The sequence below is a fragment of the Bacillus rossius genome, chromosome 10, assembly GCF_032445375.1.
Source record: "Bacillus rossius redtenbacheri isolate Brsri chromosome 10, Brsri_v3, whole genome shotgun sequence".
NCBI lineage: Eukaryota > Metazoa > Arthropoda > Insecta > Phasmatodea > Bacillidae > Bacillus > Bacillus rossius.
The window spans coordinates 15,187,035-15,259,123 of record NC_086337.1 but is presented as its reverse complement, the minus strand read 5'-3'; the positions used below and the strand labels follow the sequence as shown (position 1 = coordinate 15,259,123).

At 36.5% G+C, this 72,089-nt stretch overlaps 1 protein-coding gene across 3 annotated transcripts; it reads right to left on the bottom strand.

The window, feature by feature from the left end:
- Positions 1 to 23,707: 23,707 nt before the first annotated feature.
- On the bottom strand, positions 23,708 to 32,819 carry LOC134535795 (uncharacterized). Of its 3 annotated transcripts, XM_063375075.1 has the most exons (5): positions 32,463 to 32,816; positions 32,173 to 32,328; positions 30,031 to 30,850; positions 29,410 to 29,632; positions 23,708 to 28,265 (listed from the first exon to the last, which is right to left on the bottom strand). In XM_063375075.1, exons 1-5 carry the CDS (start codon positions 32,591 to 32,593, stop codon positions 26,701 to 26,703), a joined length of 2,895 nt encoding a protein of 964 aa, XP_063231145.1. In that variant the 5' UTR covers positions 32,594 to 32,816; the 3' UTR covers positions 23,708 to 26,700. The 3 variants fall into 3 exon arrangements, with proteins under 3 accessions (XP_063231145.1, XP_063231146.1, XP_063231147.1); XM_063375076.1 differs by having other exon boundaries at positions 23,708 to 29,632; positions 32,463 to 32,819; XM_063375077.1 differs by having other exon boundaries at positions 23,708 to 30,850; positions 32,463 to 32,818.
- Positions 32,820 to 72,089: the final 39,270 nt, after the last annotated feature.

Below are 72,089 nucleotides of genomic sequence, written 5' to 3'. Positions count from 1 at the left end.
TGTTGGATTCATAGACTGATGGAGACAATAAATATCCTAACTTAACATTGATGATCGCATCCTACCGAGTTTAACCTCCTTTTCGTTTAATACGCTTCCGTTTTGTATAATTTCCGTCAAAATGTGCTTCATTTCCATTAAATGCTTGAACTGCGTGAACGTTGAGTAGTCATTGCATGTACATTGCGTACATTGCGTGTATCGCGCGTCAATTGCGTGAACATTGCGTGTTCGTTCCGTTCACTGTGTGTACTGTGTGTTCATTCCGTTTCCTGTGTGTACTGTGTGTTCATTACGTGTATTGCACGTACATTGCGTGTCAATTGCGCGAACATTACGTGTTGGAGCAAATGGAGCTTTGGAGCGAATGGAGCACATGAAGCTGATGGGCAATTTGAGTTTTGGAGCCAAATGTAATGGATCTGATGGCACGAATTTAAGCTCTTGGAGCTTTGCGTATATTGGTGAGATCGAATTCCTGAGGCGAGAATGTATCACACCACATCGAGTTTTTTCGATCATATGGTCTTCTATTTTTAATGATGTTTTGACTCGTGTATTATAGTAAATTGTTCTTGATTTGACTAGCATATTATTCCATCAGGAGCATGTATATAAGCAAGTCCTAGACAGCAGGTTGCTTAGTTTGTTACTGTCGTCGATGGTGTAATGATCACCTAGTTTGTTTCATCTGGTGCATAAGTCGCGTAATTACCGGTTCTTGTGAATTCGATGGTATCTTTACCGTCTTTAACGGCGAACTCGATGGAGGTTGTACCATCGACTACGGCAACCCTGACGTCAGCGTCGATGATGAAGGAGCAGATCCCGTTTGCAACGACAACGTCAACATTAGAGGAGACTTCAAATGTCGCGGTACCAACAGCAGAAGATAGCTTAATGACTTCAGTGCTGGCTGCACAGGAAACCTCGACGAACGCTGGTCCGCCCTCGATGGAGACTTCAATGTATGGTTATTCGTCAACAACTAAGGAACATCTATGTCGATACTGCGACAAGATTTTCTCAAACATCAGCAATGCTCGACGACACGAGAAGAGAGTATGTGCTAACTGCTAAGAATCCTCGCAAAATGTTTAGATATAATCAATATCGCAAGCAATTTGCTACGCATGATAAGTTGAAAAGACACTTGAAGACATGCAAAGGTCCTGCTGCGCGCAGAAAGTAAAGGTTTCTATATAACAACGATGCATCGATATGCATAAGAGTATGCCTGGAAATTGTACAACTGCTTCAACAACATCATCTGGTTCGGGTCTGATAGGTTCGTCTTCATCACCGCGGTATCCTTGCAGCTACTGCGATATGACGTTCGCGTTTTCTCATGATGCACGAAGACATGAGTGGAGTAAATGCATGAAGAATCCTTCCCGTATGAAGTTACGCTGCGATGAGTGTCATGTTTGGTTTACATGTATTGATAGTTTGCGATGACATGCGAAAAATTGTAAAGGTTAAGTCCGTGCGCCTACTGTTGAACTACCTGCAGAAATTTCTACTCCTCGCTTTACATAGGAGACTCGTGAGCGAACAGACAAAAAAACAAATGAGCAATAACTGATTGCTATGATGTCTGGACATGAAAATAAACCTAAGACTGTGATCGGAGCATTACAGGTGAATGATAATGGCTTCTACTTGGTGCAGTCTACATTTCGTGGAATATTGAAAGACTTCTATTATCTTAAAACCTTTCGTGAGTCGAAGGACATTTATACTTTTCTTGACGATGTCAGGCAGAACATAATCAATCAACTTACTGATGATGTAGCAACATTAAAATATAACTTGTGGTTGGACTGTATATATGGAAAGCCATATCCGTTCGATGACAAAGTGAAGAAGTGTGCATTCAAGACATCGGCTGCTGTAATTTACAGTTCTGACGACATGAAGCAAACTGTTAAACATGGTGTCCAGAAACTCTGTCAAGAAGAGGAAGACTATGTCTGTAAAGGTTCTGGTTGGTCTCTGTCTAGTATAAACCGATTGGAGCTTAGAATTAGCCGTTTCATGCCGATGCAGGACTAAATGTTTAAAGGATTGATAACTTTCTCAAGTGTTCCTGTCGTAGAATATAAATTATGTAGTAAATATTACATTGGTAAAAGAACTTGTGGTGTTTTATTTCTAGAACCTGTCACTTTTGTCGTATTTATAATTAAAGTAATGTTTTTGCTTCGTCCAGAGATCGAACCACGTATCGAGTCGTTATGAAAATTAAAGAGTTATTTTTTTATGCGTTTTGGGATTTTCCCCAAATTTCTTTATAATTATGACAAATTTTCAATATGGTGGTCGTAATGGCTTATAGGATGATGGTTGAGGTAACTATTCTTCTTTTAGGACTTTGATCAAGATTTATTTAAATTGATATTTTTTAAATAAAATTAATTTTTTTGCATCGCCTAGGGATCGAACCAAGGACAGGAACTGATCGGATCAATCATTACTTTAATGAGTGAATTTTTTGATGGATTTGGGATTAATTCCCGAATTTCTAGCAAAATAATTACATATTTCCAATATGGTGCCTAAATGTAAAGATGGCGGGTGCCACAGTATTATAAATTATTACTCCACTCTAGCGGGTAATAATTATACTAACATGGCGTCAGCGCACTCTAGGAGCCGAAAACAAGATGGTGGTCTCCAGCAGACATAAACAAGATGGTGGACATGATGTAATACTAGCTGGCGATATATATACCTTGCTATTGGTGGTGGGAGGTCAGTCTGAGGGCGTCTTTCGTGGAGGAAGGATCTATCGACTTTTTATTTTATTTTTTGCTCTTACCGAGTTCGAACAAAGGACTTCAAGACAAATGTATGTTTTTAAATATTATTTTATTAAAATTTTATTAATAAATTTTTATTATAATTAATAATATTTTTTTCCAAATTTCTAGCATTAAAATTAGTTTTTTTCAAGATGGCGGCTGTAACGAATATTTGCAACGAACTAAAATCCAATATGGTGGGCTTAATGGAAAGTGTAACGATGACATCATACTCAACCAAGATGGTGGGCATAACGAAACATGCAACATTTATAGAATACATGATGGCTACCATAACGATATTTGCAATGGTGATTTTTAAGTAATATTTTATTAAAATTTAATTAATTGATTATTTGTAGAAATTTTTGAAATTTTTCATTAAAATCAGATAGGTAATAAATATTTTCAAGAAGGCAGCTACAATGGAAGTTGCAACAGTGGCGTTATAATTCAAAATGGTGTGTGTGACGTAAGACATTTTTATTAATTTTTATTGAGAATTTTTTAATATATTAATAAATTACTGGTTTACTCTCGCCGGGAATCGAACCGTGGACCGAACTCGATTAAGTAACTAATTACTTACAGAAAGCTTTCTTTTAAAAAAAATTTTTTTTTTAACCTTTTTCGGAATTTTTTGGTCAAAAATTAAAGAATTTGAATTTTATGGTCGAGGTCAAGGTCAATGCTCCCCGCCAGCGGCTTAGGGGCCGCTTGGTCATGGGGAATTTAAGCCGTCTCGGGGACTATGTGTTCTTTCTAAGGCAAAAGTATTTAGAATTCTTTCGAATTCCGAATTTTTGAATTTTTCCCTCGAAAATGGGAAATTTTGAGTTATTTTTAGTAATTTCTGAGGAATTTTGAGGAATTTTCGAGTCCAAGATAGCCGCCGTGACGTCACAAATCCAAGATGGCGGTCGGCACCAGGCACCACAGCCAGAAGCCTGCGCTCGGACCGGCCAATACATACTACTCATGGTCCTGCTGATCTGTTTCTCACTTACAGACTGAACACTATTTTTGATCAGCAGAATTGCATGTTACATGTTTCATGCGAATACGAAACCCCTGATTTTAGTATTTACACACACGTTTGATACTTAATTAATGATCTCTGTAGATCGACACTATTTGTCTGCAATCGATTCTCACATACTCAGTGGTTCTGTTTGAACAATTCCTTTATTGTGAATATGTCTTTAAAATTGCTTCCATAGTGGGAGGCAATTCAAAAAATTTAATTACACCACTGGATAGCCGGATAGCCAAAGGATCAAAGAATTCGTTACGCTAAGTGAAGACTGTGACGCATCGCGTGCGGTGGAGGGGGAAGCACCGCCATTTTGAGGTCATTTTGCTGCATTTCGTGATTCATTTAGTATAACTTTTAACTCGAAGAAGCTACGACGTTCTTTTGAGTTTCAATCGTCAGCTCTCGTCAAAATCTATCGATTGCATATATAAAACATTAGTGTAAAATATTTACAGTGAATATAAATATATGGTGTTAAAATAAAAAAATAGCGTATTTTATATGTTGTATAGAAAATATTACACGTATTCACGTACAATAAACGGCCGTGTCCATGACACAGCCACAATGCATTTTTTTTTGACTACCACTGAGCTAAGCTAGCAGAAGCGAACCCTATTTTTAAAAACATCTATAAAGACATAATAAGTGCTGTGGTATACATATAAGGCTTTTGAACTACACACTGAAATAACTTTTGTTGCTATACATGTGTCTTACGTTTCTCCTGAATTTTACCTAAACAACAATTATTAAGTCTTAAAAGTTCCTTATTGTTTATTTTGTTGTTTTAAATATTTTATTATAAGTTTATCACTTTTTGAATCATATTTAACAAACCAATTTAAGAGCGAAACAGTAAAATTATATACTTTTACAGTAATAGCGTTGATATTTTGCAACAACACAAAATGTGCATTTAATAGTATTTTCATTTTAAAAACGGAATACAAAACTGTTTACCTACATTTAAGTTTCAGTTTAATTATAATAAATATATTGTTTATCCTATATGCATGCTAGTTATAATAGTAGTACTTTGCTGCCAGTGGCGGATCTAGGATTTTGGTTTGGGAGGGGCTTGACCCAGCTAAAACTAGGTTTTATCAAGGCAAACACTAAAACAATAGTGGACCCAGATGCTTTTGGAGGGGGCTTGAGCCCCTTAGCCCCCCCTCTGGATCCGCTACTGTTTGCTGCCTACCATAGAACACACCAAATCTATTCGTCTGTGATGTATTGTTTATAATCTGAATAAGCATAGCTATCTCAACAATAATAAGTCGGGTAGAAATAATTACTGAACAATAAAATAAATATTATGTATATGCAGTAGTGTATAAGAGGAATACTAGCCCGGGTTCATGGTTTTGGTGCTGAGGTGACGTGGTGCCAGCCACCATATTAGATTGTAACGTCACAGTGGCCATCTTGGATGACCTTTAACCCGAACGCCATCTTGGATTACGCCATATTGGCTTCAACTTTTGATTTCTATGAATATCCACCACTTTGTTTTCTATAACTTCCGTCATTTCGGCTTCCTCCATTTTGAGTTCTAACTTCACGTTCCCCATATTACAATTTCATAATTATTACCCAAAAATAAAACAAAATAAAATAAATAAAAAAATTACATAAATAAAATTTAAATTTAAAAACACACTTTATACTTGGAGCTTGGTGACCTGGATTCAATGATGACAAGGTCATTCGATTAAAAAGAGAAACTGGTCCCTCCTCATTGATATCCTTTTTATAATGCCCCCCCCCCCCCCCCAACTTTTTTCAAGGCAGATATTGCGCCAGCTAGTATGACGTCATGGCGACCGCCATCATAGATCAGACAATTTATTTTCATCTACTAGAGTGTGCTGCTGGAATATAATACTTGATGTCATAATTTACATTCATAAAAATAAATAATGACAACTTAATAAACTATGCATTACAATTTTGACAGTCCCTATTTACTTTTTAAATGTGGAGATAGTTCAGGGTTCGTAGAGACACAAAAAATGATTAGCCTACATATATTTGACGCCCTTTTGAATACAATAATTTCGTGATGAAATTATTACTTTTAAATATTAAATGTTGAATAAGCTCAATAAGATTTGTTTGATGGAAGTACTTACAAACTAATAGGCCCCTACCTGTTTTTAAGCAAAAACAACTATACATACACAAACTTAATGTTATAGCATGGATTAAAAATTATTCAGGTTAATTTATTTATTTGGTGCAACTTTTAGTTTGAAAAATAACTAAAAAATAGCGTTGCGTTCGTAACACTTACGAGAACCATCAAAATGTAAATATCTTTGTCGCCATGTTTGTTCCATCCCAATTTTCCCGGCAAATAAGTTACAGGTTTTTTTTAAAGTTGCGATTATATCTTGTTATAACTAATCAAGTTTACAGAATGTATCTCAGATACTTTGGCACACCAAAACGCTTCGCTTCGATGTTCGTGAAACATGCACGGGTACATGTTGTCAGACGTGGGTCCGCCATATTGCCGCCTTCGGCTCGTGGCTTTAGCAGTCTATTCATGAATGCGCACTTATTGCATTTAATTTATGTTGCATTCTAAGATATCACCCTCTACGCACCAAAAGTAGTATAATCTAAAAACGCAGGCGATTATGATTCCGGTCTATGGGGAAACGTTGAGGCATTTACATGCATCACGTTCGTAACTCCTGTTGTTCGAATAGCACTAAGAAATAAATATTACCAACTGGGTAAACAGAATCATGGCAAAGTTTTAAAAAGAGGAAAATAATTTTGTCGCATTTCCCTAAAATTAATACTTTTCGTATATTTATAACGGTCGGTGAATAAATCTACGTTATATTTTGGGTCCGGGTTATATATTATAAGTTTGTTTGCAACACGATAACGTAAGGATTTGATATGTTTACACATCACTAGCGAGTACTGAATGACTCGCTCACACACACACACACACACACATATATATATATATATATATATATATAAATTTTTTTTAATTCAATGGAAGGAGCAGCAGAAGAAGCAGTGGTTTCTTTCTTGGTTAACTGCTTAGCGCGACGCAAACCTGGGGTAAAATTCTTTAAATAAAAAATATCGTAGTTCTGACTCAGGACTGAAACCTCGCTCAGATGCAAGTATACTTTACTAGGTCTGCGTGATATAAGAGTAGCTAGAAAATTCCTAAATGCGATGTTTGGTGTTTGGTAATTAAAGTGCCCAGTTGAAAGATTTAAGGCCAATAAGTGTTTCTCCGCTCCGCATTTTTAAGTAATGTATTGCCATCAGAAATTGTATTTTATGGACATCGTGTTTAATCGTGAATTTTAACGGCCCTTTTCATCATAAATATCTCAGTTCGCTTTCTAAACGCGCGTAGCTTGAGCGAGGCCGTTTCATATTTATGCTGCGCTCACATTTATTCTCGTCTGCCTCTTGAACTTTTCCCTAATGACGAAGCACTTGGGTTATAAGACTGCGTTCCAGCTCACGGCTCATTAGTTTGCACTATTTCTCCCGGAAAATGAATTCGTAAACGAAGACCTACGAGTTAATTAGCAAATAGTTTTAGGGAAATAGTGTATATAATCACTGTGTATCATTAGAACGCATGTTAATATTACCAATGTGGTATCAAGAAGAAATTATACGGACGATAGAAAAATAGAAACACGATGTTCGCAAATTGCAAGCCATAAATGTTATCTGCATTAAAAAAAGAAACTTTCGTTAAGGAACATATGTTTGTAAACGCAACCCTGCAAAGCTACAAACGCGAGCCGCTGCAAGTAAATTTGAATCATTCTCGCATCAGGCCACAAATCCACCAGCCCAGGGGACACGTGATCGCAGCGCCAATATCGAAAACTATGTTATTTAATAAAATATATCAGGTAACAAAATGTTTAACTTTAGTAATAATAATCCACCTACTTTCAAAATTTTTATTTGACATAAGCAGCCTTTTTTTAATTTTTTGTCGCTATGTTTAACTCTTCAGGGTATTCATACTGACAATTTTTAATTAGAAATAGTTATACCAAACATCTTACTTGCGAAGATTTACCTCAAATGCACTCAGCCAGGTAAACCAAACATGTTCGTAGCAAATCCTAAACAGGTTGGCACTCAACCGGGTAATTATTTAACCATCAAAGTCGCGTGTAAGGAACGTCGCGCAGGCATGGTGTGGCCTGAGCGACATAAGCCACAGCATCCGGTGGCTCTAGCGATCCAAGTAGAGACACTAGATTCTTCATAAATGTACTCCCTTAAAGCTTCAAATAATTGGAGGAAAATATATACCAAGCCATTTCTCAAGTTGGGCTATTCATAAGTAAGCAAATCAATTTGTATTTCTTGATGTATTTCTTATCTCATTGTTTTTGAAACGTGGGGGTGAATGATTATGCGAAAAGCTAAGTGCGCAGAATAATTGATTACAATAAACGTGTTGGGAGAAAAAAAATACAAAACAGAGATCAGGGACTGTTAGAAAACAGTTGTTCTTATGAACTTAAAACTTGAGTGCTTCCAAATAGCAATCATCAGATGGTGACTTATGACTCGCTGCCTACATCTTTACACTGCGAACACATGATGTATCAAGTAAATATAAAGCTGTTAAAACGTCCCGTGGAAAAAATTAACATGATGCCAGCCTTAATACAACGGTTGCACCAAAATCTATACATTGGGCTCACAAAATCTGCAAGAAAATAGAAACAGTAATCGAGCCTTGTCAAAATAAGAAAGTCTATTTCTGTGACATATTCACCAAGGTTAAAATATCTCATTAAAGCAAGCTCATTTTTAACCATTAAAGATCGTAAGCGTGTATTTAAATATTAAAGCTGCGATACATTTCCAAGGCATTGAAAATATTCCTATAATGTAACGTCACCAATACGGCTCAATTCACGAATCACTTCAATAGATGCCACAACTCATTTAACAATCTTAAAGTAAGGCATTATATAATATCATTTTAATTATATAACTCACTCAATTAAAGACCACCAAGATGCCACAATATATTTACTGCTTGAAAGTTATTTAACTACTTAGCCAAAGAACAACCCCCCCCCCCTGGATGGCCGTAACACGCCTTGTATTGTACTGTTTTTCCCACTGCTGCATGCATGTCATCGTGAGTCAGTTCGCAACTCGCTCGCTCAGGTGTCCAGGCTGTCGGTGTATGCGAGTCCGCAACTCGCTCTCTCGCCTCGCCGGCGGCGCGACTCGCTGCGCACGTGGTCCTGCGGAGCGAGTGGACCACCCACTCGCCTGCTGCCACCTCGTGAGCGCCGGGCTGTCCCTCGGACCTCCGCAACTGCTGCTGAACCACCTCAACTCGTCGCGCGGGCCGCAACTCGCTCCCTCGTGTTCGTCCTCGTCAGAGTCCGTTACTGACGGTGGCGACGTGTCCAGTGTGTGTAATGTTTGGTTTCAAGTCGTCGACGAACACGCAATGGCCACCTCCCAGACAACCACGACACTGCCTCTGTCGCCTTCAGCCGTCCTAAACGCTTTGCCCACTCGCCTTCTCGTGCCGTAAGTGACCTCTTCCTTGCGTGTACAGCGTGTGAACACTCGCTCCTGTCCACGCTCCTGTCCACGTACCGTCCAGATTCTAGCTTCAATAGAACCTTTTATTGGTTCATACCTATGTCCATGTCTGCCTCGGACGGGGTCGTCGTAGCGACAGCGTGTTCGGGCAGCAGCGCGGTCGGGTGTCCTCGGCGTCTTCCTTGGCGGTATTCGGGCCTCCTTCCTTCGGCCACTGAAGCGGACTTGCGACTTGGGGTTCAGATACCCGCCGTCGACTAGGCCCAGGCGCTCGCAGGTAATGAACGGAACTTCCGTCCACGTGTCGTACTGTTCAACGAAACTGTTATGGTTGGTTTTTCATTTTTCACCTTTTTCTCTCTGGTGTCTCACGGGTCACCTACCCTGCAGGCTTCGAGCTCAACAGTAGCTCACCCCGGGCATACGCGTTTTCGCTGGTCTGTCACAGCAACGTAATATCACCTCTAAACTTACGGCTGGGAGAAAACATATATATTACTTAATATTTTATTCTTAATTCTACTAATCTTTGTTTTCTTGTTCAACATAGTTTTGTGAAATAACGTTTCTAGATTATTTGGGTAGGTTTGCTTTAGAGGCTTCAATAAACTACTGTAGGGAATTTATATGTCGGGTGTATTATAAGGTAGTCTGCGGCGGGAGACAGTGTATCTACCTCGTGAGCTCGGAGTTTGCTGTCCTGGCCTGGCGCCGCAGAGAAGCGACTGGCCATTGTGCAGGAATCACTGACTTACACTGAGGCCGGGCCCCATCAGAGTCCCAACTCCCACTGCAAGCATCAACTCTTGTTACCTTCCACAAGGTAAACACTTGCCCAGATGGGGCCTAACCTGCATATTAAATTCAAAACCAAATACAAAGGGACAAAACATATGCTGAAAATGTAAGGTGGCAGAATATTGACCAAACACATAAAATTAGTTCCAACGTTTATTGTTAGTCTTTAACACATCTCATAAATAACTTCTAGTACAAAAATAGTTATATCTGTGATGACTAGTTAGTCCAAACAAATATTATAATTTACACACAATAAATACTATATCTAAATTGATAGTTTTCTTTGGTATAAGCTCTAGGCTAGAAAAGCCAACATTTGTAAGCTATATTTAAATGTTTAATATCTTTACCAATATTAAAAAAATATTATTAACCAACTCATTAGGCAAGGTCTTTGTAGCGCTAAATCAAGTTATTGAAAGCAATATGGCCGCCAAACAAGAAAATGCACAGAAGGTGCAGAAAATGGAACAAGTGCCAAATCCATATTATGAGCACCTAAACAAAAAAAACTGCTAACACTTAAAGCTTAAACAGGTGCATAATATTCACAAAAAAATACAATTCCAACAGATACTACACACACTATCAAAGTTATTATCATCAAAAATTCAAACTCTACTGGCCATTTCATAACAGATAATTACAACCCTACCAATACTTAGCTCTCCAAAACACCTTTCCTGCTGTCGATCTCTATCTCTCTCTCTCTCTCTCTCTCTCTCTCTCTCATGCGTCATGATGTTGGTGGTGATGGTCCTGCTGCTCCATCTCTAACTGGTCAAAACCCCGAGCTTATATACCCATTTTCTCTCCCCCCCCCCTCCCTCCTATTGACCCTCCAATTATCTGGTTTAATTTAATAATTGGGATGATTCTAGAATGTTCTAGAAGAATCTTCACACCAGTTCACATAATCTAAATATATTACCGATTTCCGGGATTTATTCTTCTTCTTGCTAAATCCGGAGCTGGTGACACTGAATTCGATGTTGTTTTGGAATGAAATCTCAACTTTTGTCTATCGTTTTTGTGTGAAAGTGCACTGTCTTTGCCGCACACAGCCGTAGCCTATCTATGAGTCGTGATGTCACAAGATGTCAGTTTATTTCTACCCGCTAACATGAAAGGTAGGTAAGCTTCTTCATGTCCTTAAATGTTTGTGTGGAGAATCTTAAATTAACGTCTCGTGACCATACACGGTCTCAACACCGAGACGTGACCCCTCGTGGTTGATTGATGTGAGGTCTCTCACTAACTTCCGCACTGAAGACTGGCAGTTGAACGTGTGCAGAGAGAGTTATTGTTTTTTAAGAGAGCTAGACTAATGATAGTGTAACAGGAAGCGTGTAAGATACGTACACTTGTTTAGTAGGATGATAGTTATTAACGAGTACACCGGGCTGCCCTCCCGGTAGTGTCAGGAGGTACTGCACGCTGGAGTCTCCGGTTCGATGCCAGAGAGAGCGAGAGTTTCCAGCGACCGAAGCTGTACACGGAATATCCGTGCGGGGAAATAAATAGTGTGTGTATGGAACAGAATAATTAAAGATCATGACTACACGGACTAATCTTTATCTCTTCCTTCACTTCCCTCTTAGAAACAACATCTTGTCTTCCAGAGTTTACTCTGGTAGTGTGCCTAACCCCTCGCTCGGTGGACTATTTTCCAATCTGTCCAACTCTTCTTCCTGAAAAATCCTTCTATTTCCCGTAACCAAACTGCTTGCTTAATGCATGACTTTAATACCCGACATGAAGGAACCCAGGGTTTTCCCTGAGTCTATGCAGGTTTTACCGGAGCCCTACATATCTAGTTTTAGTCTAGAGTTAAGTGTTAGAGGAGTTAAGTCATGGCGCCAATAGCTGATATGGCTAAATAATCCCTCCTAGCACATGATGCATGTCACCACTGTTGCATGGCTTATACCCTGCATTATTAGAGCGTATGGGTTCGGTCTGAGACGGACTTAGAGTCTTCCCAACCTAGACCCATCACAAACACACTAAGTTTTTAACTTAGGTTAGGGAAAAAAATCTCGGGATGTGTCAAAAAAACCAACCTGATAAAACCCGTTACAATAAGGTGCCATTACATTGGTGCTGTTTCACTACCGTAATTAAGGGAAGTATTTTAATGGACTGCTATAAGACGCTGTCCTCTTGGCATAGCGCACATGTCCGCGCCAGCATACTTATTGATTTTTATTAGGAATGTTTGCTATGCTTGAAACAAAGAGTCGAAGAATTGTGTCACTCGACGTGCTCAGTTTCCGGAAAGTTGAGGCGAGATGGTGCTCAGTTACCGAACATTTGAGGCGACATGGTGCTCAGTTACCGAACATTTGGGGCAACATGGTGCTCAGGTACTGAACAGTTGAGGCGACACGGTGCTCAGGTACTGGACAAGTTAGGCAACACGGTGCTCAGGTACTGGACAAGTTAGGCGACACAGTGCTAAGTTTCCGGACAGTTGGGGCAACATGGTGCTCAGGAACTGGTCGGTTAAGGTAACACGATGCTCAGGTACTGGACAGTTGTGTCAACACGGTGCTCGGGTACTGGACAGTTGGGTCGACACGGTGCTCGGGTACTGGACAGTTGTTGCGGCGCGGCGCCAGCAGCCGGCTGGGGTGACCACGACTGCGCGGGTCGCGGTGATGCATCGCGCGGCCCCCACCCCTCCCTCCCCGCCGTTAATCCCGCCGGCCGCCGACTAACGAGAGTCATTTGTCTGGCGCGCAGCTTGCCTCCCGCGCGCTGCCTGGCGGCCGGCTCGAGCACTGCTATCGTGCCGGGATCCGCGCTACGCCATGTACGCGGTGCGAATTAAATTATTTTCCAAACAATCACGTTCGGCACATCTATGACGTCAGCGCCATGTAATTTCTGATTAGAAATAGTTCATATCTTAATCGCGTTGCAGCACGAAGTTTCTGAATTTTTTATGTGTAAACATCTTAGCTCTCCATATACGTCATTTGATAAAAGAAATTTCCTTGAAAATGGAACCGATGTCGATGAACGTAAATGTGACGCAAACATGGCGGAACAACGTGTAGCAACTTGCAGGGTACATACCAAACGTATTGGTATGCCACATGAAAATTTATGATTCTGAAAATATTCCGGAATATGTTTTGTAAACTAAAATAGTCATAGTAAAAAATTATCTAAAGTTTTAAAATACCTCATAAAAGGTGGCTTTAAATTGATCATAACTAATCATAAATATTCTTCTTACACTATGCCAATAGGTTGAGCAGTTCAGCGGTGGACCACGCGCAATGACCTGGTTCAAATCTCGTAACTGAATTTTTTTTTTTTTACTTTTTTTTAAAATAAAATTGTATAATAATGTTGAATAAGCAAATATAAATATACAAACATATACTTAGTATTACAATATGTGTTTTTTTATGGTTAAGGTTGTTTTTAGTAATGCCATAAAAATCTTACTTCTAACGTGTGCGGAAACTTTATAGTATTAACTATTTGATAAATTTTAACAAAATGGACAGTACTTTATTAAATTCCTTGTTAAAAATATTGTTCAAAGCCAGGGATTAGTATTTTTTCAAGTCTTTTTCGCTTTTATAAGAGCCGTTTCTAATAGCTTTAAATTTCCGTTTGTTTCGTGTTGCAGCGTTCACAATTCAGGCAGCGAATTCTAGCGGTGGGCGCCGAAGGAAAGTGTGTGATTCGCGTTGAGAAATATTGGTATGCACTTGAAAATCGAAGATTTAATTAATCAGAAGACCCACATTTATCACACTCGCTACGCTCATGGGCTTGCTTATCGCTTGGCGGCGGAATGCGAAAAACCTGACAGGGCAATGAGAAGTCTGCTGGCCACGACAGTTGGATGTTGCATGAGGAAGATGTTATTCCAAAATAATAGTTATGTTGCAGGCAGTAACTTATATTTACTTACATTCCTTGATTTTTCTACCGTGTTCATTAAGATTTAGTGTTTTACAGTGGGCACAACGCCTACATACAGTTGGCGAAGCATAATTGTGTTACATATGTATGTAAAGTTTTTTTTTTCGATCCAGATGTCTCCAGTTTGCTTGGGATATTAATTAAATCACCTGAAAGTCCAAAGGTGTGTATCGCCTTTAATTAATATATATTCATTGGTATCTCTGAGCACGCAGATAATAAATAGGGTAGTTTAAATATATTTGTTACGTGACAAATATACATCGAGTTATATTTTGTTCTTAGTTTGAAATTTGACATCAGATTTGTTTAGTTCATCGAAATGTGCCACTTTTCTATTTTATAAATTAAAAAAAAAAAAAGATCCACGTAAAATGCAATGTGCTAAATTTTTACAGAAAATTATGGGTTACTGACATAAATCAGGTGCTTTAAAGCGGAAAGAAAAACATCAAAAATAAGAAGACGAAAAAAAAAAAAGGTTAACAAAGATCAAACAAATTTATTTCATATTGGGTTTGTGTCATCTATCGCAGATGAAAAACAAAGTAAGTAGAAAAACAATTCATTCGAATTTCTTCACTGTTCTCAAGATTTAGAAGAAAATCATTCCCAAATATCCTCTGTAGCCTCTAACATTGCTCAACAAATTAATAAAACTCAATATTGGAAGTTTATTTCCGAATATGTGTGTAGCACTGCGCATTTTTTGCTTACTTCCTGTTTTTTGTTGCTCAAACAGAAATAAACAAGAACATTATGCATTAAATCAAGACTCACTTGGACATTAAAATTTGATTATATTATTGAAACGTTCTCTAATAAGAAAACGTGAAAAACTAATTCTAAATGATTATTAATCTTTAATTTGTTCGGTATTAATTATGTTATATTTTAAGTTTTTTAGTATAATGAAAATTTTCATGTTTGAAAAGAAAACTTTGTCATATTTGCAAAAAGTATAAAGGGATGAAAATTATGTTTTATCTAGGGAAACATTATTTTGTCTTAAAATGCTTTTAAAAATCACTTAGTGTTCTATTTATAAAACATTATAATCTCTTAACTGTTTGCAGAATAATGAGGAACTATGTAATTACTATAAATTACTAATAAAAAAGGTTTTAATAAAAACTGTTAATTTGTTTTCACGTGATTCCGGAACAAACGGTTAAAAAACAAATTGGCCAATAGACGAAAATATAACATTATAAAAAAATGCATATCTTTAAGTTATAAAAAATGTCAGTAACCATTCCCAACAGTTTATTTACTTAATGTAATCTTATTTACAGACTGTTTAGCTTGAACAGTTTTATTATTGGTGTAGACGTGCCCTGTCATTTAGTTTAATGCTGTAGATCAAAAGGTATGTAAGTGTATTTCTGTATATTTTTTTGTTATCTAACCACAACGCAACACATTGTATAGTACGACAACCGCGTCAGTTTATATATTATTTGGTTAAAATTTTAAACTTCGAAACAAAAATCCAATTATTGTATTTCTTCCTTCCACAATATGACGAATATGCTTCAAAACACTTCGCGACGAAATAGGAATAATATCCGTCAACGACAGGTATCACGGCTAATAAACGGTAAAAAACAATTATGGCCACACAACCTGTTGAATCCAAGATAGCATATTTTGGTATGTATCTCTCCACTCAAATATGTATTTTCTGATAATACAAAAGCTTTGGTATAAATTGAAAATAAAAATGTAGTCTTAATTTTATTTACTAAGCTGACTAATAATATTTTTATTTTGGTTTATAAATGCCTTTGGATGTCCCTAAGATGTCACCCAACATAATTCATTTTAAACTTCAAAAATTTTTGAAATTCCTCACTTTTCCGCAAAATAGCAACTTCAAAATCATATTTGTTTCTTTCTTATTTATTATTTACTCGTTTACTGACCGATTCACTGGGATTTGAAAGAAAAAAATAGAAACACTAACTTTGATGAACATCATTACGCTGTTGAATGGAGGAGGTATTTACAAAAATAGACTGATTTTTTTTAACATTATAAGGATAGCTTGGCTTAGACTTCCAAGTTTATATTTAATTTTCCCATTTGATAAAATAATTATTTTCATATTAATTCTGTCATTATCTCTTTTTTATATTTCCTACAATTACTTGTTTCCGAAAAAACTGTAGTTCGTCACGTTTATCTGCCACAGTCCCATAAATACGTTGATACAAAGGGAATTGTATCAATAATATTTTTTTTGAGCCTTAAATAATAAACCACATAATCATTTGTGATTTTTGTCTGTTGGCAGGCCTTCTCATAGCTAGTCACCTATCTCTGTAGTCAGCAGATCTTGTCTCCTCATTACTGTGCTGTTATTTCTATAGGATGTATCAAAATTCATGTTACAACGCTTGAGATCTCTTATTATTTGCAACCATGTTTTCCAATAAACATGTTGCCGGAAACGCGTAGTTAAGCCCCTGTAGCCCCAGAAAGAGTCAGCGTAGGCAACCCGTTGTAGAGTGTTAAGTTGTGGATGTGCGGGCGTTCGAGTAGAGAAATAACCTTTTTAATCGTGGCACAGATTTTAATTTCACTATGAAATCAATCACAGCTTCGGCTTTGTTTCACAACATGGAAATTGTTGCATACGTTTTAACAACGTTACAGCCTATAGCAACGGCTCAAAAACACACCCACCTTGAGCAACACACAGGTGGCAACGGCGAATCATGTTTTCACGGATACGCTGGAGCATGTGTGGAGTCGACCTTATGATTTCGAACGCTTCAATGATTCGCTGTGTAAGCTATTCTAACGTTTCTACTGGCGTAGCGTAGATAAGCCCTTTTACGTAACCCCACAGAAAGAAATCTAACGGGGTTAGGTCCGGTGACCTTGGCGGCCATGCGACAGGGCCCGCTCGTCCAATCCATCGGTTTGGAAATGTTCTGTTTAAATACTCTCGCACTTGCAGGGAAAAATTAGGTGGTGCCCCGTCATGTTGGTACCACATCACACGTCGGCCATGCAATGGAACCTCTTCAAGAAGACCTGGTAGTTCGTTTTGAAGGAAGTGGAGGTATCCGGCGCCGGTAAGTCGTGGCGGAAGAAAAAAAGGCCCGATGAGTACGCCGTCAACAATACCGGCCCACACATTAACTAAAAACGTTCCTGGCGAGCTGTAACACACGTTGCATGCGGATTGACATCATTCCAATCATGACTGTTGTGCGAATCGAGAATAGCGTCTTGAATGAACTTGGCTTCATCGCTAAATAAAACCGCTAACTCGGGGTTCCTCAATACTCTTCGAATGTACCAACGAGAAAAGGTCATGCGAAGAGGATAGTCCGTCGGACCCATGTGTTGCACTTTTACATGGTGGTACGGGTACAAGAGTTGCTCATGAAGAACTCGCCAAACAGCCATTTTGTCAGCGTCCATATCGGAACCTTCTGCCCTTGTGCTTGTATCCGGACTCTCCTCAAATCTCTGAAGTACATCTTCTTCAAAACTGGGAGTACGAACCCTGCGTGGAGCACCACCATTTGGTCTTGTGACGGCACATGTACCAGTATCACGTATTCGCTGAGTAAGTCTTGCAAACATTGTGTGAGCTGGAATCCTACGAACCGGATATCGTTCTTCGTACAGACAACGGGCGGCTCGTCCATTTTGTCTAGCTTCCCCGTAAACAAGCAGCATGTCCGTGTACTCACTAAACGTGTACTCCATTGAGCTCCACTAAAACGTCGCCCTTTTCAGAACCACAGCGAAAGAAATGACTCCACGAGTTTGCTTGTACGACAGAACAGTCAACGACAGACCACCAGTGATATGAAAACACACTGCGACACTGCGATGTCATGCTGCGCAGTGCTATGGCACGGCACGAACGGAAGAAAAGAGGTAAGGGCGCCACCAACGGAAGTAAAAAGGGGCGGGGGTCAGCATTCGACATCGTACAGTCCTCTCGAGCGCTGCCCGGCGTCGTAAACACGTAATTCACCACAGCATCGTCTGTCTCGCACAAAACCCAACGGGTTGCCTACGCTGACTCTTTCTGGGGCTACAGGGGCCTAACTACACGTTTCCGGCAACATGTTTATTGGCAAAAATGGTTGCAAATAATAAGAGCTTTCTACCCTCAAGCGTTATAACATGAATTTTGATACAGTCTGTATAACTATTCAACTTTTCATTTGTTCAATATCATCTTCCCTTTTAATGCAGCTCATTTCATTTTTCCAATTACCACCATACATTTTCGTTTCAATTTTCGTTATTCTCATTTCAGACATTTTGGATCCTGCGTTTAACTTTTCTAGTTTTCTCGTCAAGTCATTCCGCTACTAATATAATGCAGTTACGTTAAAACCCTATTTATCACCGATCGAAAAATGTATTTAAAAATATGGGAGACAAAACTCAACCCAGTAAATTCCTCTCCTAAGACGAATCATATAATTTATTTATCTCCCACACTTTACAATTAAGTTCTGGTTTAGGTATAGGTCTATAATGAGTCTCCTTTCTTTCATTGAATCTCCAAATGTTATACGAAAATTCCACTTTCCATCGCGCACTGTCAAATATGGATATATTAAAACCCATAAACTTTCGTCATTATCCTTATGTATCTGTCTCCCGTACATCTCTCGGTAGACCAAAATTAGTCCCTCCTTCTTTTTTCTCGTTTGATTACAAGTACTGCCCATTTTGAGCCTATTTTCTGAAATAAATTTTTTTTTATGAAATTACTCTTTTATATGAGGCTGTAATTCCTTATGACTGTAGGGGAAAGTGTGTGTCGTGCCTGTAATTGTGCTTCCGCTCAAACAATTTTGACGAAATTTACTGTTTAAGTTTTTTACTTCTAATTTTTAACTATTGTGCATTTTGATGAATATGGTTTGGAAAGACTAGCACTTTCCTTCGGTTATAATTTACTAATTGTGTAATAACTTCAAATTATGTACCACCTGCCCTTTTTTACATAATATGTTATTATCAATCTTACATTTAGCTAATTGTAATGAGATTAAGTAGAAAAAATTGTAATGAAAATTAGTTGGCAAACATCGAAAAAATATTACATTGGCAATATCGCCAGAAATATTAATTGTATAAAAATTAATTTAATTGTCACAATAAAAATAAATACTTAGTTAAGGATTTGACATATTTATGTTTTGAAAAATAATTTGTATATACCTTAGAAATATCGTTTTAAATTAATATTAAGTCATTTACGTATTTTGTTCTCAATGAACACTGTTTTTAGTAAACGTTCGTTGAAAAACATATTTTACTGAAGCTTTTTATTATACAACTAACAATATATTCTAAATATATTGTAGTATAAAAAGTTTATTATTCGGTCATATATAACAATAACATGCCTAATTTACCGAGGAATTAAACCTTCCACAAATGTTACTTTTCCCTTAAGTGCTTCTGTGTTTGCAAGTGTGGTAATAACCCTGGTGAAACACCAGAGGATGTAGGTACCGTGACGTCATGCGAGGAAGCTGCGAGGCCAGACGCTGGACCCGGCTCCATGGCGACGTGAGTAGAAGCGTCCCCTCAAACTCAAGGGTTTCTGGGTTCGAGTCCCGGGACAAGGCCGCTCGTATGTGTAGTTTTCATTTTGTAAATCTAGCTTTTAACTCCACCAAATCAAAAAGACCACCGTTTCAAAATCATTAGGTGTAGTAACCAGGGGTAGGTGCTTTTCGCGAAAATAAATCTGAATGCTCTTTAAGATATGCGATGATATATGCCCGCGCCAGGTCATTCCGGGCGCGTATGTTATCGCCTAAGATGGCAGTAATATTTGTGTCTACAACAAACATTTAACTATTATCTTTGACAGATTTGTGCAATGGGAGTGCATGACTTGATGTAGGCTTTTGGACATACGCCATTGCTATGCTCATGTATGTCTGTAGAAGAAAACTACAAAAAAACACAAATGACAAAAACACAAATTATGCAAAAAATTGCTGTTTTCAGGATATAAACACCACACAAAACTCCACAACAGGAATATGGTTAACAAACAAAGAAAAACAAAGAAAAATGGACTAAAAAATGTGCCATGTGCGTCTCTGCCTGAGGACGGGAGCAGATAGCAGTTCCCGAAACGTCGCTTGTTTCTGTTTTAGAAAACTGTTGTGTTTGTTTCGTTTTGACTGTTGTGTTGAATTTTTTTGGGTTCAATATTTTTGTGCTGTCATCATTTGTGGGGTTTTTTTTTCGTTCTCTTCTGTTTTTGGAAAACTATTGTGTTTGTTTCGTCTTTTCGTTTTGCTGTGTTTTTGTCTCGTTTCAACTGTTGTGCTGAATTTTTTTTTTGGTTCGGTCTTTTTGTGCAGTCATCATTTGTGGGGTTTTTCGTTTTTTTTTAGTCCATTTTTCTTTGTTTTTCTTTGTTTGTTGACCATATTCCTGTTGTGGAGTATTGTGTGGTGTTTATATCCTGACAACAGCAATTTTTTGCTTAATTTGTGTTTTTATCACTTGTGTTTTTTGTAGTTTTCTTCTACAGACATACATGAGCATAGCAATGGCGTATGTCCAAAAGCCTACATCAAGTCATACATTTTACTTGGAGAATGCATCTCCCTATTAAAAACATCCAACAAAAATTTTAAAAATGTTGGGATAACATTGGTTTTCGTTGCTGTAGGTCCAGGCCGAGGTAATTGCTTCATGCTCGCTGAATTTGTTCGACGCTAACAACTCTATTAAGCCATGGCAAAAAAAAAAAAAAAAAAAAAAAAACCTCACGTGTGCGTAACAATCACGCCCTTTAGAATTAAAAGTTCACACACTGGTTGAAGTTTTACGGCGTACTTTCAACAAACAATTTCCTAGTTATGATGCATAAATTCGCTATTCGAAGGGCGTTAGTGTTGATGCCAGCACGGTACAATAACAGCCTTTGTGTAATTTGTGTGTTTTAACATTTATATTTACCTATACGAATTCAGATTGTGAAGGTGTTAAGAGGCTTCATAATAATTTTTGTAATGTGTATTCAACGTATACTTTATTAACTACTGAAAATGCCACCACAACACCTTGCTCGGTGTTTCGATAGAAGCACAGATCGAACAAACATGGTGCAGAATAGCAATGCAGTAACATCACTCTCTTAGTGATCTTTACACGTGCCGCGACGCTCTGGGCGTTACACAATTTTTCGTAAAGGTGGGTATCCATATATTGCAAGCGACCGCAACGTAGCTCCGTTGCGTGACCAAAATGTGCATGTGTGGACGGGACTCGTTGCAGCGCTGCGTGTAAAAACTTGACACGAAGAATGTGAAGACCGGGAAAATCGTACCGCATATAAGGAAAAAAAAACAATATATATTTTTATTTTCTATGCTGTAAAATATGTTACTACTTTAAATAAGGGTATAAATTCGTTTTACAGTTTCTTTGGCATTACATAAATACGTTAATAAAACTTAAATTTGATTTTGATGTTGTTTAAAAAGGAGTTTTGAGAAATATTTCACAGTGGCGTGATTACTCCAGTACCGGGGAAATTCCACCACGCCTCAGATGTTATGACGCCATTCTCTTACAGACTATAGACAGTATAGTAGTATAGTAGTATAGGAATGGGGCTACTGGGACTGGAGTCCGAGTGAGGAGCTGGAACCGATGTCCGCCATCTTAGATTGTGACGTGACGGCAGCTACTTTGGTTGACCTTGACATTTAACCATTGACCTTGACTTTGACCCTGACCTCTTCTGCCATCTTGGACCCACCATCTTGAGTTTCGCCATTTTTATTTCCCACTCCCAGAATGTTGCAATTTTCGTTATGGCTGCCGTCTTTAATTCTTATATCATGTCAGCCATCTTGGATATGATATCACAGTCATTTTTTTTCGAATTTGACAGCAATTCATCCTCTTGTTGTCGTCTGCTGAATGCCGCCATATTGAATGACATCACGACCGCCATCTTAGTTTTTTCTTTTTCGCTGGAGGCCGCCGTCGTGGATACCAACATCTTTGTTTCCTCTGTTTGTTCCTAGATATAACCAGCATCGCTCAGTATCAGGCACGTAAGGTCGATGTTCCATTGGATGTAAATGTTATTGTAGTCCTTATCGACATAAAAATTTAATTTTTTTTTTTTACACAAAAACATTGAGACAGCGGTGATTCAAACCATGCCAACTCGAAACTGTAGGTTGGAAAACATACACCTTTGACCGCATGGCCATCGAGACATTAATGCACGCCATCTGCAAGAGTGCCTACCACCATATTAATTTAATTTTTACCAGCTAGAGACCAGTAATTATTTATTACAGTGGCATGTACCAAAGTATCAGTCGTATTGTCCGCCATCTTAGAAATATATAATTATCAAGCTAGAAATTTGGAAACAATTCCAACACTTAAAAAAAAAAACATTTATTGAAATAATTATTGTTTCGATCGATTACAGTGCTAGTTTGATCATTGATGTATGCAAAATAAAAGATAATTTAATCAAAATTAATAAAAAATGACAGGTTCGAGAAATAAAACAACAAAATTACAATAATTATGCACTACTAAAAGTACAAAATAATGGTGAATTTGATGTCATAATTCAAAATGGCAGAATCAAAGATGGCGGGCCTGACATCATAATAAAAAATTTCGGAATCCAAGATGGTGGAATCCAATATGGCTACCATGGTCAAGGTCAAGTTCAAGATGGCCGTCGTGACATAACAATCCAAGATATAGGACACCGTCACCAACACTACACTTCGACTCCAGGCGCCGGGAAAACATTAATATATGTACTACTGAGATGGTAACCTTTGCAGTTGGAGTCACATGACAGTAAACTTGAGATCTTCGTTTCGTCCTCGTGATGGAAGTATATCCTTGTGCAGTGTGTCTCAGGTCTCCAGATGCCACGCATCGTAGGTTTGCAAACACATTTGTGTGGTACAGTCGTCCAAGAGTCAAACCATTCCGTGGTAATCGTTCCTGGTTTAACATTAAGCTAGGCCAAGATTGTATACATACATATTTTGAATCTGCATCTAAAACCGTTATTTTCTCTTTTCAGTGAAATTATTTAACTTTCTATTTACTCTTCAAGATATAGTTAATAGTGATTGTTTTTGCACGTGATATACTAAACTTATGTCCCAATGTTCCTCATCACCGATGTGTAACACTGTAAAACTTGTATTTAATCTCCTCTTAAAATGTCATTTTTGTAACTTTTTAGAATAACCATTACATTTACGTAATAAATGCAGAGCAGTCTCAATTCTGTTGCAATGAAAACAGTGTTATCACTAACATCTCCACGGCGAGCCCGTGGACGCTATTCGCTGGCACACAGCAGGCGCGGGCAGAATAGTCGCGTGCGTGATAACCAGTTATTTATTGCTTTGTGCGGAAAAGGGGGGGTAATGTGGCTAATACTCGTGTATTGATCTGTCCTGTGCGACGTGTCCTCGTCTGGCGGAGAGCGCTTCCATAAGCGAGCCGACCACTACTGGGACTCTTTAAGGGCGCCGCCTATGTCCGTGGGAAAATCACTTCGCGCGCTTGGACGGGCTCATCTTCGTGCAGGAATCGCGGCAGACGCTGGAACTACTCGCCGTGGCTTTCCGCCCCTCGAAAGGCGGGATGGTGTCTTCCCCCACCCGACCGCCGAGCAGACACCTGGGTGGGAGAGTGCGGGGGCAGGGGAAAGGGCGCGAGGCAGATAGTGAACGCGGTGTCCGCTTCCCGGCACCGAGCCGGCACCTCGAGACACTTGGCTGGCGCATGCGGCGGAATGTCATTGTTTAGGATTTCCGCGCTGAACTAAGGCCAGATTACACTTCAGAGAATCGTGAAAGATATTTTTATGCCATGATACTTTCTTTTGGAATGAAGAAACTATAATATAATTATTATTACCCATTAAACGAATGCTCTGTTGCTTTTAAAGTTGTGTTTGTATGCAATATTTTGCAGCTGATGAAACAATCGCCGTTTATTGTTCTGCAGTAAAATACATCTAGCATATTTCATTTCGGACGCTATTGTTTTCAGCCGTTCTTATAAATCATTAGGTCCGTTCTACAGTGAACTCACAAAAACGAATATTTTAATATACTTGCAACAGTGGACGCAAGCGGACACGGAAACGCTTCGGCATGAGATTGGCAACACAACTCTTGCGATTGCGTTTGAGTTTCCGTTATGCGTTTCCGTTGCTTACGGTTCCGTGTCACTGTAGAACAGGCTTTAGTAAAAATGGTTAACGAATAAAGATATATTTTCCTATTCAAACTCGGAAAATATAAGTGGCCTTTTATTATGAATGCCGTAACTGCATGCAATGATATGAAAGGCTTAGAATGATAGTGGAATAAGGCACATTACCAATTTTTAACAAAACAATTATTTGTTACGATATTTAAAAGACAGAACCAACTAAGTGCTTGAATGATTGTGAGAAAGTTAATAAATATTAAATAATTTAGAGGGGCTTTCGTATGAAACATATTTAATGTAACACTAGTGCTTCGGAATATAAGTGACTTACACCATTATCAATATTAGCCTCTCATATGTTACGTAAACGATGATTGCCTCACTCCTTATATGGTTGGCTGTGAATTAACAAATGGTGTTTCAAATTTGTGGTACTTTAAAACAACTATCTACATTTGCTATCAAATGAGATCGTTTTGTTTCTATTGCATTTAATAACAAATAATTTAGATTATTACCGACTGAACTATTAAACTTGCTACGCATTAGCGTACACTGATTGGCTAAATTTATTCTTATATGTTCGTCAGCCTGTGTGCTGCTTAGCGCTACAGCTCACAATTTTTAAGAGATAGTGCGGAAAACGATGTCTAGAAAGAACATAGCGAATGCAATTTTATTTCAGGACAAAAAAACTGTAAATTTCACTGCGGGTCATAAATAAACTTATGAAATATTTTATAAAAAATTAAGACATGTTTAGTTTTTGTTGTACTGTAAGTTAACTAGTAGTCTAATGTTTATTCGTTTGTGTACTCGTATAGGCCGTTCTATATTGCCTGAGTTTATTCTTATGATTGTCTTAGATTATTCAATGACCTAGTGAGTGTACTAAAGGATTAATTTGTCATGTAATATATGACAATGTTACTCAACGTACTACATCCCTATTTATTGTCGTCGGTCTTAAGTAATGTAAACTCTGTAATGTTTCTAATCTTAATGTATTTATATATTATTCTTATTTTAATATGGGTAATACCATGTGTGTTTGTGATCCTTCTTAATGTAACAAATACTATAATGTATGTTTTCTTCATATTCCTACTTAAATTTAAAGTACCAGATGTGTGAATTTAATATTCGTTCACTATTACAATAATAATGTACTACAGAGGCACATGTATCCACAAATGTAAACCTCTTGTAGGCACTTTGTACAGATTGGTAGTAAATCGTAATTAAACTTTTCCTTTGGCAGTGTATACAAAATGCCAAAATAAAATGGAAGGGTATGTAATGAAATCACTGGCTGCAAAGTGTGTATGGATATGTGTATATTTTACAACATATGTATATAAATATCTTTCTTGTAAATTACAACATTCATAACAAAATATATTATTCACACAACACCTAATGCTCATTCAACAATACCACATTTACATATTTTATTTACATTTTATATCTATGAGAATTGTTATGTTCATTCTTACTACAGGTTATACATCTATGTAATTTGTACCACAAAATAAGACAGTTGTCACCATGAATCAGCTTAAGTAAATGGTAAAAAACTGGCTTAATGTTTTGAAACTGTTGAGACAATAGCTACAATACAATAGCTCTGAACATACATACTAATTGTTTACACAAAAAAATATTCCACCTTACATATTTAAACATACAAAAATAAATATATTCATACAACTATTTCAGATTCAGTATAACAAATTATTTCGTTTCGAACACTCTTGATAAATAATACGGTGCAAATACAAATAATGAAACTAATGTTAATACATCAAAACCAAAAATAAAAATAAACAGCTGCTCGATACTAGTAGTAAACTATCAGCGCACAATATAACATGTAGAGTGAAACAAACATTTTACGTATATCTTTTAAAACGATTCACAATGAGATACGGCCCATAATAATATAATCTAAGTGCAAAGTTATAAGACACTGCATGCCAATTACACTGTTACATTATATTGATTTAAGTATTTCACAGCATACACAAACATAAGGTTTTTTTTCTGTTGGCACGGAAACTGGCAACTGGGCACTTGTCTGTATAACTGTATCATTTCAAACATCTTTCGTCAAACTAGTACGCCAATTTTCTATGTTTCAATTGTTTATTGGACTAGAAAACAAAAATCTATAGGCCTAACTGTAATCTTTATGAAATCATTTTTGTTGTTAATATCCTTCTTTAAAAATGGGAATTTACCTGTACTGTTTGTGGTAATTTTGGCTTACATATAAGGCTATTGTCCATCAATTGTTTACAGTGTATTATCAGGTTCCCTGATTTCCATATTCCTAGGATAACGTGGATCTATTATTTCCGGTAGAAGGCACGTCATGTAAAACTGTGTCAGTTTGTTGATCATTTTTTCTTTCCAGAAACTGTTCTCTCTTTCAATTTGTTGCACTAGTAAGCCACGTGGTGTCCAAAGGACGAAATAACAGTACTTACGATTGGTAATATGCAGTTGTCCCTGCACTTGGTACATGTAAGCATGTCCTTTCTTCAGAAACATTTTACCATCCACAATGTTACAAAATGTTACTTTTTTCTGTTCCACTGCTTCTTGTGGAGACATTCTGGCAGCTACGGCAGGACATTTTACTTCAAGGATACCATCATCTCCAACAAGACCGTCAGGTGTTGCTGCCAGCCATGGGTGTTCCTTATCGACGAATAAGCCACAGCGAGCCACCTTCTTACCAAAGTTCACTTCAAAATCCTGAATGGCGCTATGCTCATTTTCCAATCCATACCTTGTGGCCTCCGTCCCTGAAAACCTACTGTACAATATATTGACAACGGATTTTGCTCGCTTAGTGGATTTCTTCATGTTACAGATTCTACCGAAATTTGATGCTGTCAGTCGCTTGATTCTTTCTGATTTCCAGAAAACAGAATCATTTTGCCCTTTGGTAGCGATTTGTAGATTTTCTCGTTCTTCATCCGTTTTACAAAGACTAGCGAGAAATTCCTGTGTCTGTCTTGCATATTCGTCTGGTTCCATGTCAGGTATGCGTTGTTCTACACAGCCATAATCCTTGTCAGGACCTGTCACATACAACTTTCTGCGCTTAAATGTTTGTGGGTTTGTCAGCCTCCTGAGCTTTCTTTTCTCTGATGAACGTTCCTTGCGCTGTATGTGAGCTTTAGTGATGTTTCCAGGACTACTGTTTGTTAAACCTTTATGGATAAAGGACTGTGTTTGAGGACCTGAATTAAAAGAAATTACAGAGAGCTCGCTTCTTGTTTGGTAGCCACCACTCAAACAAAAGTTTACTCGTTTACTTGAAACATGCTTGCAAACCACATTATTGAAAGACTCTGCTGTATTAGTATTGACATTATGTAAAAGGCTTACAGCATGATGTGCAACAATGTTTCGAGCTGCTATTATTTCTGACCATATACCTGCCTCTTGAAGAGGCGGTACAAGGTTTTCCTCGTTTTCTTTCAATCCGCTACAGAAATAACCTCTAATTGCGCATCCTGAGTGGTCACCAAATACGTGAAATGGACCATTGTAAATGTCAAGTTTTAACTCCTCAATTTTTCTGTGAATTGGAAACTCTTTTTGAGCACGCCTATGCTGCACAGCTCCGGTGACTGCAGCTCGAAGGCGGAGTTGTTTGTCAGATACAGCCTTTCGTAGAACAGGAGAAACGGAACCAATTTCGTTTTTCGTCTTTTGAGCAATACAACGTATCCTTCGAAGGTAATTTCGCAGTATGTGGTTAGTACATTCAATTTTGGTGATTGTAAAATTTGGACCATATGGCTGAGCCTTCACCAACTGGGTCATAATGCTGCTATCGCCATCTCCTGAAAATGTTTACAACACGCTACGTACTAATGTGATGAATGTATAGGTATTTATTTATATACGAAAAAAAATACAAGGCCATGTTGCAGCGTTTCGAAAATAATGAGTTAAATTTATCAGTTAGTTTCCAATGTAATGAATTGAGAAAATTCATGACTCCGTGAAATGAAACTGTGAACAAATCCTTAGAAGCTATTTAAATCTACCACGTATAATTCGGCCGCATACATTATTTTGTCATTCTTTATCTCATTTTCGGGCAAAAAATTGGCGTTAACTTATTTAGAAATATTGGAAAAAAACTGTTATGTTTATTGGTATGACAATACTTTAATAAAACGTTTAAGGTGGTATTGTTAAAACTGGGTGATTTTTCTGTATAGACAAAACATTGATTAAAAATTATTGTTTTTGAAGGGCCGTTAAACGCTGTAACATGGCCTTAAACAAGATAAGACTTCAATACTCTATTTCTCACAAATATTAAAACTAAGGCCGCATACTTTACAATATTTTTGGGTCCTTTTTTCGGCTAAATGGAAAACTTTATACCTTGCATACCCTTTAAAAATATTCCTAAGAACCATACCAAGACATAAATCTGCAGTTAAGCCCTCAAAGAAGTACATATATTAACATAGTGGTAGGCTCTGAATTGTATGGCTATGCTATTTCTGGGGTATGAAATACAAGTGCAAGACAACATTTCTTTAATTAACACAACTACTTACATACAATGGCTCACTGAAAAATACCTACAGAAAACTACCAAATCATTTTTAACTCGAAATGGCCACATATGCACGTTCTTCTTGTAGACATATCAGAGCGCTCGGTTACTGCTCTGAGGCTAACTATTTTCATATAGTTCACAATATTTAATACCTACTCTTCGCGAGGTTACATTTATAAACATTGTAGAGCTAATACCTTTCTGTATATTTAGGAAGTAGCTGTTACAAAAGCGCTACATTTCAGTTCGTTACAATATGCAGCATTGTATGAAAACATATGAAACGTGCGACGTCGGAAATAAAAACATTAAATACCACACGGCATTGAAATTATTTCGAAAATATACTATCGACACAAATACATAATAATTAATAACATCTGAAATTAACTGATCACCTTGTGACTCACCAATCAGCTGATGATATTTCAGGTTATGCATGGAAACACTGCATTTGAAACCTTCCACTATGATGTCAGATTCCATGGCATTTGAAGACTTGTTCCAATTTTTGAAACAGACGTGGTCCTTTGGCGTCTCATTTTTACTGTTTGCTCGTGAACATATGCAGCAGTATCGATTCCTAGTGCTTGCGAAGATAACTTTTTTTGTTTCTTTTCCTACTATGCAAGCCTATAAGAAAAAAAAACAAGCATATTTAATCTGTTCGCTGTAAAACTTAATGTAAGGTAACGAACATTGTATAATCAGGATAATTACATTATTTCGAATGTCTGGCATTATGCCAATAGGCTCTAAGTATATGGCTCTATGCCGGTAGGCCTAAAAGACTTTCATACTAGCAAACAGGTCTATCACAAAATAACTATACAATGTTTGCACTTATAAAGAATTTAAATTGTCGCATTTATCTACAAAAGAAGGAAATATTAACAAAATAACTATTACGTGTTGTTCACACTGTCATGAACTTATTTTAGTTACTAATAATACATAATTACTGATATAACACAGATTGCCTACAAATTATTATTCAACACGCAATAAGATTACGTAATACACAAACTTACCACCCCAGAAAGAGCATCATATTTGTTTCCATACGATCGTTTACACCAAGCTCCATCAGTGACAACTGCTATGAGAGGAACTCCGTCGACATCCACACTGCCATTTTCTACTGCCAATCTTGCTTCTTCTTTGCCAGCGGCTTCCATACTTTGACATGCGACATCGTGTATAACAGAAGATAGGGATTTTTGACATTTGTTGAAAGTCTCCTTGGCCATGCAAGGCATTTCCAAAGTTGAAGTTATGTCTTGTAACTGTGTAAAACTTTGGCCCGTTAACAACATACTGTTCACCCATGCCATGTTACAGTTGACTTTATTTGTTTGGGGGTCCTCCGAGAAAATAGATTCAACAGTACCACACATATTACACTTGAAATCAAATTTACTTATCATTCCATTTTTATGTTCTTTTATTAATCGCATATTTTCAAACGAACACTGAAACACTTTGTTATGTTGGCTGATGCGCGACATTTCTTTGAATAGAAAGTCAACATCAAACAGTCGACGGCCTTGTATCGGAAAGGTTGATGATTCAGAGCTGAAAGTTTTTTTAGGAGAGGTTTGTTCGGGTGAAGATGCTGGTGACGAAAGTTTCTCCACGCCTTCAAGAAGCTGAGCGTAGTCACTTGTGACCGATTTTGACTCTTGTTCCGTGTCTGAAAATATTCCAGTAACATCATATTCTTCTGTAGGATAATCAGTAGTTGTGACTTTCTGCGGTGTCGCCAATATTTCGTTTGTCCAAAACGAACAACCTGCTCCATCGATGTCTACTTGATCATGTGAAGCAGTATCGCCGGGAGAGGTGGAACACCTAAAACAAAACAAAATTAAAGATATGATTTTCCTTGAAATAATAATCAAATACGCTATTAAAATTGTAAACAACTATTATTGTTGACATTATTAGTAGGCTAAAATTAATAATATATTTCATTAATTATGTCGCAAAGTTTGGCTCAATGTTCCAATTGTGAAATTACAACATTGCTGTGTAAAACAAAAATACCACGTCTCAGAATATTTTAATTATATAACCGTTAAAACAAAATAATTTATTAACTGTAGGCGTAATGGAAGATATGTTAAACAGTATTTGAATACAGCAAACAACAACACTCCCAACCGCTCAGCGATGGTAACAGTAAAAAGCTATAAACAAATAATATTTTGAAAACGCTCACATAAGTTATATACAATTGTTACTAGGTATAACCCTTCAACTTTCTTTTAACATAAAATGTAACTACGCAACTGAAGTACTATTTATAAGTGTTAATAAAGATCTAAATTTTAATCATAAGTAATTTAAATAAAAAATGAAAGATTATATTCTTTTATTTCTTCCATATTCCTATGTTTGTAGAATACTGTTACCTACTTTACAATTTGCTAACGAGTTTATCGGAAGAATGATTTGATCCGTGTTGTCTGCAGCCGAAAGCCGATGACCTGACCACTACGCTACCATTTCTTATGATAGTAGTTGAGTTAGATATAATATTTAGGTTGAATTTAAAAGTATGTGGACTGAAAACACTAATATTATATTATGAAAAAATACCGCCTCATAAATTGAGCGCGAAATCTTACAAATTAAATTTGCGAATTAATATGTTTCACTATTTCAATTATTGGTTTAACAAAGTTAATATGTAGTTTTCTACAGTTTACTGATTGAGATGTTTCATCAAATTGAATCTGTGAAAAATCGTAAGTAATAACGAATATTCACTGATTCCCGATGTAGAGTCAATTTATTTTCAGTTCTCAGTCATAAAATGATGGAACGTATTTATGTAAGCTATTATAAATACATACACACACGACATTTAAGATAAATGTGTCAAGAACAGGCATATTACTTTTTTATTAATTTTCATTCAGTGCAGAAGTATTTGGAAACATTTAAGGAAACGTTTCATGAATCTCATACGGGAAAGCATGCTATAAAACTATGCAGTAATGTAGTGGACTATTTTATGTATGTGTATAGGCCTACGTAATATTCATATACAGGTATTCATGCGTTATAGACGTTTTATCCGTGCTAGAAAAGTAAGAGAGACACCTTCTTTCGGCATTTTGCCCTTTAATTATTCTTAAGTAATTGTTGAAAAAAACTATTATTCAAACCTTGCTGGAGACAACGTTATGTAGCAAGTCTCACTGTCTGTCTGGGTTTTCCTTTCAACAGCATTTTCTATATTCCCCGCGTGTTTGGATGTACTGAAAGACTCATGTGAAGTATAGTTGGAAAACCTTGTTTCATGGTTTTTCACGTAACGCAGCCTGTGAAAGAAAGAACATTTAAATTTAATACAGCTTAAATGGATAGTAAAGGAATATAAAAAATTATGCTATATAACCTTTTCAACTGAAAGTGAAGGCTAACATGTTTCTTAATAAATGTACAACACACTTACCTGCCGTCAACTAAACGTAAAACTTTCCCTTTGTTCCATTTCCTTTTCTTTCGAACTGCATTCAGACGCAAGTGACGTTTTTTACCTCTTCTTTTGTCTTCATTCAAAACTTGCTTTCTCGCAGATTCCATACCTTTGTAAATCAAACCTTTCTAAATGGGTATAAAGGCTAAACGTTCTACTGGCACTTGACGCGAGTCAATTCACCCACACACATTCACAAGTATCAGAGCACGCACGCAGGATGATGGATGTACGAACTATTATCTCGCACCTCGCACTGTGCGTCTGTCAAAGACAGCTACTGCCCTAGACTCAGGTTAGCGACACGCAGCAGCTGGGCACTCCACCTACCAGCCGGATCTTTTCCCCCCGCATACCCACCTTCCCGCCGCTCAAGGCTACTTCCCCTCCCGGACTGATAGCGGCCGAGCGGAGCGCGTGGTGGCGCCACTTCACTGGAGTGTCTTACTGGCATGCAGTGCTTTAGAACTGCATCGTAGAACCATCGATTTTCATCTACGAAACTATATTTTTTTATCACGCGACGCAAGACAAAGGTGCATTCTACGGGTCTATAATTTTCCGAAGCCCGGGAAAATGAATCTTCTTACCTAAATCTCGCCGCAAAAAGTGCCGTTTTAGCCATTTTCACAGTCAAAACTTACCTATTAGTAAGGGAAAATAGAACGTCTCACTATTATAGGTCTGTAAGCTGTTCCTTAAATGCTTTTCGTAGCCAAACCGCAAAACAATACGTGGAATAGTTTTCGAATAAAAGCCGGATTTCCAAGGCTCTGCACGTCTCTGCGCTCTCCAAGTAGGCGGCGCCCTTAAGGCCCCCGAACACGACCAGTCCATATCCCAGTTCGGATTGCTCAGCCTTAACTGACAGTTTGGACTGAACTGAAGCCTTCCCCACACACGATCAGTCTTGTGCTTGCTGTTGCTGTTGGATGTGTCGTTTCATCTAAAAATTTGGAAGAATCTTTGAATTTTGCAATTGCAGTTGCACTTTTAGTTAGAGAAAGGGAAAAAAAATTAGCAAAGCAACCAAAGATTATAAACATAGATGTCTGCCACGATATTCAGTTGATGGACTGATTGTTTGGACTGGCGAAACGGTGTTCCCACACACGGCAGTTCCGACTGTTCAGTTCCGACTGGTAAGTCCTAATTGACAGTTCGGACTGATCGTGTGTGGGGGCCTCTTAGGTTCTCCCAAAATATTGTTTCTAGTAATGGGCCAATCAAATCCTCAAATCCTCAAAATACCACGAAACTCTTAGTACTCCAAGGAGTTGATATTCTTGGAAAAAGTTTCGAAGAAGTATATTAAAGTAATTGAAATAAATTAAATATTCACATAGATAACCTCTGAAGTTTACCAGGGCAGTATATTTTTCTTCATACCTTCTCCTGTTACCATTCCCCAAGATATTTTACTTTTAATATGTAATTATATAAATAAAATTACAATATTTATTGGTTCTGGAAACTTTATAATTATGTAAACAATCATTTAAAGGGTAGAATGTTTCAACACCTTTGTATTTTTCATATATTGCACATTTATTTATTTTGACTCTTGACACCTAGATCCGGATTCGAAAGGTTTATTCTGGAATTGAAATCGAGATTTTAATTTGAGAAAACTGGGTTTTGTCTCATTAGTAAACGTTACTTTTGATCGTGAAAAGTCTAAAATCAGACCGAAACATACGGGTACCACGATTTAAATTTAGACCGCAACGAAAACGTCCATAATAACTTCCCACGATTGGCCACGGGGACGCAAGTAAGGTGTTGTCTCTCTGCCCCTGCAGTCAGCTCGCTAATACGTCCTTGAGCTTGTGTCGCAAGTGAGCGGTCCGACAGTGGGGGGCAGCGGCACTCGATCCAACATGGCGCTCTACGTGTTTACCGTTTAGTGTAGCTCACGACCCAGGCTGTGGTTCTGATGTCTGTACAGAGTTTGTTGAGATCGATCGACTTAATAAATATTAAATTTACTTATAAGATATTAAATTTGAATTGAAACTTCTTTGCTGAGGGAGCTATAATTTTCGAGCTTACGAAAATTCCGATAGCATGAGCGGAATAGTTAGGAACGAAGTGGAGGAACCGGTTGAGTAGGAGAGTGCGTCAGTGGCGACGCCATTCCAACGCATGTACTAGCGGTCGAATGGAAATATGGAAAAAAGGAGGAGGGATTGATACGTTGTTTATCATATATATTCTAGTTTTAACGGCCGGAAGAGGAGACGGCAGAGGAGATGTATAAATGACGCAGCGGTGATGCTATAGAATTCTCGTAACGCTGCTTGTGTTCGTCTATTCCTCAGTTTTCGTAACGGCTAAAGATTGACGCTACCATATTTAATTAAATTGAAAGTATCTACAATGTATTTATAAGTGTGGGAAATAGTTATTAAATTATGCAATTAACTTAATAATTATCATAAGATTATGTGAATAATGTGATTTAAAATGTAAAAAAGACGTATAGACTTAAGAGGTTAGCTTACTCAGTTTAAATTATTTTTGGTATGTGAACTCTGTGATTTTAAATGTCAAAGGTACTTATAGTATTGTAAGGTAGATTTTATAAATGTGTTTTATTATCGACTAGCTCACCGACCCGGCTTCGCACGGCTATACTAATGGAAAAAAATAAGCCACATCTCCCATTTACAGTAATGGTAAATAAAAAAAATTCAGTGAAAATTTATTACAATGCTGTATAATGTACCGGAGAGAAAAGGAATAGCACCGATGGTTTCCCGACTCGTGCACGCAACGTACAACTGATGTACCCGTACTTCGCTACGGCAGTCTACAGGCAGATCACTCTTGCGCCGCTCATTATACATGCCCCTTCTTGTGGGTACGCCACTGCCGCGCGATGCCCGTTGCCATGGAGACGCAGAAAGCATGAACAATGCAAAATCCTGTTCTCATGCAGACAAAGTACCCACTGTTGCCTGGTTTTAACCACCCATGGGATCTAATTTTGGAAAATGTCATCCTGCGTAACATTAGGAACATTACTGTGAAGTTTCAAGTCTGTAATATATATATACTTGAAAAAAAGGGCAATAAAAAACAAATTAAACACAGAGAGAGGGAAAAAAACAATAGTTTAGGTTTGCGATTTAAAGTGATAAAAAGTATTTAAATACTAATTGAACTCTTATGAGGGTACTGATTGCTTCGTTGTTAATATCACACGGGTGTTTTTTTTTTACTTGTATGGGAAAATTAAGAATGATAAGGCATCTAGTGCGTGGCAACAATGTTATTAGGCAATAGGAAATAAACTTCTAGCGCCTGCGGCATTGTCAACACACACTTCGTACGTGTACTGCATGTTGTATCTAACACCCTCCAACGCATTTGATTCTAAATTGGACTTTTAATAAGGATCCCTAATGTTATTGATAATATAATATAGCCTTATAGCCTTCCTCGATAAATTTACTATCCAACACTGAAATAATTTTTCAAATCAGACCAGTGGTTCCTGAGATTAGCGCGTTCAAACAAACAAACAAACAAACATACAAACTCTTCAGCTTTATAATATTAGTATAGATAGAGTGTTTTTTTTAATTTTATTCAGCTTAAGATCGTTATCTAACATCATGCCTAAAAATAATTAGGAGGCAGAAGCAGATTAGAGGTATTATCAAATGCAACATTGTATTAAACCGGCAAAAGAGGCGTCAAAAAGAGCCAGTGAACGGATACTAGAGCACAGGGCGCAGAAAAAGACATATTTTCATTTGATATCATACCCGCATCATCTATATTCTCAATCATTATCTCTTGTTCAATAAAAATACTAATAATTTATCTCTATCTCTATCTCTACCTAATAAGCAACAAGTTTCACTTCTTCCACACATGGTCTCAACGCACACTTAGTTTTGTTTTTAGGTAAGTTTGTAGAACAACCAATCCAGTGGACTGAGCTATCTATCTCGTAATATTATAAAATTAAGATATACTAGTAGCAGTATAATCAAGTAATTTTTTGCGTTATATCGTATCACAATTTTCCCCCTTGACGAGTTTTGAACCATGTTCCTTTAAATCTATAAGTGGCCGCTCTACCATTATACTACCAAGCTTGGTGAGGGTAGTGTTTCTGCTACCGCCTAAAGCTATTACAGGACTGTAATTTTGGCATTTCTCTGCTCGTTTTTCTAAATGTGGTCGCGGTAGGTTTAGTGAAAATCTATTTATTCTATGGTCCTTCGCATGTTGGTGAACTATATCTGCCCTTGTTACACGGCGGGGTATACCGCAGATAGCATTGTTCCACGCACGGAAAATTGTAAATATGCACTTGTAAATCACGGTATACGTTCATCTGAATCTACTGCATTGATGTATTATGATGTTCCGACGGTTACCTACAGGGAGATACAGGGGCACGTGTATCGCAAACTACCACGCCAATTTAGTAACGCTGTGATTTCAGATGTTTATCTGTCCGGCCCATTTGCTGAAATGCAGCTCCAGATAAATTATAAACGTAATTTGTACGAGCCCGTTATCTGCATGCGCTGCAGTCGATCACCCCGCGCATGCCAAAGCGATATTGTCGTGATTTATATTCTCTGACGTAAGTACATTTTCAGAATCCACTATAGCGGTCTAATGACCGGGAGATAAGCTCTTATCGTGCAGTTACTTTGACCTATGGTTTTTGGTATTTTACTTGAGTGCTGTTCATCCCAGATATCCTTCGCTCATTCACTCTCACGCATTCTCAGACGGCGATGACCCCGGTAGCGACAGGCACGCGACTAGCATTAAGGGCTCGGTTCACTCCCATGCTAGCCGAATGGCGGGATAGGGATTTACAGGTTAAACTTAAATGCACGCGATTCCGTCAGTTATTGTAATAGAAAACTAAAACAAACACCAAATTGTAGATATTATAAGCATACAGGTTTCTACGAAAACAATTTTAATTTATTTTAAGTTTTTAAGTTTGATATTGTAAAATTAAGTTTTAATTTGGTCACAATTATCAGTCAGTATGTTCTACCCCCTTAATCATCTCCTAACAACGTTGGTCATATCTCAATCTCACGAAAAGTCCTTGGCTTTGGCAATGTATCTGGTTAAATATACAAGCAACACTAATTTTTTTAAATGAATATTGTGGAAGTGCCTGATGTATAGGCTGCAATGCACGCTGGTAATATGACGTGCCCCGCCGGCGGCGGACAAGAGATAAGGCCGCGTGGAATGAGAGAAGGAACGGCGTAGTTGCCACTTCGCCTATCTCCCCCTCATCCACCCCTTACCATCAGCTGTCACGAGACAGTAAACCCGCACTTCAAGTGATTTTGTTCCTCAGTTCAATTCTCCAGTTGCTACGCTACAGCCATGGGAAGAAATTGGCGTAAGTGTTACAAGATCTCGCGACCTTTATCTCACAGTAGAAAGTCCATGAAAAAACGAATGAAGCTTCTTCTAGCATCTAAACGTCAAAGTAAATGGTATATATTTATATGATGCAACAATTATTTTAAGAAAATTTATTTGTAACCTTTTTACAGCTGGTAAAGTAAGATGAGGCGATGTTGTAATCAGCATAACAAAAGCGTAACGCTTACAGGGTAACTAACTATCAGCAGTGTCGTATTCGAAGGAGGATAGGGGAACGGGGCTCAGGAGTGAGGTGCTCAATGAAATTTTTGCATTATAGCACACTCGCTTAATTGAATACTTGCGCATTTGTCTACTTGCTCACTTGCATACTTGCACACAATCCACACATTCGTAGACATTATTATTCCCCTATCACTTACATATATTGATACATCACTTCTAACGCGCATAGCGGCCACTCGTCCATATGATTTTTATGGGTTTTACGGCTAGAGTATGCTTTTGAAATCAACACAGTCAGTACAGTATATAATTCTGTAGTGAACAACCGGCTTAGGGCTAAAGGTTTCCAGCGGGAAATGAATATATATTTCATTCGTAAAATGTTTTTATTGGCCTTATAGGTTGTGTATGGTACATGCAGCCTTACAAGAAAAACAATACACATTTTAAAGTTTTATTATTTTGCCTGCCTATAAATTCAGCAAGCCTTTTTAAAAGATTGCAAGCAATACAGTTTAAATGTGCAACATGAAATGACCACTCTATGCGATATTCCCCAGTATTATTTCAGGTGACCGTAGCTGAAGTCGCTATGTACCTTTGGAAGGAATTTGGATCAGAATTTCGGGTGTGCCATGAATTTAGTTAAAATTGTATAATTTTTTTATGTAATTTATTTGTCCATCCGCCCCGGACTGGCAGACGTAAAGAGCGAGCGTTGAAAAGCAACAATTTCACAAGAAACTATCTAAGCTTAATTACTGCATAAAAATGCGATGAAACTATTTAAACTATCAAAAAACATATGGACGTCTAAATCTGGATCAGAGATTTTGAAATAAATTTTAGGCATTAGTAATAAAGATTTCGCCGGCTTTCGCGGCCATTGTCTTGCATTTATTGGCCAATAAATTTAGGCATTAGTGTTCCTAAGATTAGGTAGTTGATACGCCGAGCCCTAACAAACCCGCCGGCACACGGGAACTTGTAAAATAAAATAAGGTATCAAAGTTTTTAAAACTAGTCGGTGCTGCAATTAATGGAGTTGAAATATTGGATGTTTTAAAATGAATATTACTAAGTAGGATATGAATACATTGTTATCAGTTAAACAATTTCTTACTTACAAGAGAATGTAATACTATCATCATGCCAATGACTACAATTATAATACGCACAATGTTATTATGTTGCTCTTTTTATAACATGGTTGTATTTGATTAGAATAACAGGAAAAAATAATTTTTCTTTACAAACTATATTTACGAAATTGTAGTAATTCGACAGGCCCTTGAAAATAATTTTGATATGGTAGCCATTGATTAGGCCTATGTTAAACAAATTTAATTGTGGTTCATGAGGCTGGAACATATATATATATATATATATATATATATATATATATATAAAAATTACATTTAGGTTTATGTAGTAAAGTGGTCACTTAGTAACTGCAATTACGTTTATTTTCTCCCATAATCTTCAGTATAATTTGCGCCAAACTTCTTAGCGGGCGAATTTTCGCGATGTTGTGCATTACCACATCAAAGAACTTCTGACTCCATGTCCAGTCGTTATCTTGGTAATAGTCTGCTTACAGCCGAGCTGTTAGCAATTTTAGCTACGGTGATCAGTGCTTTTCTGAGGACCATTGAGTGAGCAACTAGATGGATGAGTCGTTGTGACATTGCTTGGACAGTTATTGTAGCAGCGATTTTTTTTACCTCTTAATTTATGAATATATATATTCAAAATACTGAACATTTAAATGACATGTAAAGCAAGTTAAATAGAACAACTCATTTAATATTGTAAATAGATAGGTAAACTGAATATTTCCATCTTTTATTTCAGACTGTTAAATAAAATAATAAATGTTGTTTATTACATCCACAGCGCACGCTGTTCACCATGTATTTGAAAAAGATAAACATGAACGAACTATTTAACTGATAGAATTAGTTTATGAACATTTTATAATGTGCCTGAGCATTTAAAATCTACATATATTCTAAATTTTATTCTTCAGGTCAGATCAGTGCAAATAACTATTTACCCCAATAAAGAACATACAAGCCAGCGCATACAAAATACAACTGCAATACATTTTAGAGCTGAAAGAGTTGAGGAAATTAGCTAAAAAGCTAAAATAGAATTAAATAGAGCTGGAAAAAAGTGTGAATTAAGAATTCGTGTGAAGCTATTTCATTTTTATCTGGGAACCACAACTTCTTAATTATTTTTTTATACACAGGAAAAAAAACACTACAAAATAGTTACTTTTATTTTTAAGAAGTAGAGAAATGTTCGTTATAGCTTTAGGTTTTCACTGTGATTTTTAAGGTCTTGTGTGTTTCGGCATAGTAGTGGGAAAACCTCGACAGAAAAGTAATAATATAAAGATACGCGAGGACTGATAGCCACAGCATTATTATCGTTCCACTATTCGTCTTGCTATTTTTAATACATGAAATAATTAAACAATTATAAATATTTAACTAAGGCTATTTAGATGTACATCTCAGTAAGTTTTTTAAAGGAAACCTGCTACGGAAAATTTTAACATAATAGGGCTTGTTTACATCTTACATTATTACGATGCGGAAATTAAGATTTACTTTAAATGCACTTAAATGAATCATTCTTGTCTCCAGTGATAATTACGATGTGAACAAACATTTTATGAATAATTTTAGTTTTCATACAGAATATTCTCCATTGTCATTCTCAACATACGAACAAAATATAGCATGTTATCCTGAGCATTCATTAATAATAAAGTCTTTAAGTAAAATCAGAACTAATAATCATTTTTAAAAAAAGTTTGTTTTTTTATGCCCTAAAAACGTTTAATAAGATGATAGGATTATACAATATCGAGGTTTTGTAGCGATACATTTCATTAACATATGACCATTTTGCATCATTACACGTCTTTGTCTGAAAACAATATTTCCGAATCAAATGCCAAATCATAACTGTGTAATAAGCATGCGTTCTTAACAATAGTCATGAATTTAACATTAAGTTAAAATATGTATTGAACTAATTTCTTATTTTATTATTGTTAAGCACATTTTATTCTTACTTTTATTTTACAGTTCTGCTGTTTGTGAAGATTTTAATGAGCATTTACCAAACCTCATTGTTGAAAACAGCCAAATTGAGAGTTCTTCATGGATAAATTTACAAGGAAACAGGATATTCAGACCCTCATATGTAATACCATATTTATTAAACCTACAAGAAAAGCACACAAGACAGTCCACTGCAGAAACCATTCAGTTCAAAAAATTAATTCGTCATGGTCTTTAGAATATTTATTTCCTATTACTTTTAACTGATAATAATGCATTCTTTATGGGACTTCTTCAAGTTAAACATGGATATTGATTATTTACTACGTAGCTTCACAAAATTAGTGGGTAAAGTTTATTAATTGAGTTGCTACCATATAGGTAGTACGATTTTGAAATGAACTCAAAACTAGAGAGTAAAGTAAGGAAGACTGCAGTACTTGTGCAATTAATTAATCACAGTTGTGGCCTTATTTGTATCACTGTGCATTGTGTTCACGAATTTACCAGTATTTCTTATACTGACCCCACTTCCAGCCTCCTGATCCCGAAGTAACTACAGCGACACAGTTAGAAGATTCATCTTGACTTTGAAGTGCAGACCGATTCAGGCCTCTTACAATTCCTAGAAAGCAACTTAAAACTATTACCACAATTATTCTATTTTGACGTTACAACGTCTAATAAATCGATGAACGCCGGCTGCACGCACGAAAAAGTGTCCCACTACGGATGTGTCCTGTTTGCTCATTGTACGCATGCGTAGCATCTCTCTTCATGCTCATTGTACGCATGCATGGCATCTCTCTTCCACTCGATTGGAACAACCATCGATTTGACTTTTCAATCATATTTTCGTAGTTTGAATTTTTAATATTATATAATTTAACGATCGTCCACCGATTTTCAGCACAATCGGTACGGTTATTTAAAAGTAATGTTGAATATTCAAATACGTTTTGAACCAAAAATGGTGTTTTACAGTTACACATAATAATTCAAATTACACCCGGGATCTTTTGCACAATGTTTTAAAAAATATTGTAACACATTATAAATAAGTTTGGTGTGTTTGGGATGCGTATTTGTTATAAAATCGTGTTATAAAAACGAAATAATATTATTCCCCTACCGTGAACAAAATTTTTATAAATATGTATATAACAACTGAAACTATCGTTATGAAGTATGGCCTCGTGACCGTGCGGTCAGCAAGGCTAACTACCAATCTAAAGGAAGTCGGTTCGAACTCGGCAACTGCGAATTTTTTTTTGTACTTGTAAAAATAAATACGGCGCACGCAACATTTCAAAAGTAATAAATATATTTGAATTAATGAATGCAAATTAAAATAATTTATTAATTAAATTGTACTTTTCATTTCACTCCTTTGTATCCATACAAAATAGTGATAATTCAATAAAAATGATTCAATTTTATTCATAAATGTATGCAGAGGTAGATTTTATCATACAAAAGACAGAAAAATAAAAAAAAATTCTTCCTCAAAGAATATAATATTTTTAATGCCTAAATGGTTTGGTTGCAAAAACCTATTACGGCTCAGTCTCAGGCCGAATATGATATTTACTTTTCTTCTGGATCAATAATTTCATCAATGTTTTGTTATGACGTTGTCACGTTAAACTATCGTACGTAAACCGACTTTACAGACAACCAATTTTTCGTTCTGCTTTTTTTAAGGAAGCTGTAACTGGATTTATTGTAATATGAGACTAAATCAAATTCTGTGATTGAATTTAGGTTTTGTAATCAGTGAAATGTATGATGTTTGAAAAATTGAAATATTTATCACGGTAAATCTTTATATTTACTTACCTAAATTTGTGTAACATTACTACACTGACGAGAGTTTATATGTTTGGAATGCCAATTTTTTACTTAGCATAAAGCTAAGTGTAATTAATACATCATATTTGATATAAATAGTAGACAAATCAATTGTGATACTTCAAATAATCGCAAACCAAAATCGCACCATGGAGAAATATTTTTTTTTTTTACGATCTACATTGTAACTCTACAAGTTTACCTGGGAAACTAAATATTGCTTGAGTTTCATCGAATACCTATTACAAAATCATTATACATCTTTGATGTGGTCGTTCATAGACCTTTCAGGGGTTTCCCCCCTTTTCTTTGTTGACCCGGCGCTCTTAGCCATAAGGCCCTGCCGCCCCGGGCCCCCACGGGCGTGGATATGGATGCGACATATACGCAATCGGAAAAGCCGCTAGAGCTCCGGCTATGCACAGAGGCTGAGGAACCCTTCCCAGCATATCCACCACCTCGGCCCCCTGCTCGCTCAGCTCACCTTAGCCCCTGGAGCAGCACTGCTGGCGCCTACATCACACTGGGACCCCTCAATCACCCAGTGGAGGCCGTCCCGGTGTTGTCGTACAGTAGTGTCTCGCTTATCCGACATAAACGGGTCAGCAGAAAGTCGGATAGTTAAAATGTCGGATTAATAGGGAATTGCTAATAAAACATTATAAAAGTAAAATTTTGCTAATGTTTTAAACATTTCAAACCTAATAAACATTTTTACAACCAAAAAATAACAAAAATATCTGGCTGAATAATAAGTTGCAGTACCTAGAGTCGGGATCAACAAAAATTATTATGACACAAATTGTCATTTATGTTTCCGATAGAATAGTTTTTATTTTTGAGATGTCGGATAATACGAAATGTTGGATAAGAAAAGGTCGGATGAACGTGACATTTCGGTTTTTGATTATTTGTGCTTAATTCAGTCGTATTCATTTAGTAAGAAAATGAAAGTAGGTACTGAAAATAAATCATAACATTGCGTGGTTAAGTTTATATCAATCATTAATTGGAATTAAATAAAACCTACATGTGTAGTTCCGATGCGAGTGGTAAAGTCTCTGTTTTCAATGAGTAGAATTAGTGATTTTCCGGAGGTTAAAAGTACAGGAGTTGCGTTTCGACGTTATTTATTTAATGCCTAAATTATTTCTATAAACACTAAATTGTTTACATGGAATTATGTTAATATAAAACAGTGTTTACGTTTACAGTAGTCAAATGTCAAGTTTCCTTTCGAATGACTGTGAAAAACGGGGAGGTTCATCGCAAAAATGAAGGAAATATTTTTGTGTCCAATATAAGTTATAAGCCGAGGCTCCAGATTGTAAGGATCTCAAGGCAATCGCGGGATAAATATATATTGGGTGAAAAATATTGGGTGAAGTAAAGTATTGCATTAAATGTTCTGGACATTTATAACCCGGAACCACGAGATGAAATAAACTGTAGAAAAAATGCTAAAATGTCGTTTATTTATTACTAACTCTGCTTGCGTTTTGTAACATATTGTCCCAGCCTAATCAAAACGCGAGTCAATAGGCCTCAAATATATAAAAAAAAATTATTGTTAATAAAGTATTAGCCTGGATTAGTATAAATTGCACTGAAGAATTTCTGTTTGTCACACAGCATATTCTTTTCAATACAGTGTTAATTTAATACGGTACAATTTCAAATTTATATAAATATAGTAACATTTGAAACAAACAAACGGTACGTATTTTGCTGAATGTATCAAATATTTATTGTACTTAAAACCGATTGGATGATGATATCAGGAAACTAAAAAAAGTTACGTTAAATTATTAAAATATTGTTTGCCAAAATCGAAACCATTGAAATAAATATGTGTCCTTTATGGAAATAACTTTAAACTGAGAATACACAAAAATATAATTCTGTTTTAATTCTTGAATCACTATATTAGGATTTTGCCCTTATTTCTGTGTTTTTTTTTATTTGAATATAATTTTGTAGGTAATATTCTATTTAACTTTTCCTTAATCGTACCAGACTGCCTTTCCCAAATAGCACACGCCGCCAATTGGGGCCCATTCGGAAGCAGAAGGCACTGTCTAGCTGCCCTCGGATAGCTTGCAGAGCGACCGCGGAACCGCCTGTCTTCGGTAGCCCATAGCCCTTGGTGCGAGCGTCACGTGTCAGATAACACTTGGCAACACCGCGTTGTAATTATCGTGTCCCCCCCGCTTCTACCCGGATGACAGCGGCGCCCGGGAAGAATATGTGTCTGTGATAACGAGTGTTCAACTGATCGTGACTACTAGCGCTCTCCAGCGGGACAGAATCACAACCGTGACCTTGAACCCTTAAGGGGCCCGCCTACCTGGGCACACATACGGTGTGCAGAGCTTCAGGAAAAACAACGCGATTTCAAAACTACTGAAGATATCCGAGTGGGGCCTATTTACGAATAGCATTTAAGAGTTCGCTAAGGGCCGAAAAGTACTTTTAATTTCGGATTAAGTTTTTAAACTGTATTTTTAGAAGCGTTAAAATGCCTAAAACGCGTGTTTTCAGAGTAAATTTTAGGCATAAAACAATCAGTACAGATTATTGAAAGCACTTAAGGGGCTTGCATAACACCTTTATCTTCATTTCTCCGCCATATAATGTTACGGTCACCGCTCAAATTTCACAGTTATCCTGTGACGACGAGACGAATGCGCGCCAGTTCAGAGGCTTGCGCTTAGAGGCTATACCGCGCTGGAAGCACCAGCGAGCGTCGCGCTTATCATCCCGCCTCACTGACACACATACACCCCTGACGACACCAATACCATCAACGATACAAGTATTTTGACGTGATAACGTCTTATAAATCGATGAACGCCGGCTGCACGCACAAAAAAGCATGACTCATTGTCACGTTCCGCCTGAGCCGAGAGTGCAAGAACTGGCCAACCACCGTGCGAGAGAATCTTCTATACCTAATATCAAACAGGTTAAGGCCGGCTTTTAAACTAACTGTTCGTGATTATATTTTTAAAAATAATTTAAATTAAATTTGCAAAAAAAACTGTAAATAATATTTGAAAATTAAAAAGTATGCAATTTTTCATCAATGTTTTCTTATGGCGTTATCACGTAAAATTAACGTCCGTAAACCGACTTTACAGACAAACCACTTTTTTTAAAAAAAAACTCTTATAAGTGCCGGCCATGTATTACCCACATGTATGAGTTACATGAACTAAAGTTTCACCTTCAACCAATGCTTCTGGCATTCACTGTAAGCAAAAAATAAAAATAAAATTGTATAATTTTATACAAAGTGTTTGAGACAGAAGTCTCTACCAATGTTGGGGTAATTTTACTCTTGTGGTCAAGTAGAAGTACTATCAAAATTGCATTAGTACAATTGGTATGATTAAACTGTACATAACTTTCCATATATTTCACAGTGTTATTTTTTAATAAGTGGCATCATTCACACAGTTAAAACATAGATTGTGAGGCTAGCTTTATTGGTTTACACTAAGCCTACCGGAATGAATAAGAAATTAATACTTCTACTTCCAAGAAAGACACTAATTTAAACATGTACTTTAAACAACTGAAAAATTAATTATTAGCATATAAAAAAAATTTTAAATCATTTCATTGGCGTTAATATGAATGCTATACAAATACATTAAGATTTTGATTCTTCACAGTGAAGATACTAAGATTGAGTTAGTCAGGAAGCCAGGCGGAAAATATATTTTTCCATGTTTTGCCCTTGATTGTTGCGTTCATATATATCAGGCATTTAAATCACATATAAATAAATAATTCGCATTCATTTTTAAATCTACAGAGATCAAAAACTTAATGTAGAATAACTGTTGAGTAATTTTGTTTGAATTAATTGTATAATATGGATTGTAGATTGTTAAAATTCATCCCGAAAATATTTTTATTAATTAAATATGATTATAAATATTGTTTAGTAATAATATGATTCTGAATGGGCGGATTTTAGAATTATATTTTTTCTTAATTTCTTGTTTAAATTCTTTTTTTTTGTATACTATCAATCTCACCTATTCTATACCTATAGTTGAAGGAGGGGGTATTTAATCAGAGACCGTAAAGTAATGAATAAAGTCTTAAATCACAAAAAACAATTTTTGTATATTAAATTTGTGCAAACCATATGAGTTTCTATATTTTCTGTTAATCTGATATTTCTTATAATCAAAACGCGTAGCGTTAACATACAAATGCACACCACTGTTAATATTGCTGCAATAAATCGTATTTTTTATGAACTGATATGTTGAGTATGTCAATTCACTGGTAATGTAAAGTCGCATAACAATCCTAAAGAAAAGGTTGGTTTTAAAATTAAATTTTTTAAATATTCTTGGTGAAATATTATTAACATAAGAAATTTACTGAAACTAAACGTAGTTTACTTTATACATATAGCGGGGAAAAAAAGTTAATTTCTATGTAAGAACACTCGTTTAGTTTTGTGCAAGTAAACATTAACATATCTTCATTATAACAGTCATTATGACTTTCAGAATACTTTTATGTAAATTACATTGATGAAAATTGTATGAACTGTTTTACGTCAAACAGTTATTGGACATACACACACAAAGCTTAAGACAACGAAACGTCATATATAAAAGAGTTATTCAAACAACGCGATTACCACCTCATTGCTCATAAATTAATATTAGCCATGCGTACAACACAACGACGATAGCAATGACGAACACAGAAGGTTTCCGAAGACAACTAACAGTTGCAACGTTTCGGGCACTGACATCACTTCCCGTCATCAAGCACAAACAGACTGATATTGGACACTAGGAAACCATGGGTTTATATATGTTAGAGCTCCCGTCCTTGCACAGTCAATGGCACGCAAGGGCTATCCTGATTGGCCGCGTTCCCGAAACGTCGCAAACTGTTGTCACTGGAAACCTTCTGTGTTCGTCAGTGTTATCGTCGTTGCTTTGGCCATAGTACTTGTTTATCTTCATCGCTGTGTTCATATGTTTGCTGCGTTGTCCAGGTTTGTTGCCAACCTGAATTTAATCTGTCTCGTAGTTGTTAGCCCATTGTGTTCGTCTGTGTTGTTATATTATTTTTCATTCTTAAGTTCGTTCAACGGAATTCTTGTGCTGTCTGATATATAGAAATTGAACATTTTTTTGTCCGTGCTGTCGTCGTTATGTTGGCCAAAAGACTTGTTTAGTTATATCGTTGGTTCCGTTTGTCCGACATCAGCTGATTCAAACTTGTTTTCTGTGAATTTGATCTTCACACTTTTTATTTATTTATTTATTGACCTTCGAAAATTTTTCCAAGATAAACAGTGCAACACTGCAATGGCGTATGTCCAAAAAGCTGCATTAAATTAAATAGCATCACCATCACACAAAAAATTGAATCACATTTCTAATTTTCTCAAGTACTTTTTATGTTGCGATTATTTATTGTTGTGACCATTCAAATGTAAAAAATGTATTCCAAGTTAGTTTCGCTATTATAAAATTTCATTTGGCACATCAACACGCTTGGTAGGTACTCCGATGATCACAAAAAAGACTATAGGGGGTTAATGGGGCCATACGCTGAAATAAACGAAAAAGTGAGATTTGCGCATGCGCGGAATTTGGGTAAAAGATCGGCAACGGATAGGGCACCGAAATCCGTTCCCTACAAATAAGGGACTGGGCGTGTCATATCGAGTAGCAGGAATACGGTAAGGGTGAATGTGTATCATATTCAACATGTGAACTCTTATTGTCGTGTGTTGGAATACCGACCCTAGAGTCGCGGTGAACGCATGCCGGGAGGACTGGTGTCGTGAATCACCGTCTGCCACGGGTGTCGATGACTTGCTGGAAGGGGGGGAGGGGTGATGGCCCACTTCACGGCTCCTCCCTTAGCGTGTTATAGTCCATCCACGGTAACCTCCTACTTTTCTGAAGCCCTGCTTTTCACCGGATCTACTTTAATGTCACTATGTATCCTTCCGCTGTATGTAAACAAAAACATTGTCATGTGACAAATGTCAAATGGTTTGTTTACAATCACCAGCTGTCAAAACAATGTGTGTGTGTGTGTATGTATGTAATGCCCGGCATGCGTTGCAATGCCTCAATCAAATTTTTTTTTGTAATTTTTTAAACGTATACTAAGCATCTCTCTTCATCTCTCTAATTCTCTATCTCTCTATGTATATCTCTATAACTCTCTCTATTTTTCTATTTATATCTCTATCTCTCTATATATCTTTCTAGCGGATCCGACAGACATTGTCCTGCCCAAATGTACTTTTTTGTGAGATATGGATATGGCGGTAAGTATTTCTACGCTGGACATTTTGTATCTTCTCATTATACATACCCCTCCTCTTGGGCACGCCACTGCCGTTACCAAAAACATTTCCCATGGTTACGCAGAAGGCAACAACAATGCAAAAGCCCGTTGCCATGGAGGCTAAATATCAACAATGCTTAGTTTTTTTGCTTTTAAAGTGTGTATTTTTAGTTTTTCTTAACTCAGAATCGAGATAAAATATCCAATTGTGAATCTAAACCATCCTCGAATCCCCGTGAACTCACACACAAAATATCATCAAAATCGCGTACAAACAGACAGACAGAAAAAGTACTGTTTTATTACAGTAAGATAGATAGATTATTCTTACATGTTCGCATCCATGCAGTATATGAAAAATCAGCATGCATAGCCCCACACCTATAACTATACGTATCTGCTGCCCACGACTTTTTCCGCATGGAATTTTATATTATCTTGCACCATTTACAAATTTAAACATTATAACATAACAGTTGATACAGTTGTAGTAGTTTTCTTATGTTCACAAATGATAATTTTTCTCACCTCTATTTCAGTCTTTGCAATAAAAATATGTTACTACCTAAATTCTGAGTAAATATGTTTCTACTTTCAAATGTAATGACGGGAAGACACTTCATAAAATGTCTTTGTAAACCACATTTACTGTTTTTTCCGTCTTGAGCTAGAATGTAAAGATTGTCTGCATTACTGACCCGCGAGCAAGCTACATACATTTCAGAGAGAGAGAGAGAGAGAGAGAGTGAGAGAGAGAGAGAAAGACACCTATTGAATGTCTATATAACTAATTTTTTTATGAGAGCATATTTTCATTAAATAAATCATGAAATCATTCAACGATAAAAGCTGTTTATTTAATTAAGCGGGCGGGTTCGCTCTAAGGAGAAAATTCACGCGGTGAGACCTCGTGGACATAGAGAAATGACACACACTCACTATTTGTGTGGCTATGAAACATGATTTTTTTCTGCAATTTAAATTGTAATATACAAAAAGGGTATTGAAAATTGAAACAAATATGGCGACACTATAAACTGTCAGGATCTTTATTTTTTTCTTACTCTCTACTTAGTTCCTTACAATAGCAAAACTTAATGGCTTCTAATAATGCGTTGCAATTTTTGCTTTTAAAGCGTGTTTTTTTAGTTTTTATAACTCAGAATCGAGATAAAATATCCAATTGTGAATCTAAACCATCCTCGAATCCCCGTGAACTCACACACAAAATTTCATCAAAATCGGTCCAGCCGTCTAGGAGGAGTTCAGTGACATACACACGCACACAAGAAATATATATATAAAGATATATATATATATATATATATATATATATATAAGTAATTTGAATATGATATAAGTATACATGTATATGTTCATAACATTTATGATACCCAATGGTAAAAATATTAAAAAATAAGTTTGTTAGCTAAAGAAATAACATATAATTTAAAGTAAATGTTTAGGAGAACATATAAATTTACAACATTTATGTAAGCAATAAATATCATCCTTTAGTACAGTTCAACACAGTTTTCTGCATCTGAAAAAAAAAGTATTGTCAATTATACATATGGCTGTCCATCTAAGCAATCTGGAAAAGACTAAGGATTGAAGGTTTAATAAAATTAACAAATTCAGATGAAAACATTTAAAAATGAATTTTCTTCTTTTATTTAATAAACCCCTACCATTTTGCCGGTTAAGGCCACAAATAAAAATATGGTTATATACATTTTCCTGAGTATACTTATTAGACAAAATCATAATTTTATGAACAGTAAAATTGTGGTAAAGAATTGACAGTAATTTCTATACCACTTATATGCATTATTTATTTGTGGCCCTGGATGGGGACTGGCTTTTTGTTTTCCAAGTAAGTTCACTGAAAAATGAAGACACACAACAAAATACACCTATACGAATCCAGAAATGAAATTTATTATAAATTTCATAATATGTGTAATATAAAGTTAATACATAAAGTTCCAGTAATCAACATACTTAATGGGAATGCATAAAAGAAAAAAAAAATGTTTCAAACCCCAATACTTACAGTTGCCCAGGTGTTTATTACATACAGACCTCAATAAGAACACCCGGGTAAATCATCAAGAGGAACTGCCAGTACTTCACTGTCTCCATCTACTTGCTGTGTCGTAACCTCAAATTCTTCGCTGTCACTGTCTTCACTTGAACTATCCTCGCCGAGGTGGATGATGAGTGGAGGAATGGTGCCGCTGTCTATGTGGACTTCTCTCTCCCAGTCTGCTTGAATTAGCTTCTCCACGTGATCCACACACCTCGCCCATCTAAAAAAATTAATGTATACAGTAAAACCTCTATATAAATGACCTGTTTATAGCAAAAACCACTCTATAACAAAATATGTTTGTTTCTGTCAAAACGGCATAGTAAACAATGCATGGCATGCTCTTTATTACACACAATTTTGAACTCACTCCACAAGAAACTATTTTTAAACACAACAAAACTCATTTAATGTGTTTTCCTCAACTATCAAAGCTATTATTTAATACTTGAAGTAACATGTTTTGTTTTATGTTATCTGAAAAAAAAAATTTAAAGTGGTTTATTCAAGATATAATAAAGCTGTAAATATTTTCTATGTTATCAATAAAGGCTTAGAATGCATATGATAAAATATTTATTTCATAAGTTTTGTGTTTGTTTTTGGTTAAAATTTGTCCCAGACAAAAACAGTGAGATATAGCGAAAATTTAATTTTTTGAATAGTTTTGATGATTTACTGTATATATTATGTATTTCACTATAATAACATAACTTTTGAAAATACTAATGTGCAAGAACTACATGTGTAAATACCTATTCAAGTTCGCTAGATGAAAATATTCAAAATTCTCTACGTTGAAATTTTATCTGAATATTGAAATCTGCCTACAGCACTGAACCCACCATAACTTTAAAGTCATTGACACAAGATTAAGCATAACAGAAAGTAATATCACAATTACTAATAAATACAAAACTATTTATGGAAATGAAACAATTGCAAATGGACTGCAATTACAAAAAAAAAACCTTGCAAATAAGTCACCACTGTTAGATCTAGAAACTACACAGATATGTATGAATCACATGGGAATAAAATTACAAACACAAACACAAACACGAACACAAACACATACATGGAACACATTTTCAAAACGACAACTACACAAATTCAAACCACTTATTTTTACCAATTGTTTTAAAACTGTATTACTGGTATATGAATATACACAAAATGATAATCACACTATACACACACTAGCACACAAAGTTATCAAAAGGAATGGTAGGACCAGGCTGCTAGGCAACAATACTTACGTATTATGTAAAAATGTATGGTAAGGGTTTTGCTGAAGCTTGAGGAATGTTCTACAGGAAAATAAAACAATTTCTACTTCAAAAGGAATACCCCATTGGTCATGCAACATGAAAATACCTCTCTGGTGTGGAAGCATCAAGAGCCTCTTTCCAGATGGCTGCAACTGCATCATTGTCAAATCTCTTGGCCCGCCCCACGTTACTATTGTAATGGTGTTTACATTGAGCCCAAACTAGTTCGATTGCATTATAGTGGCAGTGATAGGGTGGGAGTCGTAGAATTTCGTGGCCATAGTTACGAGCCAACTCGTCTACCTCATATCTGAAAAGTGTGTTAGAACAAGGCGTATACGTAATTTTTTGCAACTATCTCACTTTTAAAGAAATGCTGTAAAAAAACGAAATAATATACCGTATTCGGGGCTTGTTTTGTTTAGCTATTCTCAGCAGCTCCACTTTCAACAAATTATTTTCATGTTTTATCTCATTCTTCTCCAGCCACGCGATCAGTGCATCCTTGGTCCAGTTCGTTGTAGGTGTTTTCTCAACCTACGTTATGCCAACATTTAACTAAATACTCAAGTAGCTGATAAGAATTCATGACAGTAGAACCCTGTTACAATTTTACTGCTTATAAAGTTTTCCTGCCTATAATGTATTATTTTTCAAGTCCAATATTTTCCCTATAAGGACAATGTATTTAATTCCTGGATATAATGTTTCACAAATTATGCGTTTCGTGCTTGTAATGTTCACTTCATAAAATTTTAGAAGACGAAAAAAATTAAAAGCCTTTGTCTATACTGTCTATGTATATGTGTATGTTAGCAGTTAACTGCCTGTTGACACCCTTGGAAAACAAATAAATTCATAAATTTTTAGCCATTCTGTGTGTTTTCAAATGTATTCACTTAAAGCACATGTTCAAGTGGCAAACGAACTGGACTTAAGCCTTTTCACTGTAAACACTGTCGTGAATTATGACAATTATACAGAAATGAGACAATTTTACAGCAATGAGACAATGTGTAAGTAAAGACAAAGCAGATAGAAGCTGGAAGCACCATGATGTTAAAGAAAAATTGTTTTTGGCTTGCTACAAGCAAATTGGAGCATCAAATATATCTTTATGCAGCTTGTTGAGTCCATTGGCAATAAATCCACACTAAAAAGTACTAAATTGAATTTCCTGCTTATGTTTTTTTTTCTTGTAGCCCCTTAAAAACAAATTATAACAGGGTTCTACTGTACTTATGCAAAGCAAACATGTGTTTTGGCATATTGTCGTAATGAATTTCTAAATTTAACAAAGCATGTTAGTTTAGTTTTGGTTTTGTACAGGATTTTTAAACGTAATAAATTAGAAAAGCAAGCATCATCAATCACAGGATCAATATTTGCAGGATCATGCGATCAGGATCAATGTATCGAATCGGATACGCGATACTAAACTTTTACTGTCTTATAACCTTCTGTTACTTCATACACTAACACACAGTTTGTCTGGCTAAGTTGTGTTTTCATATGATACTTCATTACAATGAAGTAGGCCTATTGTTTATAAAATAACAATACCCCTATATTTTCAAAAGGGTTAGGCGGGGCATGACACTATTTTGCAATAGAATATATATTGTACTGGACCCTGCCACACAGTACAATTTACCCAATTAAGTATCCCAATTTTTTTTTAATAACCATGCTTGCTTAGACCACAACTCACTAATTTGTAACCAATTACTGCTAAAGCGCACAACTGGATATTATTGATACTGGAAATAGTCATTATTTAACCTTCTGATACATCATAAAAGTTGAGGTTATTTAATATGTATACTGTGTATAACGATATAAACATTACTTGTAGTTTTAGAATGTAACAATTTTCTTTCTATCTTTAACCTAACCTTAAAAGGACGTGTACCTATTTCATATGTTGCACAATATTCTATATATCAATACCATATCAATAAAGAAACCTAACAAACCACCCAAAAATGTTAAGTATTTTTAAAGGACAGATGATATCGGGAAAAAAACTGAACCGGTCAATCTGCATATGGATATATGAAATGAATACAATTAAGTAGGGCCTACCCCAGTGATATTGAAACTACTCTTCAGTATCCAATTTTTACCTTCAGCGTACATCCTGTAAATTGCATTCCTGATTGCATTTACTGTGAAATCGTCGACTGTGTCAAGTGACTTTCCTTCCTGTGGCCTTTTTTTCCTCTTTTTTCCTGGTGTTGAAACTTCTTCAATGTCTTTCTTGTAGTACCTAACCAAAAAAAAAAAAACATTTGTCATAACACTTTTCCGGGGACCCGTTCACAATACGCAGTTAGGCAGTGTTCCAAATATGGCATTTTGTCACAAATATTTGCTTTGTGGTCACTAAATGGAAACATGACAGACTTTGTCCACGAAATTAATGAAGTGTTTTTTTATTTATTTTGTGATCTCCCAAACAGATGAAAAACTAATTAAATGCAAATTATAAAATCACTCCCTTATGTTATAGTTAAACCTATCATAAAGTTTATAAACATCGTTATAAACAAACGTGTATCACACCCATAAAAATACTTGAAAGTGCCTATATTGTTATTGTTAGGACCTGAGTAGGCCTAATATGATTTTAGGTTAACTTTTCAACAGAGACGCCACATGGCGGTGTTGTCTCACACCAAAAAATATAAATTGGAAATAAAACACAAAAAACCTCGTGAGTTAAAACACAGGCCGACAATACTTAGGACACAGTCGATATTTTTTTTACGTGCATGAAAACGAAAAAAGCCTACTTACTTGAGAACAGTTGACTTTGCGATGTTGAGAAGAAACGCGGTCGTCTGCGTAACGTCACATTTCTTCAAGTCGCCTTTCCTAATTAAAACATATAAGTTCTGAGCGACGTTAATGATGTCCATCTGACGCTGCGAAGAAGTAGCTTTCCCCATCCCGGAACCAATTACCATTACAGCAATCACAAGAACCACACAAAATATCAAAACGATAACAAATTCCATCATTACAATAGTAGATAATAAATAATATAACAAAGTTAAAATACACAATATTAACACAAAATCCTGAAACACAAACTGTACGTTATTTCACGGTCAGTAATATATTAAAACACACTGCAATATGGCGTAAAGAGTGCAGACTGCAGACAAACGGCTGAAAGAGAAAACAAACAAGTGACTATTAACATTATTAATGCGTGACCACGGTTTCGGCACGTAATATTTTTTTACCGTTAACATAACGTTTTTATTTCACCAGAGATTTAAAAAAATGTTCAAACTTAACAAATACCCAAACAAATTCTTAAATACACGCGGAAAGTCAAAAAATATATATTTTGGCTATGGAACTATTTCGTTCTAATCATTGCCAACACACCACTTCTCTCACTGTTTCATTTACACACATGCGAGATCATTAATATTAATAATATTGTACATAGTTACTTTTTTTGTAAAATTTTATTTAACATCATTATACGGTAATTTAGTGTTAATGCATGTTTAATATGCATATGATGGAAAGTATTTTTGCAAACGAACCAAACATGCTGCATCCTGGTGTGTTTTTTCAAAGGTTCGTTTAAAAAAGTAGGAGGTTACCGTGGATGGACTATAGCCTCCAACAAGCTCGGCAGTTCCTGCGTTCCCTGTGCCGCCAGCAAGCTGCACACGACACTTCGCAACACAGTGTCCACATTTACTCCTGACGACCACCCTCTGATGTCCTCAGTTCCGCTTGTCTTCTCGGTGCTACACCACTAGGTGTTGTTCTATGGCCATTACTGGTTCAGTTGAAGTAGTTTGGCTTCTGGGTTGTAGCCGTGTCTTTGGTGGACATTTCAGTCGCCATCATCAGGGAGCAGTTAACTACAGTAGTCACAACCAACGTTTGAATTTTTTTTTTAATTTCAATCCCTGTTTTTACGGTAGTAGTTCGTTTCATCAAAACTTGCCTCAGCCAAAGGTTTTTAGCTAAACTTTAGGAGTTTTACAATAAATTATAATGGTTTATTAGTATATCTATTTTAAAAGTAATGACTTTTGTCTCTCTATTCCAAAAACCGAAACGTTGGTGAATTATTCGCCAAAGACACGGCTACAACCCAGAAGCCAAGCTGCTTCAGACAATGGTCGTGAAAGCCTGCGAACATTATTGCTGGTTCAGTTTCCTAGAAGCAGGCCAAAAATAACTATTCCAGCGTATCATATAAACACAGACTCGCAAGTTTTATGAACGGATTCTCAGTCTGTGAAGTAGCACAGTAATTTTTTTTTTCGTTTGCACTCGAACATCATATCACTTGAACTATTTGTTTGATTGTTCGCATGGAAAATTAATTGAACAAAATCCCAAGCATGAATACAGCAAAATTGGGCAGTTTGCCATTAAAAACAATAAAAATATACAGCCTCAAAATTTCTTAGTCATTGAAATCTCCTAATTTTTTTAGAAAACATTTAACCCTTAATACGTTAAACTTAGCTTAATAGGTGTTCAAGTTGAGAGTTAAATCATAAACGAAAATAATTGCACTTTATTAACGACACTCAACGCCCTTTAATTGTTACTTTTCCATAACGCAAACTTAAACTCTTACCATCCAAACTTCCCAATTATGTAACGGCCAGGGTAGCGACATTTAACTTATCACCCTCTCAAGTAGTCCTTTTGCTATGAACTTTTAAAGTTGACGTGACCTTTTTATTCTTATGCTTCTCTTAAATCTTTCAAATATTTTTGTAGCGCATTTTATTTAGTTTGTTTCTGTAAAATGTGCTTAAGGATATCTTTTTAACTGTATAATATTGATTTTGTCACACATGTAAGAGAAGTATTTAGTTCTTTAACACGTCTGCGATCTAACATTATTTGAATAACTAGATACAGGAATACCAGTGTGCGATCAGTAGCCACTCTCCCAGATGCGACCATTTACTTCATTCCTCCGGGTTTGGCAATTCTATTGAGTCTAATATATTAGACAGCTAAATCATGGTCGTATATCTATTCAGCAAGAATACTTCTTACTCCTCACTATGAACAAAAAAAAAGTTTTATTTTTACTTTTTATCTTAAGTATTTAACCATTTACCCCTTTTTTAATAATCTGCGGGAAAATCAATATTTTATGTAAATGTTAGTGATTAATTAAACATAGACTAAAATAATTGGGCTATCCTTAGAACTCTGAATTATAACTCGTAAAAGTTTATTATAAAACATTTTTGAAAATTTGAAACTCATTGCTTTTTTATAAATAAATAATTATTTAAAACCAACGAAAATAACTTTTTATAATTAAATTCAATAATAGTTTTTTATACTATTTAAATATGAAAAACGTATGCTGCTGAATATTGATTGGTCGATAATACTATCACTTTACTGAAGCTATCAAATATATAAACATAAATATTTAGAATCATATCAAGCAACAAAAAATATTCACTCTTTAAAAATGTATGTTATTTATATTTATATTTAGAGTAATGTTAATATTTACAGACGTCAACATGAAGTACAGTACGTATTTTGATTTTTTCACAATGTTTAAAAAAGTCCAATTTCTATAATAAAAGCGAGCGCATATTTGACACTCGGTTCATTGTTCTCCCACGTGTCTAGTTAACGACAGCTAAATATTTGCTTTCCGGTTGTTTAATGAGTCATTTTCTTTGCAACGTGGCTTTTCAGTTTATTTTGTGACTGCAGTGACAAAGCGCGACGAGCAGGGACGACCGGGAGAAAGCAAACAGGCTGTGGACCGCTGCGGCACGAAGACTGTCCGCTCCCCAATCGCCGCCCCGGTGAAGGGGCCGTTTCCGCTCGCTCGGACACGAGCAGGGCGCCGTTACCAGGGGCGCCGGGAGTCATTACTCCGCCCCTCACTGCCCTGGGCCCACGCCGGTCATAAATAGGCATTCGGGGGAGACGCGGCGATAAAAGTGTAGTGCGCTCCTCGCACTGGCCCTCGGCGGCCATTGTCGCCGCTCCTCCCGGGTCCAGGTGCGGCCCCCCGGGTGTCCGCGCTGCAACAATCGATCATCGCATCGATCCATGCGGGTTGTATCGTATCTCGCACTCCAAGGCCTACTTGTCCGTGCGTGGAACATGGACTATCTCGATCTCCGCATTGTCCGTTTGAGTGTTCAGTCCATGTGTGCTACGAAAATTATCTTTCTAAAGCCTGTAAAGAAAACTATTTGAAAAAAAAATGGAGGAGAAATACGAAAACAAAGGCTGAAATTAATGGCGGTACATTTGTGTCGTCGAGAAAGTTCCTGTTTCTTACACTTGCTTTCACTAAATAAACATTCCGTGGAGCGAAATATATTTGCTATGCGGAACAGTGCTTGTTAGAAAGAAGGGGGAAGGAAATCGAATTCCGTTCTAGAATTGACTCATCGATAACATGCATTGATTGTTTACAACGATTCTGCCCATCACTGCTCTAGAGTGTACGGGACCTCTGGGGTACGTCAGCTCACTGTTACACTGCCAGTGCCCCTGTAAGTAGGTACTATTACTCCAGTAATGTGATTGTAGTTGTTGAATAATTTATTTAAAGTTTCAACATTTTATTCCGATTTTACTCCTTGTAATTTCACATTTTATCTCCATGATTTGCTTGTAATTATTTTAAGGCTTAAATTAATATAATATTTATTCTTTGGAGCTTTGAATTAGGCCGGTATTCCACTGTAAAATATTTTATAAAACATCTTTTATAAAATATATTTTCCATCTTTTAGTAAAATATTTGATGAGTCCTTATTTTATAAAAGTTCTTGGCTGTCAAGTACACTACATAAAAGATTGTTGTCAAAGAAGTAGTCAGTAATTGCATAGCATTTGATTGTTTGTAGTGTATTAAGTGTTCATTAAACAGTTAAACTTATTAACCACATTGAATTGTTTAAAGAAAACATTACTATGGATGACAGGCCCCCCACATCATTCTGTGGGCCCCGTTGCTAGAGGTCATGATGATCCCCCCCCCCCCCCCCCCCTCATTTTTTATACTAAAAAGATTTTTAAAAAATTTTGGCTTCTATGTATATTAATTCTTAACCTTAATCACAATTATTTTTGTAATCTTCGTGCTTTGCACTGTACAGCATTTCATTACATTCATACTCAGCAATCAACATTTTTGTCGTTTCCAGAGTCCAAATGTACTCATTTGAGGGCTTAGTGGACATTTTTTAAATTTAATACCATGAATCGATGTAAACAATCAAATTCTTTTATAAAATGTAATGCCAACCTATTACATTTTATAAAATAAATTTTATAAAAGATATAATTGATAAAATATGACCTATTACACTATAAAAGAATCTTGGTCAAAGAAGTTTTATAAAAGATGTTTTATAAAATATTTTACAGTGGAATACCGGTCTTAGTAGTTCATAATGTGATAATTTTCAGTTAAATTAACAGTGTAGAGAGGTAATATTTATTACAGAATGGTATATTTTTATTTATATAGAAATGTCTTGTTTGTAAAGATAAAAGTGTGTTTCAATTTCTGGAGTATTTTAATAAACTTTGAGAAGCCCTAATGAGAGGCAGACGTGTGAGTTATATTGTCTTAAAATAAATTATAAATGACGACGTAATTATTTAAAATATTAATGATTATTTGAAATTGGATTTAGCTTTATAGATATTGCTGTCAGTAATAAAGTGCGTAATATACATATTATGTGACTTTATTATAATTTTACATCCGCCGAAGATATATGTAACAGCTATATTTTCTTATTTCTGGTGAAAGACAGTTCGAATACTCAAGAAGAGAGAATCGTCTACAATATTGATTTATACTTCGAGTGGAAATTGACGAATGTTCCGACGTTCCAGTACAAAACCTTGTGCGCTAAATCATGTGATCAACGACCATACTCCTGCTATCGTGGACAAAACACTTCACTAAGAAGATAATGCAACCGTTTGTGCTTCGAGACGAGGAATAAGAAACTGTATTTGTCGTTCTAGAGTTACATAAATTACTAAGTACGAGTTGCTGCCGACTGCGATGCGTTCAGGTCTTTAGTAACCCAGCAGACTAGATGTTAGCAAGGACGCTCAGCCATCAAGAAGAGGGTCTCTAAACGCATGGTACTAGTCAACTGACATGGGGTATGTGGTTGTAAATATGTAGTAGCTATATTTAATGTTATAAGCTGCTTAGTGCCCAATAGGTTATTTTGCTTGCACATTTGGAATAAATGTATAATCTAAACTAATAATAAAACTGTTAGTGGCAAAAGGTCTGTACATTGTATGGAACAATGAAAAAACTATTGGAATTACAATTTACATTAACAGGAACTCAAAACTATTGTTTTTTTATATATTTCTTCTTTGTCTGTTTGTTCGAACATCAATCGAAAACTCCTTGAATTTTTATTAACTTTTATTTCTTACAAAGTTCTTTAGCTAACTTAAAAACTAGGCTATAAAAAGCTACCGAATTCCACCCCTGAGGGAATGATAAAGGGGTAATTATCGTTTTAAAATAATTAATTATATCTCTGAAACCAATCAACCATTAATAAACATACGAGGAATAACAACCAATTTAAATGTTCGGTGCAAATATACGTCATTTTCGTTAAATGTACGTAGTCAAGTCTGTATTATAATATCCTACTGGTCAGATCGTATCTTACCAAGATGAATTTTCGACCAAATGTGCTTCCTTTTAGTCAAATGCGTGTCCTATGTGTGTGTGTTTTGTGTGTGTTTATTGCGTGTACTGTGTTAACATTGCACATTCTGGTGTGTGTACTGTGTGTCCATTGCATATCCTGTGTCTGAACTGTGTGTCCATTGCATGTCCAGTGTGTTTCCATTGCGTTTACTGTGTGTCCATTGCGTTTCCAGTGTGTACTGTGTGTTCATTGCGTGTCAAGTGTGTGCATTGCTTGTACGTTTATCTTGAAGCTGTGCACAGCGTATGTATGTCCCAGTAGGCGGTTTGTAGCCAACTGTAATCATGAGGGGCCATCGCTTCTTTCCTGAGCAAGTCCGTGCCACATACAGCCATCCCTTGCCTTCCTTGACCACACAGTGTTTCTTGGCGACCCCCAGCCCTAACAACCTCGCGTACAGACTGTTGTTCAGGCTTACATTTCCTTTCGTGGCGTCCGTGCTTCACGCAAACATGATGATTCTATCAAAACAAAATTTGGTTGAAACAAACGTCCTGCGCAGGATAAAGAAACCAAAATTTTAAAAACACTATATCGTGTTACAACTGATTAATGGGGACTACTTATTAGTAACTTCAATTTTTTTTGTATCGCATCTTAGCTCTCGGTATAAGCCTTTTGTGGGTGTTATTTAGTGAATGAAACGACAGTCGCATGGAACGGAAATGTGTAACCACGGTGCTGCCATCTGTGGCGGATTGCGCGAGCCAATGTTCAGAAAGCCAAAGAGAAACTTTGTAATAGTAACAGTTTAATGAATTTTAACAAGATAGGCTGTATTTTAATAACATTCATTGTCGAATATCATGTTCAAAGCCAGTGTTTAGTTTGTTTTCAAGTATTTTTCGACCCAGCTGCTCCGGCAGCGAATTCTAATGGCGGGTGAGGAATCTAAGTTTGAATCGCGACCAAAAAAATAGTCGAAAACACCATTTTCGTATATTTATCACGCTCAGTGCTATTTTAAAGAATTAAACGTTAAATTTCGTGTTCGAGTTTCGTATTAGAAGTGTATTTGCAACATGATGAAAAATGAATTTGTTCGTTACTGTGGTTAAATTTTACACATCTTTGACGAGTAGGCCTACTCAAAGTCTCGATGACACGTTTTATTTATATTCACTAGTTCGTAACATGTTCTCGAATACGATTTACATAACTTTATTTTGGCGTTCAAACTGTATTAATTCGAGAACATGTTACAGATAAATTAAAACAATGCCTTAAAGAAGCCATAGAAACATTTTTGTTAGATACTTCATGTTGTTCTCTTTTTGTGAATATTTCTAAAATGTTAACACTCTGACATACAGTTAGTTACGCGAAAGAATAATAAAAAGATTGCTTTAATGTCATAATAATTACACAATTTATAAATATTGTTAGAAGACAACAATTAACATGAGTGAAGTAAGCTTGGCTTCTGGGTTGTAGCCGTGTCCTTGGTGAATAATTCACCGACGTTTCGGTCGACATTGAAGTCGCCATCATCAGGGAGCAGTTACCTGCAACCCAGAAGCCAAGCTACTTCAGACAATGGGCGTGAAAGCCTGCGAACATTAATTAACATGAGTGTTAAATTATTGACTGAAAGGAGCAGAGAGTCAAAAATTATTTGTGTTAGCTGAAAGAGCAGATGGTTGGCGTGACAGCGAGTGTGCGCTGTGAATGAGGATGGTTGGTGGGTTGGAGGGTTGGAGGGGAGCACCACCCCCCCCCCCCCAAGACACTCCCCCACGGGGCCTCGCAGGGACGGCAACACGCAGTAAAGTTGGGTAACGGCCGCGCTCGAACTGCACTTGAAGAGTTGGCGGGCGCGTGTAAAAGTGTTTAGTGCCCCGGGGCCTGGCTGGTAGGGGTTAGGGTGGAAGGGAGGGGGGGTTGATCTCCCGCGGCGGTTATAGCCCGTCGCGCCGCCCACGCCGTCCTCAAATGAAAGCCTGCAATCCCCGCGCGGGCGCAAGGCAAAATAAAACAAACAATATTGGAACTTTTTGAAGATATACATCTTTAGGCGCAATATGATAAACTGATGAGAGTGAATTTATACGATGTAACAATTGTGCACAAAAAAAAAGTCTACATACAAAGAAAACATTTATATTTTGTGAACATTATTCATAGACATTTAGTTTATAAACATTTTTAATTTTATTTATATCAGTGAGGTTATGTTCCTGCATGTATAATTTATTTGCATTATAAATTATGAAATTATTTATATTAATAAATTATCAAAAACGTTTCGTACATTTTTTATATTTATTATTAATAAAAATTTATCTTGATTAGTTTACTAAATTATATAATTAGTTTTATACACGTGTTGTTATTACATAATATTTATTACTAAGTATTTATTTATTTTATTATATTTATACTTTACAACCGTATTTATAATATCAACCCAGTCCTTTTATTATTTTATTTATATTAATTTGCATGCAAAATTAAAGTTAATTTTTTATAATGCCAAGTAAGAATAAATTCTAACGCGTATACCTAAGTACAAGCACCTTTTTTTTTTATATATACTAAACGTGGTCGTCAGTGGACACTGGGAGCGCGTGTGTATTGTTACTATTTATAATGTGGGAAGAACTGAGTTCGTAAGGGATAGCCTAATTATGTTTATTTCGCAGTTTATTGATTACTAAAATTTACATTAATAATAAATAATTTTACTTAAAAATAATGTCCAACCACGAGTCACTGGCACTTTAAAAAATAATATTTTTTTCAAGTCGCTCAATGTCTGAAAATGTTCCGCAGTTCACACTCCTCACTGGAGCTAGGCTCAACAGTGGTTCGCCCCTTACATCGCGCCTGTCCACACACACAGTCTATATAGCACCACTCAGTCGCACTCTGATCCCGTCGCTTCGTGTCGCGCCACTAATTAAGTTTAATGTAATTTATTGCACTTTAATGTCAAGCATTTTCTAAACTGTTAAGTAAATTTTCTTTGCATTTTACATTTAAACTTTTGTTTATGAATTTACGTATCGTCTCGAGCCTACAGTAAAGTATTTTGAGCTATAAGAATTATTATTATTTTACGTGTAGCTGTTGTAATTGTTTGATAAGCTGTTTAGATTAGATTTGAAGTAGCTTGGCTACTGGGTTGCAGCCCTGTCCTTGGCGAATAATTCACCCACGTTTCGGTTGACATTGCAGTCGCCATCATCAGGGAGCAGTTACCTACTGACCTGACCCTAGGTAACTGCTCCCTGATGATGGCGACTGCAATGTTAACCGAAACGTCGGTGAATTATTCGCCAAGGACACGGCTGCAACCCAGTAGCCAAGCTGTGTACTTCAGACATTGGCTGTGAAAGCCTGCGAACATTATTAAATGATGTTTGTCGAATACGGAGCGGAGTGTTCGCACGGCCGTGTGTGCCGGGTTGGTTCCAGGGAAGCCCGCATGGCGGCGCGAGGAGTGGTTCTGAGAACAGGCGGCGTGGTGGCCGCTCTCAAGGCTCCGTCTGCCCGGGCACAGCTTCAGGAGAAACAATGCCATTTGTAAACCACTCAACATATCCAAGTGGGGTCTGTTTACGAAAACCATTTACGAATGCGCTAAGGGTGGATAAGTAGTTTATTTTCCGGTTTAAGATTTTAAACGTTACTTGCAGACAAGTGAAAATGACTAAAACACCTTGGTTTTAGAGTAGTTTCTTCAGGCATGACGAAACTGATACAGATTTTGGAAAGCAATTCAGGGACTTGCATTACAAGTTTATCTTCATTACTTCGCCATACAGTGTTGTGATTATAGTTGTCCTATGCATTACGAGAAGATTGCGCGCCAGTTCACAGCCTTGCGCTTAGAGGCGATACCACGCTAGCAGCACCAGCGAGCGTCGCACTTATCCCATCTCACTAACACAGACGCACCTCTGACAAGGCGGGCCCCTTATGGCGGTGCTGCATATGTTGTGCACGGATTGCATCAGTGGTGTTGAAAACTTAAACTAACAACACAGTTCTACAGTGGGAGGGCAGAATGAAATTCAACAATAATTTGTGTCCTGAGTTATTGTCTGTAGTAAAGAAAGTTCGATATTTATTTTTTTTTCCCCAGTGCCAGACATTCCTCCTTGTCGTGTTTTCGAAACACGAACTGAAGTTACTCCTGAGCTTCCAGACAGAAACACTATAACTACACCAGAAGAATACTAAGAAATGTTTGCTAATCATGGAACCCCATTTTTGATTGGAAGAAGGTGTCTGAGGAGATCATTAAAAAGTCACAACAGTGTCATTTTAAGTTCCAGTTACAGTGCGTGGTGAACCGTGGTGGTGGACTGGTTAGTAGGTCTTTAAGCCTAAGTGATAGACATGGAATTTAACTTACCGGCGATCCTGTGTAACAGCAAAGAATTGCTGATGTAAAAAAGGCTGTTATTTCTTCACTTTAGTGAAGGTTGAAAATGATACGATATAACAAATTATACCGAAGAATTATCCAGCAAACCGCAAAAAGAGAGAATCAGTCAAGGGATGAACTTGAACCTGGTATGATGGAAAATTTAGAAGCTTTTAGGCGTTTTAACCAGATGTTAATGCTAATTCTCTACCATAATTGTACTTATTACATTGATAAAAATTATAAAAACTGAGAAGATATGCTGTGTAGGTATATAAAATTCAATACTTTTCATTATTTTCCAAATATTTTTTCAATATGATTTATTTACTTTAATTTGTATTCAAAATTTATACTGTCCAGTTTTTTTTCTAAAATTAATCATTAAAGTTAATAAAAAATATAATGTAAAAAGTAGTAAGAGATAATAGATGAACATTAGAATCTACATTATATAAATTATTAGATACAAATATAATAGGTACTTACAATTGTTGACGAAACACTTGCATTATTTATGCTGTTACGAGTATACTAGAGGCGAGGCCACGAGGCAGACCATCGGGCCGGTTAGTCATCCAGCTGGCCTGTTAGCCCATGGGTGAAGTGCTGTCCATTAACACCACACGCCTAACCGGATTAGCATCAGCGTCTCACTACACTCTAAAAAAAATTTTGTACTTTTACAAGGGAAATTCTTGGAAACCCTGTTGCCAAGGATATTTCTTGCAAAACTACAAGGTATAGCCTTGCAAAATCGCACATGGTACAAAGCTCTGCCTTGTAGTTTTACGAGTAATATCCTTGGCAACAGGGTTTCCAAGGATTTTCCTTGTAAAATATACAAAAATTTCTTTCAGTGTACCAACATAACCCCGCTTCCCTCTTACTCGACGCTTTATCTGCGGCTCTGGAGGGTTCGGTGCGTTCCCAAAGCCCCACCTGCGTGAACTGGAGTAACTAGGAAACCAGTGTTCTGGGACATTCGGGTGTCAATTCGACCCTGATGACGCGACACTTGAAATGAGTGCGAGACAACTAGAGAAGAGGTCTGCGTGGTATAACCACGGGAACGCCAAGCTCCGAGGCAGTGAAGTGAAGCGGGCAAGTGACCATTGGGTGAGCGATAACGGACGACTAGTGACGGACTTCTTGTGTGCGGAGACTGCATCGGGGACCAAAACATCCGGGACTGTGTTGTGTTGGACGCACGAGTGAGAAGTGCGAGGCAGTGCGTCAGAACAGAGGTGCGCGACGAGATACGAGCAGCAGACAGGGCCACTGTCGAGGCGAGATCCAGTGGAACGAGTAAACCGTGGAATAACGAAAGATTGTTTAATTTGTGGACAGCTATTTTAAGCGCAGTTTTTTTTTGTCATTCATAGCAGTAATTGTAGTTAATAAATAAAACAGTAGTTAACTAAATGGTATGTCTTTTTCTAAGCTGTTTTCCTACTCGAAACAATTAGTTTTTCTTGATTTTCAGAAAACAAATTAACTCATGGACAAGACACGAGTTCCTCAATTACTTGTTGCATTCAAAAGCACTCCAGGCATCATGATGAATTTTTCCATGGACTGCCAAATCGCTGAAGGAAAATGCTGCGATGGTTAGACGCCAATATCACTGGTTGAACTCGTTGTGAATCACCGACTCTAATGACCTCGCTGATGGTGAGACGCCAACCCTCAGTTCAATAATCGTCTCCTCTGCAAAATAACTAGCAGAAATTACTTGTGTTGGTGATCCTGGCATTTAAGCTTCAACTTGGAGCTTGCTGGCACCTGCTGTTAACTTGGTTGGGAAGGGGAGGGAGGGGGTTGCGCGCGGAGCATCCGTGTCCAAATCCAAAATATAAGATGGCGGGTGTAACGAAAATTGCAACGGTTAGATAATAATTCAAAATGGTGACTTAGAGAACATTTTTTTTTTCTAAGGCAAAAGTTTCTTGAGTTTTTTCGAAATCAAAATTATGGAAATTTTAATTTTTCTGATTTTTTGGAGCAATTCTTTTCCTAAAAACTAGAGCTTTTTGTGGATTTGGGTACATATTTGGCCAATTTTGGCATATTTTGAGTAATGTTTTGGAAATTTTTGGCGAATTGTTGAGGGTCAAGGTCAAGATATTCACCGTGACGTCATAAAATATGTAGGTTATAATGCAACAGATACCACCACCACTACACTCTGAATCCTGTTCCCGGAGGAACCAAGCTATAACTACTCGCGCTTATGGATAAATGATGAGAGTAAATTTTTATGATGCGCGCGTAGCATGCAAAAAAAATTGATAGGATGTAAACATGCTACATACAAATTAAGTCAGGTTATCTTATACTTCTTTAGGAACGTTATGACAAAAAAATGGCAGTGAAGTTATACGATGCACGCGCAGCATGCAACGAATAATTGATAAGATAAAAAAAGGTTACAAGCAAATTTAAAAAAAATATGTGCTTTTAAATCCTATAATTATAACTATAAAAAAAATATAACGAATAATTGATAAGATAAAAAAAGGTTACAAGCAAATTTAAAAAAAAATATGTGCTTTTAAATCCTATACCTAATTTAGTAAATTATATTGAATACTGGACCATATGAAATAAAAAAATATATATATTATTTAAATGTTAGTAATGGAAATCGTGTTTATAATTTTTTTCAAGTACTTTTTCAGTTTAGGTTCCCATAGGTAGGCTATTATTTATTTGCTTTAAAAATTAATAATTAATACATTATTATTTAAATTGCATGTTTTTATTAAATGGTATTAAATAATAAATTTAATAATTAATTTTATACTCGGGTTCATATTAATATTTAATACTATGTATTTAATTTTTAAAAATTTAAATTTATTAAATTTAATCTTTACCAACCAAATTTATAATATGACTCCAGTCCTCTTTATTATTTTATTTCTATTAATTATTTGCATGCAGAATTAAAAAAGTTAGTTTTTTATTATGTTTTATTTCGGAGCGTAAAGTCATATAGCATGACAGTGCGATCCCTCGGATAAGGGCAGTTGCGTAGCAGTAACTCGTACACAGTAAATTAGAATAAACATTATCATACACAGTAAATTTAAAAAAAAAAAACATTCAGAATATTGATTTATTTTCATTATTAATTAAAATTTATTACAATTATTTTACTAAATTAAATAATTAGTTTTATACGGTGTTTATATAAATCCCATATATAGTTACGCTCATCACTGACTCTATAACATCAAAGAGATATGAATACATTGGAGACAAGCGTATCAAGAAGCACAAATATTATCCTTATCTATATAGCTATGTGTAAGATATAATATGGAAGAGAAACAATATAGTAACATTCGAAATACAGCCACATACGTGGAAAAGCCTTAGTTATTAGATTTAAGTGATGCCCTACGAATAACTATGCTTAAAATTACTCAATAGTCTTATTTCTATCAAAAAATTAAGCTCTAAACGAATAACGGTGACAATTTTTCCCTTCTTGGAAATCTAAGTTTGCGACATTTGGAATCGTTTGATGATTTTGAGAATTTTTAATTATGCACTTTCGAAAATATCTGATCTTATTTTTTTTAATATGCTTACATTTTTCAAGTTTATAATTTTAATTAAAAATCAGTATGTATTATTAATTATTTGTTTGTTTTTTTAATTTTATATATTTAAATAAGAAATAGTTTTCATTTGCACAATATTTAAAAAAATTGAATTTGTAATAAACTTTGGTGTGTATTAAATTACAGTGTTTTGTTATATTCATCATATTTAAACGGGAGCATTATGAGCCTTACAACCTGCTAGTATATATATATAATATATTGACGCTCATAACTGACTCACTGACTCTGTAACGCTGTGAGATAGCGCCTGCCTGCAGAATGCGAGTGTGCGCCGGGAAGTAGCCCACCAGGAATCTGAGGCTGGCACTCTGCAGGTAGCCAGCCATACATGCTGTTTTACACACAGCAACATTTTCATATTACTTTATATGTGTTAAGTGCATTTGCATTTTTCACTAAAAGATGGCGCTAGAAGTTAAAGATTTTGTTTTAAATTGTTAGATTTCAATCATTCTTTTAGTTTTCAAATTTGAATAAGAAAAGTAATTTATTGCTGAAAACAAATATTGATTATGTATGTCGTTATAATTCAAAAAATATTACACAGACAAACAATAGTTTTGGTCGCGGGGTATTAAAAGCTGATTGCATATGAAATTGGTGCCCTGAAATCAAATATGGCATTAGTTTTTGCTTAGGAGGTACCAAATGTCTAAGATATACCGTATTAGTAACATGTACGTTTGACGTTATTTTAGGTTAAATCCATTAATCTAATCTAAAAATTACACATGAAATTCTTATTAAATTACACAAATATTATTAGGAGGCCTATATTATAAAAAAATAATTATGTCACAAAAATATTATGTATACAAAAATTATTATTATATACTAATAGTATTATATATACAAAAATGGTATTAAGTCATCGATTGAACCAACTAGTCACTAGCTTTTGGAATCTTCTTTTTCGTGAACTTCTTGAATATATCTTGGAACAGTCCCTTTTTAAACTCCAGCAATAATATGCCATCATGTGCGTATCCCATCTTCTTTGATAGCGGTCCTCCATAATTTTAATATCATAATGAAATCTTTCACCTTGCTACTCACTGCTGTCTACTATTGTTATTCTCTTCCAAATGTGCTTATTTTTTTTATTGTGCTTCCTTTTCATTGAATGTGCTTCCAAAAGTGCTTATTTTTTACTGTGCTTCCTATTCGTTGATTGTGCTTCCTATTTGTCGAATGTGCTTCTGATTGTTCTTCCTTTTCATTGATTGTGTTTCCCAATGTGCTTCCTATTCGTTGATTGTACTTCCCATTGTGCTTCCTTTTCGTTTAGTGTGCTTACTATTTGTCGAATGTCCTTCTGATTATGCTTCCTTTTTTATTGTGCTACCTTTTAGTCGATTGTGCTGCCAATTGTGCATCCTTTTCGATGATTGTGCTTTATTTTCGTTGATTGTGCTTCCTTTTTTAATTATGCTTCCAAATGCGCTTAGTTTTCATTGATTGTGGATCGTTATATCTGTTCTCAGGACATGATTGGTCTAGTGGTTCGGATATGCCTGGTCTAAACGCCTGACATTGGACATGGCCTGTTTAAAATGTTTTTCGAGTATCATCGAAATTTCTTCTTGGTTCGGAGACGCTTGCTCTATATACCTAACATCGAAAAATACCTGGTTGGAACATATTCCAAATAACAAAAAAATTATACTTCCGTGGTAGGCACAGCGCCAACGTAATTATTTCGTCGGAAGGTATCTTGTATAGAGTCGTTTTACGTAGTAGGTATGATTAATAAACGCCACGAAAGTAAATGGAAAACAAAACTTGGAAAAATTTGTTTTAAGTTTTAGTTACCGTACTCTTATCACTGACAGTGAATAGAACAAAGTACGGGAATCTATCGAGTAGATCATTATTTTAATTAGTAATTTTTTGATGAATATTGGAATGTTTTCCGAACTTCTAGGTTAATTATTACAAATTTCCAAGGGCTAGGAGTTTTATCAATGAGACCAATTGCTGCCTTGGCTGGCCAATTCCCAAAAAATAAAATAGCACACGACGTGTGATTGAACACCGGCATGATTAGGCTCATATGCTAAGGCCCGATACATTAGGTCATTGCAGTTCTAAGTTACTCCGGGGGAACATATTGCGGCAGAAAGGAAGCGGTGTTGCCGCGGTTACTGCGTGCCGGGTGTCGGTGCGCGCGTGCAGGCAACAGTTCCCCCCGCCCCCCTCGCCCTGGGTTCACGTCCCGCGGCGCGCACGGACGCCGTAAATGAAAAATAGGGGAGTCGTGTTGGCCATCCCTCAGCGCGTGGTAGGGGGAGGGGAGGCGGGGGGCGGTAATCGCGTCATATTTCACGGGCAATTACAGCGCGCCGCTGCAGATACGGCCAGACAGCTCGCCCGTTATTAAACTGCAGCGAGGGCCGATAACCCCCTCCCGCCCCTCACAGACACACACCAACACCGCGACACGGCGAGACTGATGGCCGCGAGTGTAAGCGCAGCGCGTGATTGGCGGGCGAGCGAGAGGCGAGAGCTGATACGTCGTGGCCGGACGCCGTTAACACCGCCCTATCGGGGTGCAGTCTCCCCCCCCCCCCCCTTTTTACCATTGCACCGCCTCGATGGCACCCTGGCCC

Bases quoted from the DNA above. Each gene is read 5' to 3' on its own strand.
- LOC134535795 (XM_063375075.1), bottom strand. From the start codon at position 32,593: ATGGAATCTGCGAGAAAGCAAGTTTTGAATGAAGACAAAAGAAGAGGT. The intron at 30,851-32,172 runs GTTTGAATAATA...GTTTTGTTTTAG, and splicing joins ATAACGTTGTCTCCAGCAAG to GTGTTCCACCTCTCCCGGCG. The intron at 29,633-30,030 runs GTAAGTTTGTGT...TTTTTCTTATAG, and splicing joins ATGATGCTCTTTCTGGGGTG to GCTTGCATAGTAGGAAAAGA.